This window comes from Henckelia pumila, chromosome 4, assembly GCF_033568475.1.
Source record: "Henckelia pumila isolate YLH828 chromosome 4, ASM3356847v2, whole genome shotgun sequence".
Classification (NCBI taxonomy): Eukaryota; Viridiplantae; Streptophyta; class Magnoliopsida; order Lamiales; family Gesneriaceae; genus Henckelia; species Henckelia pumila.
The window spans coordinates 70795456-70866596 of NC_133123.1; the positions used below are offsets into that span (position 1 = coordinate 70795456).

Here is a 71141-nt window from a genome sequence, read left to right on the forward strand (position 1 = left end):
ACCACATACTTGCGAGTGTGGATATCCTATGCGATCTGAGGAGATATTAGTGTGACAAATCTCTGGCCAGAGTACTTGATGTGATTTAAGAAATGGTTTCTTAGTAGCACATGCGATGTCACTAATTTGATCTTCAAGATGTGTTGCATAGTTATCGAATCTTGAGCGACTCTCGATATACCAATGGTTGTTGATTCGATCGGGATATATGGATGAAGGGACCGTACTGTACGCTAACCAAAATCTACTGGTTCTTGTAGGCACTATCAGTGATACCTAGGGAATCATGGGGCGATGTTGCTAGGCGCTTTACCATGATTCGTTGGGCAAGTCGGAAATTGTTGTTCCGAGTCACAAGGAGTTGTGAGCCCACGGCTAGCTGTATCCCTGAACCATTGAGGGTCACACAGTGTAATGGAGTTTTAATCCCCGTTGAGATAGTTAAATTTAAAGAGTTAAATTTAATGAACTAAGGAGTTGGACTTCTTAATTAAGAGTAAGGGAGTAGGGTTTCCTAAAATGACATAGGGATGGACATTTTTGGAAACCACTGAATTCGGATTCAGGAAAATTTATTTTGACTTTAAAACGTGCAGAAATGGTTTCTGTGCACATTGGTGAAATCGGTTCATCAATCGGAGTCACGATGAATTTTATATTAATTTCTGAACGAGCGGGCTTTGCTTGTCAGGCCCCAGCTTATGATTAATGGGCCCTAAGGTGTTAGTGGCCTGCATTATAAATAAGTTATTTCAGTACAGAAATTACACACAACAGGTCATAATTTTTGAGAGCAAAAATCGAAAACCCTAGTTCCTCTCAAAGATTGTTTCGGCCGAACTCTCCCCATACTCTGCCCCGAGATTTTCCGGTCTGTGATTTTGAATCGCAGTAAGGAATAACGAATCAGATTCGTTTATTCTCTTCGCAGAAAAACTTCTGATAGATTTTCTAGTGCAATCTATCAGAGGGATTAAACCTCTGTTCGTGGACCTGATTGAAGGAGTTCATCGGTTCCAGGGAGAGACAACAAGAGCAGATAAAATCTGTTGGTGTCCAGTAATCTCGTTGCGAGATTGAAGGTAAAATTTAATTAATTGTTATTTGAATTTTACACACACAATAATTTAATCGTTGAATGGTTGATACCCACACCATGGAATTGTTCCATGATAAAAATTTTAAACTTCCGCTGCACCGGGTATCAATCGTGATTGATCTGACCGCCAGTTTTTTCCAACAGTGGTATCAGAGCCAGGTTGCTCAGATCAAACGATTAAATTAATCAATTGTACAAAATTTTTGAGTCTCGGTTTTTGAAACAAAATAAATATTTTTAAATAAAAAAAAAAAAAAAATTTCGGGGCAAAACCCGGGCAGCGATTGGATCGCTGCCCGGTGGGGCAGCAATTGTTGCTGCCCCGGGCGGCGCACGGCGCCGCCCAAAGGGGGCGCACGGCGCCGCCCACAGGGCGGCGCACGGCGCCGCCCAGGGCAGCGCTGTGCGCTGCCCAGCGCAGCGCTGGGCGCTGCGCAGGGCAGCGCACGGCGCCGCCTAGGGGCGGTGCCAGGCGCTGCCCTAAGGGGGCAGCCGGGCTGCCCCCGGCCCGCGCCCACGGGTGCGGGCCGGCCCGGGAGTGTCCCGGGCGGCCCGCGGGAAAAATTATATTTTTATTTAAAAATTAATTTTAATATTTAAAATTTTATTTTTGGTCCGGTCAAAAATTGTTTTTGATTGGTTCACGAGATTTCGGATCGAATTGTTCGAGTCCGTAAATTTTAAAATTGATTTTGGATAAATTTGAATTTTTGGAAAATTTTAATATTTTATCCGTAAATTGAATTTTGAAATCAATTATTTTGGTACAATTGATGATAAGATATGATCTTATGATATATTAAGTAAAATATGATTTTATTTGTAAAATTGGATTTTATAGATAAAATATGATTTTATTTGATATAGAGATAAAATATGATTTTATATGTGAAATGAGATTTTATATATAAAATATGATTTTATCTTGTTTAAATTTGAATTGCCACAGCATGTTATCCAATAAATTAATTTTGAATTAAATGTTATTGGATAAGGATGATCGATTGCCATGACCAATTTTGTAGGTGTATGTTAGGAATTTACATTTTGTCTTTATTATTGTTGGTTTTATTAATGGGCCTGATTTATGGCCCGATATGAATGTCATATGTAATAAAAGTGGGCTTGGTTTATAGCCCGTTCCCACCCCCTAAAAATGTATCCCCTACTTGTCATTGTTATTTATTGTAAATACATTAGATTTAGTGGGAGATCAAGATTTGAAGATGGTGGGCCCAGCAGACAATGAAGACTGAAGAAATGTAAATTGGAAGCATATGTAATAGGATTGCATTTGCATACTGCATATTACCTAGGATTGGACTAAGACCCGTGATTGGCAACCACGGGTCAATTAGAAATGGAATCGATCATCCTATATAATATTTGATATTATGATTGTATGCATGTTTAGACATAAATTGCGTGAATCCGGCAATGCATGCAATAAATTAAATATGATGAGACAAATATTTTTATAAATAAAATCCCTCATTTTAAATATGATTTAAAATTTATATCAAGATAAATAAAGGAAATTTAAATATTGTTTAAATGTTCCTACCTTCCATCAACGGTCAATGTATGTGATGCTACCCGCGGATACGGTCCGGCTCATATTATTGGGGGGGGCCGTCCGTCGGAAAGCTGTACATTGGATCGACAAATGTTGTAAGTTGGGTGGAACTCCCATGGGATCGGCTCATATTATTGGGGGATCCACATGGCGACCGTCCATCACAACTTAATATTGATGGGTCATCTTGACATGTCACTTTAAACGGCGTCATATTATTGGGCCCTTATTGGACATGAGGTAAATACATGGGGGTTGCTTTGGAAGCAATTGGGCTCTACCTTTTGAGAATTATGGTTGGCTGATATTATTCGGGACCATAAGTTTGTCAATTGGACTTCATGTTCTCACTAAGGAAAAAGTTTCCCGTTTTCACTAGAGGGTGGTGAAATCGTTAAAATAGTGGGAGTGAGATTCATAAAATTAAATTCGCCTATTTTATGTCTTAGTAAATTGTTAAACAATCATTGATATATGTCTGTTTTCCTTTTCAGTATTTCATACAATGAATTCGCGAAATCCTTTATTCTCGATCCTCGAACAAAACAAGTTGACTGGCGCCAACTATACGGAATGGTTCCGGAAGTTGAAGATTGTCTTAACTTCGGAGAAAATGCTCTACGTGTTAGAGAAAGCACCTCCGAAGGAAGCACCAGCTGACATAAGTCCGGAGGAATTGGCCAAACTTGATGCATGGTGTGACCATGACATCAAGACCAAATGCTATATGCAAGCCTCGATGTCTGATGAACTCCAGAGGCGATTTGAGGACACGGTGAATGCTGCTGACATTCACACGCAACTCAAGGAACTTTTTGGGGCTCAGTCGAGGGCTGAAAGGTTCGCTACTGTTAAGGAGCTGATGACGTGCCGCATGCGTGAAGGGACTTCGGTCCGTGATCATGGGGTACGAGTGATTTGGCTCATACAGAAGTTGGCGACCCTAGATTTGGTGTTGGAGCATGAACTCAATGTGGATTTATTGCTTCTGTCTCTTCCTTCTTCATTTGATGGATTTGTGATAAATTTTAATATGAACAAGATAGAGGCCACCCTTGAAGAGATGGTCAATATGCTCGTTACATATGAATCCACACTTAAGAAGGATAAGCCAGCTTTCTTGGTGGGCTCCTCATCTTCTGCGAAGAAGGGGCCAAGTATGAAGGGCAAGAAACGTTCTACCCCACCCAAGAAAGTCGAGCCCGAGAAGAAGCAAAAGACAAAGGCTTCAAACAATGGAAAATCCAAGGATGTTTGCCATTACTGCAAGAAGCCGGGTCATTGGAAGCGCAACTGCAAGGAATATCTTGAGCAGTTGGGAACTGCAAAGGGTATGTTCTATATTGAAATAAACATGTCACTTAATACAACTTCTTGGGTATTGGATACCGGATGTGGATCTCACATTTGCAATGATTTGCAGGTGATGACAAGAAGTCGCAGGCTTAGAATGGGTGAGACCCAGCTGAGGCTCGGGAATGGTTCCAGAGTTGAAGCTACGGCCATTGGAGATGTTTGTTTGACTTTGCAGAACGGTTTTAAATTATTGTTAAGAGATGTTTTATTTGTGCCAGATTTAATTAAAAACATTATTTCTATTTCTATGCTTGATAGAGATGGTTATTCTTGCAATTTTGTGAATGGGATTTGCAATATTTACAAGAATGAATGTTTAATTGGAAATGGACAACTTGAAAACGATCTATACAACTTAAAACTAAAAGACGTTCCAGTGAATTATGTTGATAAACCGGCGACAACAAACAAAAGGAAAATCGATAGTCAAAACCCGGCAAACCTTTGGCATGCTAGGCTAGGTCATATTTCCTCAAGGAGGATGAACAAGCTAGTGGGAGAGGGCATGTTTGATATGTCTGATATTAATTCTCTACCTACTTGTGAATCCTGCCTAAAAGGAAAAATGACTAAATCTCCTTTTAAGGGGAAACCTGAGCGTAGTCAGAATCTGTTGGATTTGATCCACACAGATGTTTGTGGTCCATTTAGAGTAGGGACTCAACATGGCCACACCTACTTCATTACCTTTACTGATGATTATTCAAGGTATGGGTATTTATATTTAATGAAATATAAGTCTGAAGCATTTGAAAAGTTCAAAGAATTCAAGGCTGAAGTAGAAAACAAGCTAGGTAAAAGTATTAAAGCACTTCGATCGGATCGAGGTGGAGAATACTTGAGTACCGAGTTTTTGGACTATCTGAAAGAGAATGGGATTCTCTCTCAGTGGACTCCTCCTATGACACCACAGCTTAATGGTGTATCGGAGCGTCGTAATCGAACTTTGTTGGACATGGTTCGATCTATGATGAGCTTCACTGAGCTTCCACCTTCGTTTTGGGGCTATGCGCTTGAAACGGCGGTATTGTTGTTGAACAACGTCCACACTAAAGCAGTGGACAAAACACCATACGAGTTATGGAATGGCAAAGCTCCTAAGTATTCGTACTTAAGGATTTGGGTATGTCCTGCTTACGTGAAGCGGACAGTGGGAGATAAGTTGGATAGTCGATCCAGCTTATGTTATTTTGTAGGGTATCCGAAGAATTCAATCGGATATTATTTCTATTATCCTGCTGAAACAAAGGTGTTTGTTTCTAGGAATGCCACCTTCTTGGAGAAGGAATTCTTATTGGATAAGAAAGGCGAGATGATGGAACTCGAAGAAGTTCGAGAAGAACCCGAAATACAAAATAACGATCCTACACCTCAGGAACCATTGCTGGACACGCATGCACCTAGAAGATCCGAAAGGACTTCTAGACCTCCAGTTCGATATGGTCTTCTTCTTGAAGGGGATCAAGATGAACCCGACATTGGATGTGATCCAAGAAACTTCAAGGAAGCAATTTCTGATGCGGATTCGAATTTATGGCTTGAAGCTATGCAGTCAGAATTGGATTCGATGCATACAAACCAAGTTTGGTCTTTAGTAGATCCTCCCGATGGAATTGTTCCGATAGGGTGTAAATGGATCTACAAAAGAAAGCTTGGGCCTGATGGTAAGGTATTGACCTACAAGGCGCGATTGGTGGCTAAAGGTTATACTCAAAGGCAAGGAGTTGACTATGACGAAACCTTTTCACCAGTTGCAATGTTCAAGTCCATAAGAATCCTAATTGCCATAGCTGCATGGTATGACTATGAGATATGGCAAATGGATGTGAAGACTGCTTTTCTTAATGGAGACATTAAGGAGGAAATCTATATGAAGCAGCATGAGGGGTACACATCCATGGGAAGCGAGCATAAGGTATGCAAGCTTCAGAGATCAATTTATGGTCTAAAACAAGCATCAAGAAGTTGGAACCAGAAATTTGATGAAACAATAAAAGATTTTGGTTTCATCAAGAACCCGGAGGAACCTTGCGTGTACAAGAAAGTAGTTAAGGATGCGGTGACATTCTTAGTACTTTATGTTGATGACATCCTACTCATTGGGAATGATGTAGGGATGTTGCAGTCAACAAAGATATGGTTATCAGGTAGATTTTCGATGAAGGATTTGGGAGAGGCATCCTACATTCTTGGGATACAGATCTATAGAGATAGGTCTAAGAGAATGATAGGACTCACTCAATCAACCTACATCGATACCATATTGAAACGGTTTTCAATGGATGGGTCCAAAAGAGGACATCTACCCATGTGTCATGGAGTTTCTCTATCCAAGTCTATGTGTCCCAAGACTGATGAAGAGATAGAGAATATGACACATGTACCATATGCGTCAGCTATAGGTAGTATCATGTATGGGATGATATCTACCAGACCGGATGTAGCATTTGCTCTGAGTGTCACGAGCAGATATCAGTCTAATCCTGGTCAAATGCATTGGAAAGCCGTGAAGGACATTCTTAAGTACTTGCGAAGGACTAAGAATATGTTCATGGTTTATGGAGGACGAGAACTCAAATTGGAAGGCTATACCGACTCTAACTTCCAAAGTGATGTGGATGACTCGAAGTCAACCTCTGGATTTGTGTTCATGCTCAATGGCGGTGCTGTCTCTTGGAAGAGTTCCAAGCAGGACACCACAGCGGATTCCACCACTGAGGCTGAATACATTGCAGCATCAGCTGCTGCTAAAGAGGCCGTTTGGATGAGGAAGTTCGTCCAAGAGTTGGGCGTCATTCCTGAATTTGTTGGTCCAGTCCCGGTGTACTGTGACAACACGGGTGCCGTTGCTCAAGCAAAGGAACCAAGGTCTCATCAAAGATCCAAACACGTACTGAGGAAATACCACATAATCCGGGAGATTGTGGAAAGAGGAGACATCATTGTCGAACGAGTGGCCTCTGCAGACAATATCGCTGATCCGCTTACTAAGCCCTTGCCAGGACCATTGTTTGACAAACATCGCGAAGCAATGGGTCTACGTAGTATGACTAGTTGGCTATAGGGCAAGTGGGAGATTGTAAGAGTGGGTGCCCAGTGAGCCAACTGTGTGGCTATGGGCTTTGATGACTCTTTGTATAAACAATCTTTTGTTTAATATTATTTACACTTTTATGGCAATGACTTTATATTACTTCATATTGTTATATTGTGATATACTATTGTTGTTTTGATAAAGACCTTGAATATACTATAGTGTATGTAAGATGTGGTAGAACATGGAGATGTCTATCATGAAATACATCTTATAGTCACTGTATGTTCTAAAACCGTTCCTAGCCGATTGAGCCGTCCGATAATAAGGATAAGGATCGCTCGAGTTTGAGACTAGCATTTGCGATGCGGAGTACCACGTTTCATTGGTAGGGAACATGGAGATGTTCGAAGCATGCAAATGGATATTCATAGGATGAATAATCGAACTACCCTATCCGGACTTTCCAAGTGGTTATCACTTATCGAGTGGATAAAGTCCGCGGTTTTGGTTGTACACCATTAGTCCTTACGACTTGAAACATCATGGAGACTCTATATGCTAGTGCTGTGCTTTGACTCGTTTACCGACTCTATGGGGGTCATCAGGTGTCGGGATTGGGTACAGTTACGACACATATAGGAGTCGATGCATTGTTGTCAAGGATTCACCACATACTTGCGAGTGTGGATATCCTATGCGATCTGAGGAGATATTAGTGTGACAAATCTCTGGCCAGAGTACTTGATGTGATTTAAGAAATGGTTTCTTAGTAGCACATGCGATGTCACTAATTTGATCTTCAAGATGTGTTGCATAGTTATCGAATCTTGAGCGACTCTCGATATACCAATGGTTGTTGATTCGATCGGGATATATGGATGAAGGGACCGTACTGTACGCTAACCAAAATCTACTGGTTCTTGTAGGCACTATCAGTGATACCTAGGGAATCATGGGGCGATGTTGCTAGGCGCTTTACCATGATTCGTTGGGCAAGTCGGAAAGTGTTGTTCCGAGTCACAAGGAGTTGTGAGCCCACGGCTAGCTGTATCCCTGAACCATTGAGGGTCACACAGTGTAATGGAGTTTTAATCCCCGTTGAGATAGTTAAATTTAAAGAGTTAAATTTAATGAACTAAGGAGTTGGACTTCTTAATTAAGAGTAAGGGAGTAGGGTTTCCTAAAATGACATAGGGATGGACATTTTTGGAAACCACTGAATTCGGATTCAGGAAAATTTATTTTGACTTTAAAACGTGCAGAAATGGTTTCTGTGCACATTGGTGAAATCGGTTCATCAATCGGAGTCACGATGAATTTTATATTAATTTCTGAACGAGCAGGCTTTGCTTGTCAGGCCCCAGCTTATGATTAATGGGCCCTAAGGTGTTAGTGGCCTGCATTATAAATAAGTTATTTCAGTACAGAAATTACACACAACAGGTCATAATTTTTTAGAGCAAAAATCGAAAACCCTAGTTCCTCTCAAAGATTGTTTCGGCCGAACTCTCCCCATACTCTGCCCCGAGATTTTTCGGTCTGTGATTTTGAATCGCAGTAAGGAATAACGAATCAGATTCGTTTATTCTCTTCGCAGAAAAACTTCTGATAGATTTTCTAGTGCAATCTATCAGAGGGATTAAACCTCTGTTCGTGGACCTGATTGAAGAAGTTCATCGGTTCCAGGGAGAGACAACAAGAGCAGATAAAATCTGTTGGTGTCCAGTAATCTCGTTGCGAGATTGAAGGTAAAATTTAATTAATTGTTATTTGAATTTTACACACACAATAATTTAATCGTTGAATGGTTGATACCCACACCATGGAATTGTTCCATGATAAAAATTTTAAACTTCCGCTGCACCGGGTATCAATCGTGATTGATCTGACCGCCAGTTTTTTCCAACAAATAAATGCTTCTTAACATAAGAATTCTAGTAACTATGCGGAAGACGAGCATTGGTCGGAGGGGTGTGCCGTACCCGCATCGCAGTCCACTCGATAGTCTTACCCCTCGATCTAAATGAAATACTCCTCACCTGAAAACAATAAGTGTAGTGAGTCTAAAAGACTCAGCAAGAATATGGGGGTGGGGGTAACGAGTACTACGTAAATACAAGTGCACACAAATTAAAAATAGCTTGATAATAAAATACTTTGTGCCCTTAATTTGAATAAAATGTACTTCTAAAATGAGAGAACATGAATATAACATATGCATGGCTAAGTCATTTATAATCAATGAAACTGCATAAACTGTATCTGAATCTGTAACTGTAACTATGAACTTAGGTCCTTGATTGTGACTCTGTGATTTCGATCATGATCATGGCTATAGTGCACAATGCCGCAAGGAGGTCGAGATGAAACTCAACCCAATCTTGCCCTATATTGGTAAGGGAGACCAGAATAGCTCCGGCCCCACACGAACACATGCTAAGGTAAGAAAACCCATAATGATTTGGTAAGGGAGGCCAAAACGTCTTTCAGCCCCACACGAAAACATGAATATGTAGTTACAACTATCTCACTTCGTTCAAAAGTATTTCTTTCCCTTATTGAATTTGAGACTTAGCATGCATATATAAATATGACATACATGTAAATGTTAAACAATAATCATGCATTTGACTCACACATGGATGATCGGGATGGTGATTTAGGTACTGAACCAAAGGATGGAGAATTTAACCCAAAAATTGCACTTTCGACTAATTCGAGCGGTTTTCCCTTAAAATTAATAACATGCTCGAATCTTAATCAAAAGGGATTCCGCTTGAAACCACGTCTCCATGACACTTATAACTAATCCAGAAAATCAACCTCGAAATTTATTTCCTAAGCGATCATTTTTCAAAAGTACGATTTCCGGGCAGCAGCCCCCTTAGCTTAAAAATTCTGCACGCACCTAACATTCAAAAATCTAGAACTCGACCGAAACTTAACCGAATTAATTCCCGCTTGAACCGACGTTTTCCTAACATCTTGGCCTAATTCCAGACCCGAGACCATGGTCTAATCATGATTTTAACCCTGCTTTAGTCATTAGTTTCCGGACAGCAACCTCATTCAAGTTCCAAGTTCTGCACGTAAACCTTCATAAGATTATAACCCGACCAAACTTTAACCAACTTACTTCCCGCTTGAAACAACGTATTCCTAACATCCTAGACCATTTCCAAACCCGAGCCCTTAACCAAAACCCGAGCTTGAACCCTGTTTTAAACCAGCTTCTGGACTCGGGGTGCAAACGAACCGAATCGAGCCGAATAATGGTAAAATTTTAAGGTTCGAATTAGGCTCGATAAGAGTATATTTGAGTTCGAGCTCGATTCGAAGTTCAATAATTTCAAATATTTTGGCTCGAGTTCGGCTCGAAATGAAGTTCGATTTCGAGTTTGGTTCGAAATATTCGAACCTATTTGTGAACTATTCGGATATTATGGTTCGAAAAGCTCGAAATGTATATACATTATTATATAATTATATTATATTAATTAAATATTAAGGCTCACGAACTATTCGCGAACTATCGAACAGAGTAATTTCGGCTCGAGCTCGGCTCGAAAAAAAGTTCGAACGTGTTCGAATTCGGCTCGAGTTGGATAAGCTCGAATACGAATAAAATATTTATCGAGCGGGCTCTTAAAGCTCACGAACAGGTTTGGTTCGTTTGCACCCCTATTCCGGACTTCCCAAAAACTTAGAAAATTCTGCTCGAGTTTAAAATCTCAAACTCAACCAACACACCTAGGTATTTGTCTACAACTTCAGCCACTATCCTAGCATCAAAACCAACCTTTAAGCTCACCCAAAACCCCATTTAAAACTCAACACAACCAGCCCAACTCAGCCCCACAAACCAACCAAAACCGAACCCTCTATCTCTAGGCCATTAGAATTTTTTTCCCCTCTAAACCAACTCATTCCATCTTCACACATCCTAACGCTACCATGTGAACTACGTATCATCCATGGTAGCTCTAAATCACCATCCAAATCAACACAATAAAACACAAAGTTTTCGAACCACATGCCATAAAATTTCTGGAATTTCAAAAACAACAAGGCATTCAAGCCTACAACATTTCAAATTCAATATTTATTTCAACCTCAACCAATAACATAATTTCTGAAGCTTGATGTGGGGAAATCTTGGCTAGACAGTGAATGCCGAACAGGGCATATATACATATACATTTCAAAGGTTCATGAGATGCAATACACACAACATACAAATCCACATGATGAAGGAAAAATAAGCCATAGTCTTGCCTAAGCTACCAAAACCGAAGAACAAGAGCTTGAGATGGCTATGGCCGATCCATTTTCTTCGAAAAGAGGGCACGAAGTTTCTGAAAAAAAAAAGGAATAAAATGCATTCACAATAAAAACCCACAACATAATAATCTACAATGGTGAGAAAGGAAACACATAACCTTGCCTAGCTAGGAAAGAAAATCGAACAGGAACAAGGCTTGTTGCGGCCAATCGAAGCTGGGATATAGTGTTGCTCGAATGAGCTGAAATCGAGCTTCGCGAATGGGGAAAACAACTTGCTTAGCTCGTTGAGATGCAGCTACGCCGGAGAAAAGAGTGAGTCTGCTGCAGCGGCAAAGAGAAGTAAGAGAGGGAGATGCCGATCTCGAGAGTTGTGGGAAAGAAATTAAGAGAGACTTATCGGTTCAAGCTTGGAGCAGGGGGAAAATCACATGTGGGCCGAGTAATTGGGCTGGGAATTTCTTAATGGGCTGAGCAACATATATTATTAAGTGTGCAAGTGAATAATATATAATATGAGATATTTTATATGGCGCGAGTAGAAGTGTTCGGCTAAGATTTCGCAAATACTCAAATTTGAAAATTCAAGAATTAAATACTTAAATTTTATTTACCGGGTTTGAAAATGCTAGTTTTCAATACTTAAATATTTTGATGTCACAGCGATAAATAAAATATTTAAATAATAAACAGAGCGATTAAAATAATTAAAACAGACTAAACTAACGTCTAAAAGAAATTTAAATAAATACAAGCGGAAATAAAACCTTTAAAATAATTTGAACAATTAAAAAAGATTTAAATAAATAAGCTAGGCATTTAAAATAATTTAAAATAACTAACTGCTAAACTAAGGATATTTAAAATAAGTTGGACACTCGAAAAATATTTAAACAAATAATCTACACAGTTAAAATCATTTAAAAGAATAAACTAAACAATTAAAATCATTTAAAAGAATAAACTAAAAAATTAATTAAAATCATTTAAATATGCAAGGTTAAACCTTTAAAATATGAAAACAATTAAATTGCATAAAAAATCATTTTGAAAAATAAACTTAAACAATTAAAAACATTAATTAAATAGTTAGTACAATAAAATCATTGAATAAATAATAAAAATATTTTATTAGCACATAATTCAAATAAAAAAAATTTAAATCAATTAAACCTAAAAATAATAATCCTAATATTTATCAAATTTAATGCATGCGATTTAGTAGATTAGATTTTAGGTGCTAGTAACAACTCACGTCCTTCCACCGCATCCCTCCCCAGCCAATAGCATGGGCTCGGACCGCATGGTTCGACGGGCATCACACTCATGACCTCCCCACTCCTAGCAGTGGGTTTTTTGCCCTCCCCAGGATTCGAACCTTGTACCTCCAGGCTTAAGTACAAAGTTTTATGATTCCTGGTACCTTCAGTAGGGAGTTAGCTTGGTAGATTGGTTCGGCAATCTTGGTGAGCTAGCTGGGATGTTAGGATCAGTGTTTAAAGTGAGTTCAAGGGTTCACCAATAACTCATTCAGCTCTTTTCATATGACTCCAGGGAGAGCAGCAATATAGAGTCCTAGTGATTACAGTTCAGCTCAGATAAGATGTACAGATCAATAGTTCCTTTATCGAAGGAGATCCAGACGAGATCTATGCCTATATGTTCGAGATCGTGATCCTGGGATTCTCGGATTCTTGATTAGGAAGGTAAGCGTAAGATCCGGAGCCCTCTCCTATAAATACCAGGTTTATTTTCATTGTTTGGATCCTAATTTTTCACTCGTGTGCACACACAACTCTCTATATTTCGCTATCCTAGCATCTGACTTGAGCGTCGAAGAGGATACGCCAGAACACCTTTCGGCCCCCCTTAACAACACTCTTGTTCGTGGTTTCAAGCCAGCAGCAGTTCATCTTTTGTTGGAGGAGTTTTTTCGGCTCATCCAAGGAGGTTACTTTATTGAGGTAGATCAATATCATTTCAAAATTAATAATAAATATGTAAATAAGTAAGAGATGCATTTGATATTTAATTTATTATTTCACTTTTAATGGTAAAACTATGATCGAAATCTATATATTTCAAAATTTTCTATCCTTATTTTCTCACCATTCGTTGTAATACACTCTCAAAATAACCTTGGTTTCTCGCTATTCGTTTCAACACGTGATTACTAACTTTTATATATATATATATATATATATATGTATATATATATATAGTTTTGCTATGCTGTCCACCTCTTGTACCCACCTTCGTGCCCACCTATGAGATGACAATCATCCATGGATAAGATGAATCATATACAAATGGTTACTAACGAGCCCTAATTTGATCCACAAGTCATATCAATGTTGGAGGCCCAACAGACAACCATCAGATTGCTTTCTCACTATACGGGCCCAAAAAAAACATGTTCGATTAAAATAATTTAATGAGAAAATATAGACTGTTCAGAATCAACGATGATTACAGAATTGCATGAACCGTAGGGAAGAAAATTGTAGAAGAAACTCATGATTAATATCAAAGTTTGGGGTGCCGTAGTTGGTTCCTCTGTTCAGCTACAGACTTTGTCAGCTTTCATATCAGAACAATAATTACAGCACAAAGTACAAGAAATCAACAAATGTGTTCCCTTCTCCAAACTACAAAATAAAAACAAAAAACATTTATTATTTTTTTGTTTGAAGCAACATTTATTAATAATTAATGAAATAAATAAATAATAGAAAACTATATATCATATATATAGGTGATAATCAGTGACATTTGGATTTATACTTGCAATAAAATTTATTGGAATTTTTTTATGTTGAAGTTGAAGTTGAAGTTGAAGTTGAAGTTAAACTATAAAAATATACTTTATATTTTTAAACATTTAGAAATAAAAAAATTTATTAAAACGCAATAACTACTCTTACTTTGGCCATGCCCTATAATCAATATTATAAGCATTGATCACGTTCTGACAGTAAAATAAAACAAATTGTACAAAAATAAATTAATATATATTTAAATATTATTATATCCATTATTGATGAGTCATTTATTATGATTTGCAATTCTTATTTATTTAAAACATTGATATATATACATGTAATATATATTAATTTATATATGTACAAATAGTGATTCTATTTTTTTTTTTTTTGAAAGTGATTCTATTATATTTTGTGTTTCCTACATTTGTTGTTCTCGTTGTCTTTATTAACGCATCCTTGATCAATAAAAATGTGACTCTCGCCGCTTCAAAATCTTTCGTCTTAAGTCGAATAAACTTTCAATACACACATGTATATATTGATTTATCCAATCCTAAGTGAAGTATAAGTCACATCTCATTTTTTTTTTTTACATTATCGGATGCATGTCACACGTACAAAAATTCAATTTTTAGAACATTATGTTAAGAGTAAAATCGAACTAACATTTGTGAAGAAAAAAATTATTTGAAGCTACACTATATGTTGATATATATTATTTTCGTCCTCAATATATAAGTTTGTTTTTCACCTTAAGTAAGACAATCATTTAGAAAAACAACAAATTTACAAATATATTTGTATTTATTTATTTATTAAAAAAATGAATGTATATTTACTAATATTTAGTTATAAAAATATATTGTTAAATATATATATTTTGAAAATAATTAAATATATTTAAGATAACCCCCAAAAAGGGAAGGAAGCTCGTGTAATTTAGAAAAAGGAGATAATATTATTTTATTTTGCCAATAGAATGAATGAATTATTGATTCCAATAATTTGATTTGAAGTTTACCAAAATTGACTTGACTGGACAGTTACATGTCCACTCCATCAATGTTTTACTTGTAAATTAACCTTTCGATTCCTTCTTCCATCTTTTTTTTTTTCTGTAAAAAGTTAATGGCTTTTCCCTCTCTCTTCCTCTGCTTCATCCTCCCCATTTTCTTCTCCTTTTCTTCAACATTCTGCACAAATTCTGAAGGTAAAGTAACCTTTTTTTAGTTTCAGTTTCATTTTTAGTTCAATAATTCTCATTGCTTTTTGTGCCAAGAATTTCATGTGAAAGCTCCTGTGTTCGAATTTTTGCGTTGCAGTTTGTGTTGAGTTCAATACTTCAATCTTGTTTTGGAGAATATATGAAGAGCCCATTTCGAAAGATTTCATCTTTCCTTATTCTCGATCGTTTCTCAGATTTTGGGTTTGATTTTTGTGGGCAGAATTTTTGTGTGTATATTTCTTTTCCTTCAAAGAAACTGTTCTGAATTTGCTATTTGAAGTAAAAGCCTTGCAGGCTCTCTGTTTCCAAGAAAAGTTCATGACTCGTGAAGTTGCTTCTTCAATCAACCCACTTTTCCTCGGAGAGTTTTTACAATGAATTTGCTTTTTTTTTAAGAAAGGCACATACTCTTGTGCAAGGTTAATTTTATTGTATTTGCTCGGATAACTTTGGATTTGCTGTATTTTAAAATCTTTTTCCACCTTTGGTTTGATGTTTCGGTAAATATTATTGGTTCCAAATGGAATAGAATTCAAGATTAGCCCATCTCGAAAAAGTTTTCATTTTTTTTAGAAAAAAAAAAAGGAAAAAAAATATTCCCTTTCTTCAAGAAGAATGGCTTGAAATATGTTGATTTCCTTTGCTTTTTGGGGGGCTTTCTAATGTGCAGGAAATGCGTTGCATGCTTTGAGAATCAGGCTTTCGGACCCCACAAATGTTCTACAAAGCTGGGATCCAACACTTGTAAATCCTTGCACTTGGTTTCATGTCACTTGTGACTCTAACAGCCATGTAATTCGCCTGTAAGATGTCCATTTTTCTTCGTACGAATGACAATTTTAAGTCTCATACTTTTCTTCTAAACATGATTCAACTTGTCTTTCAATTGTGTTTGTCTCTGTCAATTTGATTGTAGGGACTTGGGAAATTCCAACATCTCTGGGACACTGGGTTCTGAGCTTGGTGAACTGAAGCACCTTCAGTATTTGTATTACTCATAACTTTAAATTTTGTTACAGTTTTCTCCCCTGTTCTAATTTGATTTTCATATGTTCCTGGCAGTAACAGTTGCTGTTGTATAGTGAGTAATGTGTGTTTTTTGGGCTGTTTTATTGCTTCAAAGGTTTGAGTAGCATATCACAACCTATAATTTTCGGTACGACTACCGACAGTCGTTCCTACACAAAGTAGATTAGTGTATAAGCCATTTTTGTTGAAAGGGAATTCTTGTATGCGGGCAGCCTATTATGGAGGGAACTTGGTGTATTTTGACATTAAGCTTACAATTCTATATGATCATTTTGACCCCATTCGCGGGCCCTGTTCTTGATACACTTTTTTTTTTGTGAAAAATGATACACATATTTGATGTTTTTAACGATAGCTGTTGTTTCATCGACCAATCATTGTAAAACATTCAAAAGTTGTGTTTTTTTTTCAAATTTTTTCATGATTTTCCTTACCGTAATTGTGAATTTGTGATTACTGAATTGCAGGGAACTTTACAGAAATAACATAGGAGGGAAAATCCCAGACGAGTTGGGCAATTTGGAGAAACTTATCAGCTTGGATCTGTATGGCAACAACTTTGAAGGGAATATACCGAAATCTCTCTCTAAACTGAAGTCTCTCAGATTTCTGTAAGCAAATCTCATGCATTCTTAGTTCAAGTGTGTTATAATTCTTCAAGTTCAAAGTATTGAAGTGCGTAGTTAAACTCTACAGTCGACTGAATGATAACAAGTTAGCCGGATCAATTCCAAGGGAACTCACCAATCTATCCAAGCTCAAACTTTTGTAAGCAAAAGTTTACAAATTCTATGCTTCTGTAATTGGAATTTTGCGAAATGTAATTTGTTTCATAGGTTATGTCGTTATCTTATGTTTGGTCCGTGTTTTCTTGTAGTGATGTCTCGAATAATGATCTTTGTGGAACAATACCGGTTGATGGCCCATTCGGAAATTTTGCCATGGAAAGGTACTTCATTTTTCTAACCCTCGAAATTCAGAAACTTAGATCCCACCCTTGCATTCCATATCAGTTATCTGCACTATTCAATTATAAATTATTATAATTCTAGCTTGCAAAACACAAGAGTTTGCCTTGAAGGTGTTGTCTTGGGGTATTTTTAGAAAATGTTGCCTGAATGTGTTTTCAGAAAATTAATGGGAGTGACCAACCCCTCTAGCGGTGTAGGAGAGGGAGGGGGTGGGCATAATCGTGGACCGACTAGCAGCCATAGCTCATCAACATGAAACTTTATCTGTTAACATCTATGATGATCTATGACCAACATTTACTTTCTTGACTATCTGTTTAACTCTGTATATCCTTCTATCGTGCAGTTTTGATAACAACAGACTCAATGGTCCTGAGCTGAAGGGTTTGGTGTCCTATGACTTCGGATGCTGATGAAATGTAGTATATTGTTTTCGCGCTAGGAACATATTATAGCATAAAATCGAAGTAGGCTATTGATATCTTTTATCTTAACAAAATGTACCGTAAAACAACTGAACTTGCATTTATAGCATAACTCACACTCTTTATGAGTGGGGTAAACCTTGACCAGTAATTTTTCAGCACCAAAATTTGGTCTTTAAAAGACTCTTCAAAAGCCATCGCCAAATTCAAGATTAATCATGTACAATATTCCCAAGAATTTGAGACCAAACAAAATGACAAGTCTTGTACTTTACATCTCAATCCATCCTGGCACTACAAGGAAAGATGAGGAGCAGAACCAACCTGAAAAAAAACTTCTTGCCAAAAGTGAGGTTTTTCAAGCCCAGAGTCCCAAAGTTTGCTTGCTCATCGGAAACCTATGAATGACCGAGTGCACGGAGCGGGGGAGCTTCACCAAACTTCAATATATATGCAGTGTCATAAACCGGGCGAAGTGGCAATATCACTTGAGCATCGAGATAAGCATCACAGGAGAAACACCACACAGAGAGATCACTGTTTCACATCATTTACATATAGGAGAGGTGAATGAAAATACAGCAAGCACCTGGGGACGGTGGTCCCAGAAATTCATGCAAGACCGCCCGAGTAAATCATGCATAAAATTTAATCATCGACCAAATAGAAAACCTGAAGCTCAGAGCCAAACTGTGATTCTCTTGTCGAAAATGCTCCAGCATGTGCTTGTTCACAAAACGGCTGCAGAGTACGTCTTTGCAGCATAAGCATAGCCAGTTTTCATCCGGATGTTGGCACCTGTACAGTTTCTTAAGGGTCAATGGATGAAGAGGGACACGAAACATAGCAATATCGTCCAAACTCGCATTTTTTGATGAAAATACAACGAAAGTTCAAATTTTTCGTTCGATCCCACAAATGATAAACAAGGAAGAGATACGGGAAATCGCAATTTCATTAAATTACATTACATAATGAAAAAGGGGGGGTTAGGGTTTAATGCAGGAGGTAGAGAGAGACCTATTGCAGGGAGTATGGGGAGTTGGGATGTGAAAGAGGTCGGAACTCAGAGAAGCGAGATGATCACAGTGGGTTCGGGCCTCGACCCAGCCCGATTCGGAGCCGTATAACATCAACTCGTTGTCTTCTTCTCCTTCCACGGGCAGAGAGCACGACGATTGACCTTCCGTCGCCATTAGCTTCTGCTTGCAATATGGTCCTTTGTTCACGGTATTAATTAAAGTAGTATTAAACAAGGAAAACTTATTATTATTATTTTTTCTAACACACCTTTATCTCCTTGCGATTTTAACATGCTAAAATTCGATTAGTCTTTTTTACATTTTTTTAAGAGTTATTTGCACTAAACGCCCATGTGAAATATTGAAAATGCACACTTCTCTCTTGTGAAAATTTAATAGGCATCTTCAACCCTAACCTTTTAAAAAATTAGCACACTCGCCTCTTCAGATGAGTGATTGTTACGCACGTGCCCCACATGCGACTGGGCAAAAATTTTGATATTTTTTTTGCACCAAATATCCCTGTGAAATATTAAAAATGCATATTTGACCCCTGTAAAAATAATTTTTAAATCTATTCAATCCATAATACATAATTTTTATTAAAATTTAATTATAAAATATTTAGCAAACACTTTTTGTTTTATTAATTTAATTTTTATTTTTAAATTTATTATGATTATATAATTATTTTCTAAAAAAATATTATTATTTTATCTTGTTATCATTATTTTATTAAACTTTCTTCTTGTTTCCAACTTTTTCATTAAACATGCATTCATAAACAAGTATTTAAATAATTTCAAGTACAAAAATATTGAACTAAACCGATAAGTTCAAACATATTGCTTTTTCGATTTAGGACTATATATTATTGAACCAAAATTTAAATTTTTCGATAATATGCATTGCACAATTTGTAATAAATAATAAAAAAATAATATGCTTATATAATTCTAAATCGAAAAAGTAACATTCATAAAATTATCATTTGGTTCAATATTTTGGTATTTTTAGATATTTAAATCCTTATTTGTGAATCATGTTTAATAGAAAAGTTGAAAACACGGAGTGATTTGATAAAATAATGATAACGAGATAAAGTAATAATTTTTTTAGAAATAAATTAATTAAAAATTAGAAATTTAAATTAAAAAATAAAAATAAATAAAATTAAAAATGTTTGAAAAATATTTTATAATTGGATCTTAATAAATATTGTGTATTATTATTTGATGAAAATTCTGCAATGCATTTTAAAAAATTTATATTTTGGTTCATAAATCTATAATCCTAAATTGAAAAGTAATATGCATTAAATTATCATTTTGATTTAATATTTTGGTACTTTTAGGTATTTAAATCTCGTTTATGAATGTATTTTTAATTGAAAAGTTGGAAACAAGAAGAAAATTTAATAAAATAATGATAACAAGATAAAATAATAATATTTTTTAGAAAATAATTATATAATCATAATAAATTAAAAATTAAAAAAAATTAATAAAACGAAAAGTGTTTGCTAAATATTTTATAATTAAATTTTAATAAAAATATTGTATTATGGGTTGAATAGATTTAAAAATTATTTTCACAGGGGTCGAATATGCATTTGTAATATTTTACAGGGGTATTTGGTGCAAAAACAAATATCAAAATTTTTGCCCAGACGCATGAGGGGCGCGTGCGCAACAATCACTCATCTGAAGGGGCGAGTGTGCTAATTTTTTAAAAGGTTAGGGTTGAAGATGCATATTAAAATTTTCCAGGGAAGAAGTGTACATTTTCACTATTTCACAGAGGTGTTTGGTGCAAATAACTCTCTTTTTTTTATAAAAAATTGAAATTATCGAAAATATAAAAATATAAAACTAAAATTGAAATCAACATAACATAACATAACATAGCAAAATCTAAAGAGGTAAATATATTTAAAAAAATAAAATTCTTTCACAAAAAATATTCAATGATTGTTCTAAAAGGTGGCGCCTACCGCCTAGATGGTTCTAGCCACTAGGCACTAGGGGGTTGTTCACCGCCTCGATTTTTAGAAAAGTGAAGTTTTTGGGAGTTATTATATTAATTGACCGTCTAGGCCGCCTAATCGCCGCCTAGATTAACATATATATAAATTTTTTTATTTTAATTTTTTAAAAAATATTATTTGACATAGTTGTCCATCAATTTATAGCGGATAAAGACGATAAATATGTCATATATTTCAAGTATGAATTCAATAAAGATGAATTATTGGATATATTAAGATGAACAGGAATAATTAGATATTTAGACTAAAAATATATCTTTTAGAAAAGTGAATTCGATAAAGATGAATTATTGAAAAAATATTAAGATAGATCGGACTAAAATAATAATAATATATTTAGCATAAAAAGAAAAAACCGCCTAGTCCCCACCTAGGAGGCCGACTAAGCGTCTAAGCCCTAGGCGGTGGGTGAGCGCCCGTCTATCGCCTATCGCCTACCGCTTTTTAGAACATTATTTTTTTCAATAATAATAATAATAATAATAATAATAATAATAATAAATACACATGAATTAACCATTTTCATCGAAAACGAGATAAATGGAATCGAATTAAAATCGAATTAAAAATGAATATTTCAAATTGTCCGAAAAAAATAGAAATAAAAGTTTTATTTTTAAAAATTCAAATCTTACTATATGATTATAATGTAACCTATTGAATAACAGTTTTTCAATTAATTGATAAAATTTTAGATGAATTTACGATTATATCTAACTTAAGTCTCAACAAAACAAAATTTATTGGATAAAGTAGTCATTTTCTATGGCGTCCTCTTATTATAGTCATTTGATGTTTCTTTATTTTTTTTTAATGACCTGAGAACCCATAGTCGCTACTTTTTTATGCACACCAGGTAAATTCTTGAACTAATGCAATAGAGCAAGTTCTATGCATCATTTGATGTTTTCTTATTTAATGAAAAAACAATCACTTAATATCCTTTGATGTTTTATATTTACTAAACTGTAACACACTTTGTAAAATTGATATATATGTTGTGTTTTAATGACTATTTTTTTCAATGTTTTAAAAAGCGCTAAGCGTTAGGCGGGCGGCGACCTACCGCCTAGCGCCTAGCCAGGGCCTAGGCGGTTTTTTTTACAACCTAAATAATAAATAACTTGGAATATTCATGAGTTTAACTACAAAATATAATTTTTATGTCTTATGTTTTTCAGTTTTTGTACGAAAATCTTATAAAATTTTAATAATAATAATAATAACAACAACAACAACAACAACAACAACAACAACAACAACATAAATATTAAAGATATCAAGTTTTCATATGTAATATGAGATTTAATTTTTTGTTTAACTTTATTTTCTGCGCTTCTTCTTTCTTTCTGTGTTTGTTTCTCGTTTCGCATCTTTTTTTTAGTTTTTGTTTTTTAATTTTTTTTAATAAAAAATAGTAACGCCGCCTAGGCGGGAGATTAGGCGGACAACGCCTATAAGCATAGTCTAGCAAGAAAGCGAGGCGGTGGACAATCGCCTAGCGCCTAGGCGAGTCTAGGCAGCGCCTTTTAGAACAGTGAATTTTTTTATGAAAACACTAATTTTTTTGCATTTTTTTTTATCTTATAATTAATTTTTCCTTTTGTTTTGGGGTTAAAAAAAATGAAATTTTAAGCATAAAAAAAGCGTGCATCAAAATTCGGGTGCGCCGAAATACTAATGTAAAATGGTTTCGCCGATTGCTTAACAAAAATAACCGAAATAAAAAAAAAAATCGCACAGATTTTATTTATAGAAAAAAATAAAATTAACCGAATTTTCGAGAAGAAATCTGTTAATTCTTTTAGGAGATTTGATAGGTATTGCGGTTCGATAGAATTTGTCCTCCACCCTAATTTTGTTAATGTTATTTTATTTATTTATATTATTATTATTAACATAGCAACATTGAAGCTTCATATATTTTATTAATAAATAATAATATTAAATGATAGTCATTTTAAATAGTTAACAAAAACAATACTTAAATTTTTTTTATAAAAAAAACAGACAATAAAATTGTTGAATCCTGACTTTTGGTGATAACAAAACAATATATCATTGTTATAGTATGACCCTCATTTATATGTAAAATAGGAAAAACGTCTATTGGAAAATAACAACTGATCTTATCATGTCAACCGATTGGAAGATTTCGACTGCTTACAGACATCAGCTGAACTTTTGGATATCAACCAACTTTCGCATATCAGCCGACTCCATTATGTATATCAGCTGGTCCTCATACTTCAACCGATCCTAGCTATCAGAATAAATGTCAACGGGAATATAAGTCTCAAAGATATCTACCGACTTCATAAAGTCACAAAGACCTAGTAACGGATCCTTGATAAGACAACTTAAATGCGAAAGGACAGAACATTTAAAGAGCCGTCTGACAAAGCTAGAAAGGTCGTTAATAGCATTTGTTATGAAGACATATTGAATGGATATTAAAGAGTTTCGAGTACATATATTTTGAAGATGAACAGATCTTACTCCACAGAACGATAAATACTATCTGGCATACATCTGCTCGAAAAGACGCTACTTAACGTTGACAAAAAGAGACGTTGAAGATTGAAATATAAATACTCGAGCCATACGAAGTTAAGAGAGAGATGCAACCAACAAACCATCAAAGCATTAGAGCAGTCAACATTGTTCAAAGAACACTCTACTGCTCATACAACCATTCGCTCAAAAGTATATCTGATCTTCTTAGAGATTTATTCAAGGGTTACTCAAATCCAAGCCATTGTTTGAAGAACTTCGACTATACCAAGGATTTGAGATTCTAAGCTTTAAAAAGCTTAGTGATTCATCATGATCAACCAAAGAAGTTTGATAAGAACTTAGAATCTTATCAGTGTAAATCTAAGAGTTTCATTTTAGCTACCTTTCTCTTTAAAATTTTTGTTGGAGATCGGTAATGTGTGTAGAGGGTTGAATACACACTCTAAAAATTTTATGCTTTAACATGATAAGATTAAGAGCCCGTTTGGATTTTTTAGATTTTTTTTTAAAAAGTGATTTTTTAAGCTGTAATTTTTTGCTTTTGAAAAAGCTCTAATTTTGACTTAAAAAGTTCTTTTTAAGCATTTATTTGGTCATTCAAACACCTTATTAACTGAAAAAACACTTTTTTTTAAAATTAAATTTTTTTCTAGTCTGGCTTTTCCTACCAAACGGGGCATAAGCAAATGTTAATTCACTAAACCAATTTTTCTCAACTTCCTAGTTAAATAAGAGCTACTAAAATAGTGCGAAAAATGGCTCGCACTAAGCTAGGTGACAATAGTGAAAATATGATGTGATGCAATAATGTAAATGTGCATAGAGTTGTTTATGAATGTTTGGAATTCAATATCCTACGTCACCCCTTCTTCCTCAAGGGAAGGATACACTAGAAGACTTTGGCTATTACAACGTCTTGTAATACATCCGATCCATGTTAGGACTTATTACTGCCTATATCTTTTATTTTAAGATGGAGACAAAAATTATTAGGGATCCGAAAAATGGTATCAAGTTTGTGATTTTGGTAGGTTTTAATTTTAATGAAATATTAAAATATTATACGCATATTTACTAGTAAAGTTCCATATATATATATATATATATATATATATATATATATGAAATATATTATTTAATGAAAACTACATAAATTTGAATTTCCTGTATCCGACTCCTCGAAAAAATCTCAGATGGTTGTGATGTAGAAATCAACGAAACTGGTGCGTTTTAATTTACGTGTTGCAACAGAAGAAGCGTTTACGTTCAATAAATAATATATTTTGTTGGTTTAAAAAAAATATAAATATATATTTTGTTAATAAATAATAATATTAAATGATAGTCATGTAAAATTCATTTTGATATGCGAACTATTGGTAAAATATCAAATTGGTACATGAACTATTGAAAATGGTTTAATTAATACATAATCAACTTATAAAGTCAATTTTACCTTTAATCTACATTATTTTAAGTTCTAATATTTTTGTTAAATTAAAATAGATACACAATTTATTTTTAAAAATTATTTTATTAATAAAATTATAAACATAAATTTATATTTATTTAAATTTTATATAATAAAAAAGAGACCACACTCATTATACGAAATATTATAAATATTAATTAATACAAACATGCACATACACACATATATATAACAATTGATAAATTATATATTCAAAAATAATATATATTAAAAATATATAATAAAAGATATATATTTTTCTGTTTATCTAGGTTATAATATTGTTCTTTATGTTAATCAAATTAAAAATTATATATATGTGTGTGTCTTTCATTTATAATCTATAAATTTTACGTTGAATATTTTTTCGTATAATGATATATAATATTCGTTTTATAGTATAGTAATTAGTAAATATGAATTTATATTTACAATTGTAATTAATATAATAATTTAAAGGACAAAATTATGTATGTAGTTCAATTAATCAATTTAATAACAATATTCAATTTAAAAGCAATTTAAGTAAAGGGTAAAATTGACTTTTGAGTTTGATTATATACCAATTAAACAATTTTCAATAGTTCATGTATTAATTTGATATTTTATCAATAGTTCTTATATCAAAATAAAATAACGGAGTCGATGATGCTGGACGAGAATATTTAAAAATTTTTTTGGAAGCCCTTCTTAGTTTCCCAAAATTCTTCAAAACCATACCTAATTTCATTTTGATGGGATGGATTCCAACTGTAGTTTAAGATTGAATTCTACTTTGTGAACGTTTACGTCATGTTTTCTTATTATTATTGATTTCCGTGCTTTGTCGGAAGAACACAGTTTATATAAGTAACCGATCCTATCCTTTTGGTTTATATATATTTATTCAAATGTGATACATACCCTTAGCACTGTTGAGGTGCGTTTTGGTTTAAAAATTGAATATAGTTCCCTTTATGTTCATATACTTTCACTTACAAAATAGTGGAATGAAAGTGGGAAAATAGAAGGCGAGGAGATATTGGGGACCCGCCATAGAATCTTTCTAGCATGGACTCTGTTCATGTCCCCATTAGGACTGTACTGTACCCAACTACGATACCGTATATCGTATCGTATCATACCGGTATGAAGAAATTCATATCGGTACCATATCGAAAATTTGGTATACCCAAAAAAAACTTCGGTACCGTGAAATTTTTTTTAAAAAATAATAATTTCGGTATATTCGGTATTTCGGTATATCGAAAAAAAAAATTTTATATACAGATATCGATACCGAAAATTTCGGTACGATATACCGATTTTTCGATATATTCGATAAATTTTTCGATACGATATGACGGTATTTTTGATATTCGGTATTTTTTCCCAGTCCTAATCCCCATCACTCAGCAAAATGTTAAATCTTCCTTCTATTGTTTGGTTGAAAGACAAAATAATTGAATAAGAGATTATTTTTAATATAGGAGGGAGGGGTGTACGTGTATTTAAATTTTATTTTAAAATAAAAGTTAAATATACCCCTTCAAAATTATTTTATTTATATATATATATATATATATACATTATTGCATCGCTAATATGAATTTTGTTTTTCTACAACAAAAATAAATAACATGAATTTGGATGTTAAGAAATGGAATAATTGTGGATGAATGGATAAATAAATAATAATTTTAAATTTCATATTGTGACATTTGTGTTCCCTTTGTTGAAATCAATACTTTTTCCCTTTTTTTTTCCCCTGTAGATTGTAAAGATTAGAAGAAAAGCTTGTGTAACAGTACAGATTCGTTTCTTCTTTTTTATAAAGCAGAATTTTAAGTAGTATTTAAGATTCTACACCATTTGGGCTCATTGGTGTATAGAGTAGAATGTAGAGGTCCCAACCTAAGTCGGACATGTATATATCATAAAATTCTTATGAAATGTCACAAATTAATAGTGAGACGGATTTTTCCCGTCAAAAAATTGGATCTGGATCCTCTGCTATTTAAGAAAAACAGCACAGCACGAGGTGTTGTTTTTCTTGAACAGCAGAATATCCAAATCCCAAAAAATTGTGAGATGAATTTTCGATCTGATTCATGAAAAATATTATTTTTTTATAAAAAAAATATTGTTTTCACTGTAAATATAACTCAAGTCGCTTCATGATCTCGTGGACTTAAAGTTGTATTATGCATGGATTAACAGATAGCTAATTGATTTAGAATTGTTTTTTTAAAAAAATAATAGCTTGAGTATATTCTAGTAAAAATAAATCCAAAAGCAAAAGAATGCATAAAATGACTTGATAGGTTACACCTAAAAATTTAACTGGGCCTGAGCCCAATCATTAAGGTCCACTCCGAATATTTTTAAGGCCCAAGCTTATTTAAATATTATATATATTTAATTCAAGCAGACCCTGAATTCTACAAAAGCCCATAAGAGGCTCAAGCCCATAAAGCTCTCCAAATATCTATAAATAGCTCAAGTCACCTCATTATTAAGGTACACACTTTCTTTAGCACTATATCGCTCTACTCTCGATTATTATTCTTTGAGCAATAACTGACTTGAGCATCGGAGTGCCTTCGCCGGGAACCCTCCCGGCTCCTCTGACTTTGTTTTGTGACGTAGGAACAACCCACTGAAGATCTTCCAAGGGAACGTACAAGGATTTATTCATACTCCGAACTTTGCGGAAGCAACGTGTTGAGTATAAGTGATTTTTGGCTACATCATCTTGGCGCCGTCTGTGGGAAACTGTTCATTACGTCATTGAGAACACATATTATTTCAAAAATGTCTCAAGAAAATATTAACAATGGAAACGCACCGCCGAGTATTACTCTCACCCGTGAATACTTGACTGCGCTAATGGAAAACACAGCCGCACTCGCAGCAAAAGATGCAGTTGCTCAGTACCTAGAAACCCGCAAGCGCAAAAGCAGCAAGAAAAAGGCTCAGACTGAAGGCTCGTCATCTCTTGACCCTAATAACGGAGACCCAAATAAAGATAAATCTAAAGTAAATGATAAAGATCAAGGGGGGACCAAGAAAAATACTACTCAGAAAGACGGTGAAGCAAGTGTTCACACAGTTTATGACATTTCTGGCGAAAACAAGATCACTAATCCAGCTCGGAAGGATGGATCTCGCACACATGTAACTGGAGAGAATATGTCCGCAATTTTGCCGTCACGCCGAAGCCCCTTCACTGATGACATATTATCTGAAGCATTACCAAAGGGAGTCAAAATCCCCAGCTTACCTGAGTTTGATGGAACGAGTGACCCCCAAGACCATATTGACAAATTCTACGCGAAAGCGGATTTGTATGATATCACAGATGCTGCATACTGTAAAATTTTCCGAACAACATTATCAGGAAGAGCACTCACATGGTTCAACAAGTTACCCTCTGGATCTATTGCCAATTTGGAGCAACTTACTGACTGCTTCATCCAGCAATTCTCAATTAACAAAAAATACCCAAAAACAGCAGCATATTTGTTCACAGTCATTCAAAAAGAAGGAGAATGTTTAAGGGACTATGTTCGGCGATTTACTCATGCGGTGCACGAAGTCTTACACGTGAACCATGATTTGTTAGCTGGAATAATGCAACAAAACTTGCGCCATCGGAAGTTCAAAGAATCAATAGCGGGAAGGCCGCCCAAAAACTTAGAAGAATTATTGGAAAGAGCTGAGAAATACATACGGGTTGAAGAATCTGTAGAGCCACACTACTTGAATAAAAGAAAGAGAGAAAAAGATAAATCAGATATTAGAAAGCGAGACGAGAAGCGAACAACACAGAGCCCCCGCCTCCAAAATACACCCCTCAATGCACGTTTGACCGATATACTGGTAGTGGCTGAAAAACAAGGGTTGTTGCGTCCCCCTCGCCCAATGCAAAATAACCCAAAGCGCCAGCGTTCGGACAAGTACTGCCATTTTCATAAAGATAAAGGCCATACTACAGAAGATTGCTTCAGTTTGCGAGCAGAAATTGAAAAACTCATAAAACGCGGGCATTTGGGAAATTTTGTGGACAAGTCCCGCGGTGAGAAGAGAGATGACAGGCGTCGGGACGAACAACCAAAACGTGACTATCAAAAGCGACATGATGAAACTGGGAAACAATATGAACGAGCTGATGAAAATTTGCCCTCAGGAGGGGTAATCGCCGTAATCACTGGGGGGCCTGCTTGTGGCGACTCGAACAATGCAAGAAAAGCTCTTCTGCGGGCAGCAAAAGGAACCAACAATTTATCTAGCCCCACATCCTTGTCGATATATGAAATTGGAACCATCCAAGAGGGATTATCATTCAGTGACAAAGATCTGGAGAACCCTCGGGGCACCCATAATGATGCTTTAATTATCTCAGCCACAATCTCCAATTTTTGGGTAAAGAAAATTCTAGTGGATTCAGGAAGTTCAGCCGACATAATTTTTCATGATGCATTCGTGAAGTTGGGTATTAGTAATGCACAGTTAGCTCCAGTCAACACTCCACTAGTTGGATTTTTCGAAGAAATAGTTGAAGCTTTGGGAGAAGTAACGCTTCCTCTTTCCTTGGGTTCTTACCCCAAAAGGTCTACTAAAATGATGAAATTCCTTGTATTAAAGGCTTCATCTGCATACAATGTGATATTGGGACGACCAAGTCTCAATATATTCCAAGCCATCGGATCGACATATCACATGAAGCTGAAGTTTCCGACTCCAGGAGGAGTAGAAGAAGCCATTGGTGACCATCGTCTAGCCAGAGAATGTCATGCGGTGACATTGCGGGGTTCATCAGGAAATCGTAAAAGACAAGTTTCTAGTGAGGAAAGAGCACCGAAACCTGGAAAAATTTTACGTGAAAACGGAATACATTTGGTGGATGAAGAAGCCCACAACAAAGAGAGAATAACAGCAACCAAAACTCTGAAACATGTGGCAATCATTCCAACTGATCCCAAGAAAACCCTAAAGATCGGGACCGAATTACCTCCTGAGCTGGAAGAGAAGTTGAAAATTTTCTTGGTCGCAATTTGGACGTGTTTGCTTGGGGTGATGAGCATCTTCCAGGAATACCTCATGAATATGCGCTTCATCACCTCCGTGTTGATCCGAAAATGAGACCGGTGAAGCAAAAGAAAAGAGCATTTGGTCCAGAGAAAAATCGGCATATAGCCGCGGAAGTGGAGAAACTCTTAGCGACAAAGTACATCAGGCCAGTTTCATACCCAGATTGGCTTTCAAATGTGGTTTTAGTACCGAAACCTGGAGGAAAGTGGCGTTTGTGTATAGATTTCACTGCTCTCAACAAAGCATGCCCCAAAGATCCGTTTCCACTCCCTCGAATTGACTTGTTAGTCGATTCGACAGCAGGATGCGAGCTGCTCACTTTTCTTGATGCATATCAAGGATACAATCAGATCGGCCTAGCGCCAGAAGACCAGGAAAAAGCAAGTTTCATCACTGATCGAGGAATTTATTGTTATGATGTAATGCCGTTTGGGTTGAAAAATGCTGGAGCTACCTATCAGCGTCTGGTAAATACCATGTTCGAACAATTGATCGGGCGTAACATGGAAGTCTATATAGATGACATGCTCGTCAAAAGTATTCAAGCATCTAATCATTTGAAAGATCTTGAGGAATGTTTCAGTATACTCAGAAAATACAGGATGAAACTTAATCCGGATAAATGCACTTTTGGTGTACGAGGAGGCAAATTTCTCGGTTATATGGTGTCAGAACGAGGAATAGAGGCCAACCCTGAAAAAATCAAAGCAATTTTAAACATGAATCCTCCGAAGAGTGTAAAAGGCATCCAAGAATTGACAGGACGTTTGGCCGCCCTCAACCGATTTATCTCAAGATCTGCAGACAAGAGTTTACCATTTTTCAAAATGTTGAGGAGTGGGAAAGGTTTTCAATGGACAGAAGAGTGTCAGCAAGCATTTGACGAGTTGAAAGTGCATCTGACCTCTCTGCCGTTGTTGGTAAAACCAAACGAAGGTGACACCCTGTTAATTTATCTGGCAATATCTGCGGAGGCGGTAAGTGCAGTATTGGTCTCTGAAGTAGGACGTGAGCACAAACCAGTTTATTATATCAGTCGAACTTTACACGGAGCAGAATTAAGATATACAAAGATCGAGAAACTGGCACTGGCTTTGGTAATTGCAGCGCGAAAATTACGTCCTTACTTTCACTCTCATCCAATAATTGTACTCACCAATCATCCTTTCAAACAAATTATCTCGAGTCCTGAAGCATCAGGAAGAATGGTTAAGTGGGCTGTTGAACTGAGCCAATATGGAATTGAATATCGCCCGCGTCCAGCGATTAAAGCACAAATTCTGGCTGATTTTCTAGTAGAAATGACAGTAACTCAAGAAGAAAGCTCCACCCAAACATGGATGGTTTATGTCGACGGGTCATCAACCTCTACAGGAAGCGGTGCAGGTATAGTTGTGGAGAGCCCACAGGGAGATAAATTTCAATATGCCGTCAAATTTCTATTCCCTGCAACGAATAATGAGGCAGAATATGAAGCTTTCATCATGGGAATTAAATTGGCCCTGTCGGTCGGAGCAAAAAGACTGACGATACACAGTGACTCCCAACTTATCGTCAGTCAGGTTAATGGAAATTATGAAGCGAAGGAAGATAAAATGTTTGAATACCTCACTCAAGTGAACGAGCTTCTCTTGCGTTTAGACAGCTATGATATAAAGCAGATACCTAGAGGGGAAAATGAGTCAGCAGACCGCCTTGCCAAGTTAGCAAGCTCCTTGGCCAACATTGATAATAGGAAAATTACATTCCTAACTTATGGCAAGGAAGAAACTGATGGAAGTGATGTTACAATCTTCTGTGCTGACAGCAAAGAGCCTAGTTGGAAAGATGAAATAATCGACTATTTGAAGCAAGAGAAACTACCTGCTAACCAAGTCGAAGCTCGAAAACTTAGAGTGAGAGCTGCTCGGTTCACGATCATTGACGGAGAATTGTACAAAAGAGGTTTCTCTTCACCTTACCTAAAGTGTCTAACGCCAGCTAAGGGAAACTATGTGCTCCGTGAAATTCATGAAGGAATATGTGAAAATCACTTAGCTGGCAGAGCTCTCGCGGGAAAAGCATTGCGCCAAGGGTACTTTTGGCCAACGATGAAGCAAGACGCTATTGAGTTAGCAAAACATTGTCACGCATGTCAAGAGCATGCTAACTTCCATCACCAGCCGGCTACAATCTTACAGCCCCTGGAAAGTCCTCTACCTTTTGCTCAATGGGGAATGGATTTGGTAGGTCCTTTTCCTCCTGCTACCGGACAAAGAAAATTTCTGATAGTAGCTGTGGATTATTTCACCAAATGGGTCGAAGCTGAACCATTGGCCAAAATATCCGAGAGAGATGTAATCAATTTCTTATGGAAGAATATAATATGCAGATTTGGCATTTCACAAACCTTGGTTTCAGACAATGGAACTCAATTCTCTGGAGCGAAGATAAAAGACTGGTGCAAAGGACTCTCTATCAGGCAGTTCTTCACTTCTGTAGGGAATCCTCAAGCAAATGGGAAAACCGAGGTCACCAACCGGACCATTCTACAGCACCTCAAAACACGCCTAGGCAATGCCAAAGGAAAATGGGTGGATGAGTTGCCAAGTGTTCTATGGGCATATCGAACCACTCCAAGCTCTTCAACTGGAGAAACTCCTTTCAACCTGGCCTACGGAGCGGAAGCTGTGGCTCCTGCCGAAATCGGAGAGCAATCATGGCGAGTGAAACAGTACACTTCATCTGGGAATGACCAAGCCCTCCGAATTTCATTGGACTTGGTGGATGAACTGAGAGATGAAGCTTCGACACGAGCCGAGAGATATCGAACTTGTATGACTAAAGCATACAATGACAGAGTCAAACCAAGATCTTTCCAAGTAGGAGACCTGGACTTGAGAAAATCCGACATCTTGAAGTCTGTGGGTAAATTAGACCCAAAATGGGAAGGCCCGTACAAAGTAATTGAGATTGTGAAGATGGGAACATATCGCCTCCAACATTCAGATGGAAGAATACTTCCCAGACCTTGGAACGTGGCCAACCTGAAGAAGTTTTATGCATAAACTGCAACTCTCGCCAATAATAGGCTAAATTTACCTTTTTTGCTATTAGCATATTTTTCTTATGTTTTCATATTACAAGTTGTGATACATTTTTCAACTAATTTGATTATTTTGTTATACAAGCAGATTACTTTGTCGAAAGCTTATCATATCTCCTCTCCTATACCAACGCTTACTTACGATGTAAACGTCATAGACCCTAGCAATCATAAAAAAAAAATCCCAATAATAAAAGGCTTGGCCAGCCCCATGGGACAGTTGAACTCATGACGCTGTAAGAGGTCAGGACGACATAATAATATTATAAGTCCAGGGATACCTCACCACGTACTAAGTGGGTTTAGGACTTCCCCATGAGACAAAATCTTGGGAGACTGATCCCCTCCCAAGTACTCCAATATTAAAGCGTTAGTATTTTATTCATCAAACAAGTATGCGATAGCAACTTCAGAAAACAAAGAGATATGATAACTGACAAAATTGAATATATATAAAAAAAGGTGGAAATAATTGTTTTTCCTTTGCTCCTCCACCAACTGCTTACGCACTCAAAAAGAGCAAACTAAATATAAGACTTCAAAGTCTTTATTACAAATAAAAAATATTGCCCAAAAGTGGCAAGAAATAATAACCTAAACTGCTCCACGGCTCCTAAGAGTACTATCCATGTAGATTCGACATGCACCCGTCGTCGTTATTCAAGCTAGAAGTTCGAACGCAAAGCTTTGATCATCTCCTCGTCACCCAGACCTCCCAATAAATTTCCTAAGGGAGGATCCGAGTCATCCTCAACTCTTGCAGTTCTAGGCTCCGGAATTTTAGGGTGAATCATCATAATAATTTCCTCCGGAACTAGTTGAGTATCCCGTAGTTCTTTGCGACAATCCACGACAACTTCGTCATGAATAACAATCGCCCGCTGAATCACTTCATCTCTAAAAGCTGTGGATGCTCGATAGCCTTCAATTGCTTTTTCTCCGGTACTTCGCAAGAGATTCTTGCCTATTGACGAATTGAGAAAAGTCTCACCGGTCTCCGATTCATGGGAATATTTTCCCCTAAGTAGCTCCATATCATTGCACATTGCATCATACTTTTTGGATTTCTCTTCAAGCTCCTTTTGCAACTTGAGAAAATCATCTCGGGCCTTAGCACCTTCCTCGCCGAGTCTTTTGCACTCACCCCTTAATGACGCCAGCTCGTCATCAAATTTTTTCCCGGAATTTCGAGACCTCTCTTCTCGAAATTGAAAAGTATGGGCAAACGATAAAATCTGCAAACACCCATAAATAAAGAATATTATTTACTGAATAAAAATCATACCGAGTAACAAAAGATATTAATATACCTGAAAAGCGGATGAAGCAAGAGACCGAGTCAACACTTCGGTAGGTTGTGGTAGTAGATGCAACCTATCATGATCTCCAATCAGGACAACTCCCGTTCTCTAACCAATGTCTAGATCTTTCAAATCCCAAAAAGATCCAGCATTATTTTTATGGTTCACTCCTTCCACGAACAAGTGACGACCCTCGAGAGCTTCCAGATCAATTACTCGTTCGTCGTCACGTTTTTTCTTCGGGTCTCTTGGATTTTCAACAATTTTACTGCGTGCATCAATGTCAGGTGCAGTTGCAACATCTTTTCTTTTGCCACCAGTTTTTCTGTCATGCACATCGGATCTTTTGGATAGTGGGCCAGAACGGTGAGCATGATTTGAAGGCCCGGGAGACTTCCTCCTCCGGGGAAGCTCTTGAGAACCAGCGATAACTCGCTCCTTTGTTGAGTCTTTTCTTAGCTGTTTCGACGCTTCCTTCTCATTTTTCTCTATGCACGCCCGGACCTCCGCCAAACTTATTTTTCTCCCTATAAAAAAAACAAGGAGAATAATACATAAATAAATACAATAAATTCTCAAATTACACCGAGCAATGTACGTTTAATTAAATACAATAGCATGGATGAGAAGAAAAAAGCAAATACCGGCAGGAAGCAAACTTTTTGGATCAATCGTCTTTTTGAAAAGACCTAAAGAGCGACATTCAAGTTGCAATTTACGGTGAGTTTTGCTAAAAATAATTCTCCTATAGCCCGGGCTCCATATTATGGAAACCCCCCAACCATAATCCCAAACGTAAACAAACTTTTTCCTCCAATCACTTTTTGGAGATGGACAACGAGATAAGAACTTACAATCACCCCGAGGTAGGAAATAAGTATAGGAACCCGGCATGGAACGACGCACCGAGAAAAGCGCATAAAATAAGTCTATAGTCGGGGACTTTTTAATTTCACTCACTCTATGTAGGAAACACGTAAAAAGGAGAATCGCGCTTGGTGTTAGTTGACTTAAACTTACCCCAATACTATCTACAATTTCTATCAAAAGGGCATGAGGAGGAAGCGAGAAACCAAAATTAAAGTACTCCAGATATACAGTAAAATATCCCGGAGGCGGTTCTTGACATGAATCTCTATTTTTTGGAATCTTAAGAATATGTCTAGATGATAATTCAAATTCTTGGAATGGGCGTAAAATTTCAGACTCGTCCAGAAGACGCTCGCTCACTCCTCCCGAAGACTCTTGAGAATTACTACTATCGCAAGAATTCAAATAACTCAAGGGAGATAGACACTCGTCAATTTCACTGTCATCGCCAGATCCCGTGGGCGACGAGGAAAGAGTATCTCGGTTAGCAACCAACACCGAAAGTACCTTACCTCGTAAAGGATGCCCTACAATGATTTTTAAAATAAATTTTACCAAAAAATAATATTTTGTATAGATTAATTAAAAAATAATAAAGCAAATAATAGCATTAGATACATGGTAATTGGTTCTTAAATAATATGCATCGTGTATATACATGTATATGTGTGTCTATCCATGATAGATGGGTTTATCATCACCACATCGTCCACCGCTTCTGTCGTCACCATTTGCCGCCTAACCACCGGCCACCGCTACCTCCGGCAAGCCATCGACAGTTGTCTATCACTCATATACCATCGTCTCCGACCGGTTGCTTCCCTCACGTATTCGCGCGATGCCCATCTCCGACGAACACCAGCAACCGAGCAGCTGTCCGTTGCCTTTGCCTCATCGAGTCCAGATTTGGATAGCTTAGACACTAATCCATGGCTGGAACATCGAAATAAGTTCAGCACCATGACGCCACCACGCCCTCGCAGGGTCTCCCGTTTTTGATTTCAGATTTGGGTGCAGCTTTCAAACTTGTGAAAGCTGTTCCATGGCTGAAATTCGAAGGCATTCATCGGCCGGATTATATCAAACAGCGCCGCCCCTCTTCGATACCCTTTTTTGCCGCCATAACCGAGTCCAGATCTGGGCATCTCCACGAGCAGTCGAGGAGGTCCCATGGCTGGCCCTTGGCTCCTCAGCACCACCATCGCCTCTCCTATATGTTGCCGCCCAGTCGTCGTCTCGACGAAGAAGATGATAGCCCATAGCCATAGATGGAATATCACACATATACATGGAATTGTAATACTAACGTGGAAGGTAGGTGAATGGGAAAAAGTCTGAGCACGTATACACAAGGCCAAAACTGTTCCAGACTAAAGAATAAAAATACGGACAGAAGGTGGAATATAGTAATTAAAATATTTAATACCTGCCATAGGCATCCGATGAATTGTATTTCCTCTAACAATTTGGGGAATGCGACCTAGCAAATACTGCAAAAAAGATTCAGGAATAATACTACGTTAATATGTTGTGATGGACATAGTATGTTGCTGAATTTATAATAGTTATTTTTGTTAGAGTTCTATCGGGATTCTACGATTAATATTCTAGTAGGATTTTGATTCTATCCAATTACATGGTGATTATTCCTATTCTACGAGGATTTTAATTTCATTGCCTCACAGTCCTACTACAGGTTGATCCCCGCGACCTGACCGGTCAGGTCGATCCCCGTGAATTTCGCAGTGGCAAACAATATTCGTTCTCAACGACTAAATTTTTGGAAATACTCCGGTACAAATTCTACTCTCGGACCTCTCCACACACGCGACACGCCCGAGAGTGGGGGGCCTATGATAGGTTACACCTAAAAATTCAACTGGGCCTGAGCCCAATCATTAAGGTCCACTCCGAATATTTTTAAGGCCCAAGCTTATTTAAATATTATATATATTTAATTCAAGCAGACCCTGAATTCTACAAAAGCCCATAAGAGGCTCAAGCCCATAAAGCTCTCCAAATATCTATAAATAGCTCAAGTCACCTCATTATTAAGGTACACACTTTCTTTAGCACTATATCGCTCTACTCTCGATTATTATTCTTTGAGCAATAACTGACTTGAGCATCGGAGTGCCTTCGCCGGGAACCCTCCCGGCTCCTCTGACTTTGTTTTGTGACGTAGGAACAACCCACTGAAGATCTTCCAAGGAAACGTACAAGGATTTATTCATACTCCGGACTTTACGGAAGCAACGTGTTGAGTACAAGTGATTTTTGGCTACATAATGACTCGTGCACTAAGTTATCGGTGGTGGAAATTTGGACCAATAGTTGAAGTTTGAGTAGTTGGCCATAATTATATATGCGGAGAAAATTAAGCGTTGAAACCTTTTTTCCCCCTTTTCTTTTTGTGTTTTCGGGGCACGCCAAAGTTGGCTACTCCTGAGTAATGAATTCAATCCACCTATGATATGATCTATATCTAAGTAAGAACAAATTGAATAATTTATGTGAAATAAATATTTAAAATTTGAATGAAATGTGACGAATATATAACAAAAAATTAGCCCTTTTATTTATTTGAAGCGACTACACTTGTACAAGGTGAAAAAACAAAATTAGTTCCACCAAAAATCTAAGAAAAAATCAGAACAATAATTCCGAGATTTCCATAATAAAAACAAAAGCTCAAACAATTGGAAGAAAAAACTCTTAATGAGATGTTAATCTCGAAAAAAGAAACCTTATTAGAAGAACAACCTCAAAAGCTTTGTTTGACCTCCATCACGATTATTATTATTATTATCGTGACGGGAAACAAAACCACTTTCCAACGTCGTTGTTTCAGACTCGTCCGACGGCGTCACCGGCCTGTTGTCGTCTCTCCGGCGCTTGACCCTCCCGTCGGCGGTCATTCTCGCCGGGAGACCGGCCGTGAACCCGAGATTTACTCCACTGGTAGTCTCTTGATCTATATCGAACCCTTTCCTCTCGAGCCTCAAGTTCATTTCTTGAGACCCATACAGATGATCGTTTTCATTTCCAGAAAAGCCTTCTTCAAACTCCGGCAAGGCTCGCGGAATGCCGCCGAGCAGCACCGTCTCCACCGCCGCCTGGCACACCCTCCAATTCCCCGTCCATTGTAATCCCACCGCCCCGTTCACTGGATTTACTGTCCTCCCGCATGCTTCGAATAATAAAGACTGAAACAAATCTGCAATACATATAAAAAAAAACAGATATTAATTAACGGAAACATAATATATAAATTAAGAAACAAAAACACACAAGAAGCTAGAGGTGTACTCGTAAATGAGTCGATAAAAGACGTATAATATAAAGATGATAAAGATAATTCTTTGTAAAACTTGAGTTGCAAACATAAGATACGTACCAGGTCTTTGGGATTCGTGGACAGATGAAAGGAAGGACATGAGGCCGGCGCGGCCGAAAAACTTGGCGACGAAAAGGGTGGCGTTTGCCTGAGCTTGAGGGCTCTGTATGGCTTGCAAGCTTTGCCTGAGGATGCAGTTTTCGTTGCATCCCTTGCGGAGTATCCTGCACCCATTGCAACTCATACTTCTCGATTCCGAAACGTCGAAAAATTAATGAAAATAAAATAAATTAGTTTCGTGCTTGAGTTTGATCAAAGGAAATTAAGGCGGAGAGAGAAAGAGAGAGCATAGAGTTGAAGAGGGCCGGCGAGAATGAGGAGAATATATATAGAGCTAGCTGGGAGGAGTTGACCATGCATGTTGTGTTTATGCAGCTAATCATATGTATGTATGTATATTATTATTATAAAAATAGAAAATTTAAGGACGGATGTATAAATTTGATTTGGAGAGATGTTTGATCTGTGTAAAATTTTGAGAAATTGTGATTTTCAGATTATAAGATCGATTTTTTGTTGTATTTCTTTTTACTTTTTTTTCTTTTTTTTTTGAAGGCACTAATTAAGATAATGACTGGAAATTTCATGTTACTCTCATCGTAATATATTAAGGTTGTATTAAAGAAATAAAGATGGATATTTAATTTCTTCTCACATGTGAAGTCAATTGAAAAAAAAAATATGAACCCCATATATATTGATAATATCTGTATTTGGATGCATTAGGGCAATGTCCTTAGATTAACATTTTTTTTCTCGTTGCTGACAGAGAAATTCCGATTATTAAAAATTAAAATTCTTAATTTAATATATCAAACGATTATATATATTGACTATTGTAAATAAATTTTTAAACTTTTAGACACCGTTTGGTTTGAGGTATGATATAAGTAATATATAGATAAGTAGTATAATGTAATAAAAAATAAATAAAAAATGATGGTTAAAATTGTATTGAATTTGATTGATAGATTATGGTTTATTTGATTTGATTGATTAAATTTTATATAAAAATTTTAAATGACTATTTTGTTTTTTTAACAATAAATAAAATAAAAATTATATTATTTATAAGGGTAATATAGTAATTTGAATTCAATGATTTGATTGATGTGAGATAAATAATTAATGATTTGATTGATGTAAAATAAATAGTTAATATATAGATAAATAATATGATGAGAAGAACGTGGGATGATATGAGATGATTTATATATATATTAATAATATTGTGAACAGAACGGTGCCTTAGTTTTAAAGTTTACTCTAGCTAGCTTGGTCAAAAACTAGAAGATATTGAAATCTTTATAAAATGTTAATAATGATTTAGATTATACAGTTTTGTAGAAGAAGTAAAATAATCGGAAATGAATGGATGATGTTGTGTTTTGAGTTGGGAGAGATTTCCAAAGGTGTTGGGGCAAGAACGGCCCCGTGTTTCCGCGAAAGGGTGTAATATTGTAGATGCCCCCTCTCCTTTTGTTTTCTTATTATGTTTTGCTTTCCGTGTGACGTAGTATTTATATCATTAAATTTCAGTTTTATTTTTATATCTTTCGATATTTTATAATTTAAATTTTTTTTCTTCAAGAATATTAACGTGATTGTACACATTTTAGCGTCACTTTTGGGAGAATAAAAACTTAAATAGTGCGGTAAAACTGAAATTTGGTAGAAGATCCAAATCGCAAATAAACTATATATACATAATCGAAAATGTCATTTTTTATATAATGTATATTGACTAGAGAACATACAAAAGATTGTTAATATTATCAAAGCAAGATAACATGAGTAGTCGATTAAATGTGCAAATATAGAAAACATCGAGATAAGGGTTTGCTAGAATTAGAATAAAGTAATCTAGTACATGTTTGTATGTATCGATGTTGATTTATACATATGTGTGTGTGCAACCATATAGTATCAATAGTATATATTATATTATATATGCTGTAAAAATATTTGATGGTTCATATATAATACAATTTGGCCTTTCGATGCCTTGTAAAGCTGTTCTTCATTTTTAATATCTTTACACGTAAGATTCCTTTGTCGTTTTGGATGTTTTACGTTGGATTATTATGGCTCATGACTCGAACTTACACTTACTCATTTTATTAAAAATTAATCTTTTAACGGTGTTTTTTTTTATATTTGTAATTATTTATTAATTGGACCTATTTTTTTTATTGGAGTGTTTAAAAAATATTTATATAAACGAAAAATGTAATGTAAATTTATTATAATTATATATATTGCGAATTTACATGGATTCATCGGAACTTGAACTTTGTATAATGGATCACTATTTATTTCTGTTATTTATAAAATGGTATCGTATATAATGTGACACAAAATAATATAATAACTTAAATAATGGAGCGAAATTTTGAATAATTTATTTAAATAAATCCCCACTTACAGCATTTGCTTGAGACAGGATTATCTTCTAACGAATTGATTATCTGTTCGATTTGATTTGTTCTTAAACTAAAAATTGGAATAAACAAGAAACATATTTAATATCATGTTTTCGTTTCACATTATTTTTTAAAAAAACAAAAAACAAAAAGTACGTACACGTGAACATGAGTTAAAAAAAATGGCAAGATAAAAACGTTATGGACGAGGATTAGCTAAGATTGGATTAAGAAAGATTCATTGGAATTATAGTCCAAAGAGACATCTTAATCTTATCCACTATTTATTTTAGATATAATTAAATGTAATTTGTTTGTTTGTTTGTATATACGTACATTCCAACATTAATCAAATCACCCACCTTAGTTGTAGCGAATGGGGTTCCATTAAACCATATTGCAAATTTTGGCCTATTATAATTAAATAAATCAACTAGTATTGAAGTTTGCAAGCTATTGCATCAGTTCGAAATTTTATCGTTTCGTAAGAAATATATATCTACAAACTGAAAACCTAAAATATGTCTTCTAATGAATAAAATATGCTATATTTATTATTATTATTATTATTATTTCTAAGTTTTATATTAGAAATATATATCCCGGTTTTAATTGTAACAAATCTTGGAAATTCTATCGAGACTCCGTTCTGTAAACATGAGATCTTGCTATTAGATGAAGCATAAGACGTCGGCTAAATCTGAGGAAAATTCAATTCCCTTTAATCTTGTTTAATTGTATTATATTGATTTTAAAGTAAAATGCATAAGGAAATCATCATAAAATAATAGGCTTGAGATTATAAATTTCAAGTAGGTGTGAGGTGGTCATCCACAAAGCAAAGTTGAAAGATTTTTAATTTGGCCTCAAGTCCAATTGTTGTCCTTCCATGGAATAGAGAGTCAAATAATGTTTCAGATATTGATGGCCATTGTTTAATTTTGTTTTGTCTTAAAATAATTTGACTGGAAATTTAGTTCCATAATGTTTGTTGGAGTTTATTTAATTTGATCTTCCGAAGGAACTTACCAATTCTATTTACAAGACCCATTGCGAGCTTAGACATTTTTAATACTCTCTACAAATTCCAGAAAATATAATTATTAATTCATCTGTCCACAAGATATATTTCAGCCCACGCTATAAATTCCAACCTCCTTCAAGCTATTATCATAACTATATATCTAATGTTTCGTGGTCTCATAAATTCTTTGCTACAATGAAACTCCAATAAAATATCATAAAAACTCTTGTGAGAAGGTCTTATTAATTAATTTTTTATACAAATCATCTAATTGACCCGGCTTATGAAAAATTATTATTATTTATACTAAAATTATTATTTTTCATTTTATATATATATATATAAAATTGGTCCGTCTCACGACAGACATGCACACAAAGGAAGAAGTGACAATTACTACAAAGTTTCGTCTCATTTAACATTTTTTCTTTTGTCATTTCATACTTGTTTTTTTAAAGCCAAAGCAGAAGAGGAATAGGAAAATAAGCGTTAATCTTATCCAAAATAATTGGATATTCAAACATATTCACCAACATCAATTTGCCACTAATTATTATTTTTATAGGAGTCGATGTAATAACCCATTCGGAAAAGTTTAAAAAAAATAATTTACAGGATCAAAGTTGTTTGAGGCGTGTCTGTAAAAATATACACAAAAACCTTCGTTTTACACACAAATACCTACATATTAATATACACACTAGCCATAAAACCTTCTAAGATGGAGTACATAATGTCCAAGAACAAGGAAAAATGGAATGGATTTTTTTGAAAAAAGAAACAAAAAGAGACGACGATTTGTAATCGACGAACTTCACTGATCATGTCCACAAGGAGCTTAGTTTAGCTGCCAATTTTGCGCTCTTGTAATCATCTCTGAGCTGAATAAACCTGTGACATTGCAACAGCCAAAGTCTGATTTTTCGTCTCATGAATTGATATGGAATTGCAGGGGGAAGAAGTAATAATGATTCAAAAAAACAAAAAAAAAGCTTGTAAAAGTCACTCCAATGTTGTGCTCTTCATTTCATGTTCAATAAAATGCAGATGAACAAAAGGTTACTACTAAGTCAATTTTAATGAGATGAAACATTACTATTGAATATCAAGAATGTGTCAAAGTTAACACGAATACCAAATGTTGAATAGTTGAGACTTAGTGCTTAACAGTAATTTTGCTACAAGTTAACACACTGACCACACGGAATTTCTTACGAGTGAAGAAATCTGTGTGCAATGAAAAATAACAAATTGAGAACACTTGCCTTTGTGCGTCCTTCCGGATGCTAGGTGTTCCCTCAAAAAGTGTTGACAGGCTTTCAGGAGCAACAATAAATACGTTGGCCAAGCTGGAGGACCATGCGAGTAATTAGGAGGAAAATATTTAATTTCTAGCTTCATTCTTCTCCATATGGAATAAGAGAATCACTTACATGCCCAGTAACTCAAACTTTTCATCAACAGTGGGAGAATTAAAACTTCGAACAAATTCACTGTACTCTGTTATGTCACGCTTGAGCCGCAGCCCTCCACTTTAAAAGTCACAATTGAGTGTAAGTTTAGCTTAGTGGAACAATAGATAGGGAGGGGAGGGGGAGAACGAAACAGGAACTTTAGGTTTCTTCACGTAATTATGAGCTTACAAATTAATCTTTTGATGGAATATCACATTTAATTATTCCCGAGTCCAAATTAAACAGTAATTTCAGTTACATCCATTCTCGGTAAGCTAATTGAGCATCTAAGCAAGTGACAAAACACGAGCTATCAAAATGAACTGAGTCTTTTAGATGCATTTGCACACTCGAACTTTGGCCAGGAAGAAACTAACACTTGAAATACAATCCTAAAGAATACTTATCATTGTTATAGACCAAGATATTATTACCTGGGATTAAAAGTGAACTTCTGCCAATGATTAAGCAGCCCCTTGTGCAAGCGATTTCCCTGCAGCCATCAACCAAATCATGAAACCATATTTTCATCGTATTAAATTTTGATAAACAATGAAACATTTCAATTTTTTTCCTGAGGTAGAAATTTCAGTTTCAGTAACTGTCATTTTTTTTTTAAAATCCTAAGCTAGTCCATGGAGCTAGAAAAAAAGTATATTGCAATTAAGGAAATATCTCTGTCTGAACTTTCTATTGGAAATAACAAAATCTCTATACCAGTTCGGTCAAGAATGCTTGTTTGTTATGACCTTCAAGGGCTGTAAAAGCAGCCTCAAGCACCCGGGAAAGATAAGCAACAATCCTATTTTTACAAGTAGATGTATGAAAAATAAAATTACAAACATGGTCAGATGGAACAACTTGTAAAGCATAAAAATAAAACAGAGATTAAAGAAAAACATCAGCATAGAAATATCAAACCACTGTCAAATGATAAATTCATTTAACAGATAGAAGCCGCTCAGCCTGAGAAACGGAACTGAAGTTTAATTTCTAAAAATCTCAAAGTAAATCAACAGATTCTGCAAGACAAATTTTGCACCTAGTACAAGCGTTTGTTGGTCGGTGATCAGGAACAATGCCGTCATCAGACGAACAATAATCTGTTGCCTTTTGTTCAGCAGATAGAAGCCGCTCAGCCTGGGAAAATTTAAGGACCAACCAATAATAAATCCAAATGGTAAGAGGAAAAGAGGCTTGGAAAAGCTGACAATGAACTTAAAAATAAGAAAGAATCTTTCCGTCACAAACCTCAGCCATCACGGTTTCAATGCACAGTTGAAGTCCCTTGTATGCAGCACCTTCTGCACTGGACATCGCCGTTGCCATTTCATCATAGGAAGCAGCATGTGCACCATCCACCGGCAGCAAAAATCGAGAAATAGGATTTGCAAAATACTGCATAGTAAAATTTCATTCCTAATGAAATCATCACAAGTCTGATCATTAACATCAGGCAATACCATCAAAGCACAAAAGCATACTTGCTGAACAATAGCTACGCTACTTCCACATCGCTGTACAGCAACCATAAAAGATCTGAAACTGTTTTCTCCAGCTGCAGCGGCGGCTTCTGCCTGCTAATATCAATTAAGGTCTCACACTGGCATACAAGGTCTTCCAAATTCAAAAAGTCTACCTGGTATTAATTTTTCCAGGACTTTAACTCAACTTTGATAACATAAAAAACTACAAAAGGAGATCTCTTACAGCAGAAGCAGCTGCTGCGGCAACTCGACGACTGACAATAGTTCCCAGAACAAATCGTTCCCTCAGTGCTGCAGCTTCGGTTAGGCTATCACGAGCCCTTTCAAGCCCTTCCGTTATATACAGACTGACCTGAAGAAGGTGAAAGGATTAAAAATGGGACAGATAAAATAGTTATTGTAGACAAGGCATAAGAATTAAGAAGTTTCATAATATAGGAGAGAATAATAAACTCACCTGGTCCAAAAGGCAGGTGAAAACTACCCGCACATTAGCTGCAAGTGTAGCAGGCTGCCGGCGACAAGAAAATAATCAAGAAAACCATGTCAGTCTAGACTACTTACCCCAATACCAAAATCCATACTCTGTGTTAACATAAACTTCATGTTTAATACCATCATAAAATTTATGGTCTTTACATCTATGTTCTTTCGTGGCAAACAAAAATGAGCACATAGAATGTGAGTATTCGACAGCCAACAGGAATGCACAAAAAAGATTACTCTTAGCAAGCCAAAGTAGCAAGAGAAGCATTACAGAGGGGTACAGCCAAAAATAATCATCACTAATTTTGATTCCCAACATACAGCATCTGCATCTGCATTTTATTTATGGAAAAAAATAAAATAAAATAAAATAAAATAATTGAAAAAAAAAACGAAGAGTAAGAAGTCCCAACAAAGGTCCCTTTTGCCCAGATTAAAATACCCAAAAACAATGAAGAAAGAAAGAAAATTAACGCTCGGCCTAGAACTCCACCCTAGTCCAATTCCATGTAATGCACAATACTCATCTACAAAACAAGTACGTGAATAAGTCTTTCTAATTCAACCTAAATTGATTGGTCAAACTCAAGGTCAACTAGTCCAATTCTATGTAATACACAAATCTCTTTGGATAAAAGTAGTATGTGAATTAATCATTTCTGTCAAACCTAAATTGATTGGTCAAACTGAGATCAACTATAGTTAAATGTGAGCCTAGAAACTAAATATACCTGTGATGACAACAAAGCACATCTAGATACAGCCTCTTCATTCCAGCGTACAAACTCGGTCACCACAGTGACAGATATCTGCTGCTGTGACGATGCTATTGAAGCTCCTTTAGAGCGCCCAATTGTCCCCGTAGATTCAGCAGACTGCTGACTTTCGGCTCGAAGCTCCTCCATCTGCATCATATACACAATTTTTTTATTTGAATGCAAACTTATGAAGGCAAGCCTCATATTAATGGTAGTCAGTAAAAGCTACCAAGTTACAGAGGGGGGAGGGAGTGTTCTTTTGAAGCTCATAGTTTAGGGTATACCTTTGCTTTATACAGTTGCCTAAGAGAAGACTGCTCATATTCTATGTATGCATCTTTGTGCGGAAGAAATAGGGACTCCATCAATCCTTTACCACAGGAAAAAACAATGATCATGTAAGTCACATGCACACAATTATGAGAACAGAGCATACATGTAAAGCAAACTGCGAAGATTCTGAAAGAGTAGGTCTGTGGGAAACCATGGGACAATAAAGATGCCAACCATCTTTCAGAACATTTATGATATGAGATTTTATTTGATAGGGTTTTTCCCTTCCGCTTTATTAGAGAAGAGGGGTGTGAGTGTATTCAAGCTCCTTTTTCTTTTTCCCCCCTCAAGAGCCTGTTTGTTCAATTCGTTGCCTTAGACCCATCACCCATCCTAACTGGATTGTTGATACTTGATAAAATTGTGTATAGAACAACAGATTTCTCTATATCTCATACAGTTATGAGTGTGGATAATGGATACTTTTCCATAGCTTTTCAAATGAAGATTCTTTTAACATATCTAACATAAAAAGAATGGAAAGTTAACCAAAATCATCTAAATTTAGACAATACCACCAAACAGATCGACTGAACCATTTGTAGTTTATCCAAGAATCAGTTATTTGATCCACTATATGTACAGTTAAGCACACACACAATACTCTGTATTATTCCTTTTCTAGAGATGATTCAAATTATGATCAGGATATTAGTTGTCTGACCTATTCTAATTGATTGCATAGTTGACTTCTCAAGAGTATGTCATCATACTTCGTATAAATAACTCACTAAGATATATGAAGCTCATTCGGTCAACTTATTAGTTTATATTGGCGACATAATCCCAAGAATATGTTATTTGTAAGAGGATAAAGACATTAGACATAAAGAATAAACAACAAATTCCATAACTTGCACCTTCAATATCTAAGTCACTGCATCCCACGCTGTGTAAATCTCTAGAAAGGTCCTGTGTCTTCTCATATGACACTGCTAGCATCCTAAGGTACTGAGATAATGCATGAAAGGGTTACCATAACTTAAAAACTGTAACTGAAACATATAGCTTAAAATTGTAATTTAAACATCACTTTTACAAGCACAGATTGAACTCACTAATACAAGTCCCCCTTCTTCCATGGGAGGTGGATTAAGAAGAGATGGTTTCACCAAGAGTTTCTCCAGAAGTTTAGGAACCCGGTCTTCCAACACACGCTACACAACAAAAAAAAATTCAAAATAACTAATGATTGTGGATGTATGTTTGTTTTCTTTAATTAAAAATTCAGAACACGGTGAAGGAATAAGAACCAAAAAAGTCAGGACTTAAATAGGCTAAAATATCTGACTGGGTACTATTGACATGAATAATAAAAAAAATTATGATCTTGATATGATGGCTTGGATACAGAAAATCAAAGACAACAAAAAAACAGATATGGACTCCTCTTCCGATTTATATAGAAAAAATTGTTAAAAGCTAAAAATATTTACATCAAATTTTTTTCTTTGTGGAATAATTAGAGTCATTTGGTCATTTTGGTTATCATGATCCTGATTTGTTTTAAGTTCCCATAATAAAGTAGCAAGTCAAACGCAGGCAATGCCATACTTAAGCAATGGAAAAGTTTCTGTTTTGTTTGAAAGATTAATATCAATTATTATATTTTACTATATGGATAATGTGTTCTAGTGCTTCAGATTGCAAGTTTTGAAAGGAGCAGGACAGAGATTTATTACCGACGTCGAGTCGTAACTCAACATTAGATTTCTCACTTCTCAGTAACAATATTTCCAGTCGCTTCCAGACAAATCCTTATTTAAAAGTAGATTTCTCAGCAACTACATTTCCTAGTTTTGTCTAGTTTTGTCAAGGGTGTGGTGGTCACACATGATAAAATCTCTATCAACATATAGAAGGACTGAACTCAAGTTTTATGATAGTATTGGGACCTATGGAAGTTATTTACTATTGTCTTTCCACTAGAATAAAGCCATCAGAACCTTTGAACACGCAGTCAGGTTTCTGACTTTCTTCCATAGATTAGAGATCCCAGGGTTTCTGGTTCTTCTTGGTCTCAATTGATATTTCTCAATACAAAAAAAGTGAGGTTGTGCATGGACAGGGGCATTTCAAATTAATGGTTTTAAATCCATTTGATTGTTTGAATGGTTTTGCTCCAGGTGAATTTCAAATATGCTGCTTTCATTTGAAATCTAAACTTTAATTCATCTCTCCAAAGCGACTCCACGCAAATGCAGTCTTAATATTTTGGTATGGTTGCTATCTTTTATTGCATTTCCCACATTCAATTTCTTTCATAAATATTAATCGGTCCCATGAAACAATTCTGAACAAAGCATCAAGTAGTACAATGCCAAGAAATATTACGCCAACAAAATGAAAGATTAAAAACAGTAATGCTTGAATACCTGAACCAATATCGACATCACATCATTTGGAGAAGGAAAAACTGATGTTATGGTTGCTGATTCTTTGCGCACAGTATCTAGATACCGGTCATAGAAAATCAAAAGAACATTTCAAATAACACAACCTTCGTCAGATCAGTACAGTTGTTTTTTTTCTTTTTTTTTCTTTTTTTTTTTTAATAAGAAACCGTCAGATCAGTAGAGTTACAAACCTGTTATATCTTTGTACAATGAAGAGAGCGCACGAGCCACATTGCTAGGGCTAGGTTGAGCCCCAGTATCACCCTGAACTAATTTGGCGTCTGCATTCATGACCTCCACATCAAACATAGGACGCAATCCCACATAATGTTGCATTGCACTGGTTCCCCTGTTAAACTGAATGCAGAACTAACATGTGAGAGGAAGGAGATAGTTATCTAAATCGCGTATACTTTTCATGATTTCACTACGACAAAATTACAATAAACATAGTAAGTTCGCTCTACGTATTGTGCCTCCAACCATCCCTTGATATGATTGTACACAGACCTCTATGGCAAGAAAGAGGGGAAATATTTTTAATGGGGTGATTTGTGTCATAAAACACTTTCTAATGAATGCTAACTTATATTCTACTCTTCATAAATGTTTTGGTTTCTTGATATGAGCATTGAATAATTTGCTACCGTATTTATATTCACACAATCTGTCTGACAAAGATCAAGTAAATGACCTGTGACAAAATTTTTGCACATTCTGCCATTGTGGACAATTCCCTTCTTTGTGATGCTGCGTCGAATCTGGCCAACAATCTATTTTCAAGTTCTGCTCATGTATTTGAAACCAAAAGTAATGTTACAGATATGCTAATGGATATCTATTGATTAAATTTACAAAACTCGACAGACCAAAGCACAGTCACGCAGAGAAAAGTAGATGCTATATTTTTGGAAGCTAGTAGATGGTTTGTTCAAAACAGGGAAAGTGACTAACCTAGAAAACACACACCAACAATATTCAAATTATATGGTTAAGGTTCCATACTCATGTATCCTAATTATTGTAGCAATATCTGTCCTGGTATTATTTTAGATTGGTTATAGAATGTCAAAACTGTTGCCTTGATATTGTACAAGAAATAACTGGCTAATGCCAGAGTGCAAGTTACATTAAAGTATTGATAATTCCATATAAAAATGAAGATTTAACCCTGATCAGAACTAATAGAAATTGATTCGAGCGATTATCCTTGTACAAAAAGAAACATGTATTACAGTTGGAATAGTTGGATCCTTATGCAAGTAGCCAAACAACTTCCTTCTGAAAGGCAGTCCAGAAACGATTTAAATTATATGGTTTTTGTAACCAATAATTATGATGTCATACCACCTTCAAAAAAAAAAAAATAATTATGATGTCATACCATTGCAATATTCTTGAAGATTTGCAACTGCAACTTCCAGTCCTCTGCTTGCCGTTGCATTCCCAGCAACTGATGAGACAGTCATGCCTTGTCTTCCAATATCTTCCTCAGCAAACGATCCTGAAACAAACCTCTAAGTGAATTCTCATACTTCCACAATCAAAGAAGTAATCAAGACACAGTTCATCATACACAACTTTCCACATATATTGAAGTGCGTAAATCAAACAACACAAACGACTTAAGACATCACCAAATGTAAATGAGGCGCTCGTTAATGGTAAAGTTCAGATTCCTCCCAAACAACTCTTCCCAGCTTTCTACAAAGGTTTCACATAAGAGAGATCCCCAAAAGTTTCATATAAGAGAGATCCCCTCTTGCACGGATTACTTGATCTGTGTGAGATAAGTCAGCACTCACGAAATTTATGTTATTCCATCTTTTCTTTGGCATAATATTCTCCTTCCTATTACCTTATCTTTCTATTTGACGCACAACAGGTTCTTATATGATCAGGTGAGCATTGGGTCCGGACAGATTCACTTTATTTCTAGAAATGATACCCATTCTATAAAAGGGTCAAGCTAACTCTAGCCCAGTCTCGATCTCAAATAGTGTAATAGACTTCTTTTTTCGAGCTTCCTACGGTGTCCTGAGGTTTCCAAATAAGCTCCAAAAAAAACATTGAAGTAATTTCAGAAGTTTGTGCATACAAAATGTCCTTTAATCAAACAACAAAATCAAATCTTATCACAGGAAAGGAGTGATGATCTAATTTGCAATGATAAATGTCATCTTACTCAATTTTTGTGCAATTGAAGCAGCCTCAGCTACCCGACTATCATCCGAAAACAGAGGTGAAAGTTCCATTAGGTCACCCGGACTACTATTGAACTCCATCAAATACTGCAGGATAATTTTAACTTAATATTATTGATGTGTAAAACCAGATACTCTATCATCTCCAACAGAAACTAATGAGGTCATTTAAAACTTATTTATCACTAGTTTACCTTTATGAGATCAATAGTTTGACTGGCAGTTTCTCTTTGGGCATCTGCACTCTGACAATTAAGAATCAGATATTAAAGAATAGTAAGTTTTAATCACTAGCAAATCAATCAAAGGATAAATAGACAAGGCCAGATATAGATATGGCTGACAGAAGAAACAATTAAGAAGCACTATATAAGTTCCTACATGATGAAGTTAATTATAATCTTTAGACAGTGGCACAAAACAATCAGGACACTTACAATTACAAATGGCAAAAGATTTACCTGGAGATGGTCACCTATCTTAGCGGCAGTTTGCCCAACACTTGATATGCGAGTATCCAACCTTGCAAAACTGTCAAATAATCCATCAACTCCTTTTTCCAGCTGTGTGTGAAAAAAACACAATTAGCTAGAGGCGCTTGCAACCATAAACTCAAATACAGAAAAAACATCTGGCAAGTACCAATCCATGACACAAACATTACCATGTTTAAAGGAATGCCAATATAGCCTGGAATGACTAACCTCCGAAAGTGTTTTCCGGTGTTTAAAGTCTTGAGCAGCAACCTCATTTTTGAGATTGTAGAGTTTCCCATCAATCTTGACAAAAATTAACCTTAGGAGGGTGACCCAGTAGGTAGAATATGAAAAAAAAATCAAATGTCACGAATTATGAACTTTCACCTGTTTCCTAAGATCAATTAACTGTGCGCATGAGTTCTTAAACAAAGATAACAGAGCATCTACTTCAGGAAATAGAGGGCTTGATAGTCCTGGCGCTGATTTTCCTGCATCAGACGGAGTTCGCAGATGACCATTTGACAGAGCATCATTCGCACCATGTCCTTCAGATGTATCTGTTTCCTCTTCTAAATATGAAGGCAGCAGCTCATTAACTAAACCTCCAAACAGTGCGTCAAATGAAAAGTCACCCTACATGCCACAGAAAGCGTATATACATGATAATCAGCTGAATGGTCAAAATTCAGTAAGAAGCACGCACTCCCAAACACCTACTTAAGGACTTAAGGGATCACCTTAAAGTTGTCAATGTCTAGAACAAGAGAAGATGTGTCCGTTGACGGCAATTTCGGAAATCTACCAGTCCTCCTCCCATCTTTAGTCTCTTTCATCTATATTGAGATGAAAGTAGAAATGTAAACCATATTTTATCAAGTACAAAATGCCACATGGACAGTCATATAGTTTGTGGTGGACAACAAACATGGATGACATCGTGTATCACGGTGTAGTAAGTTTTTAAACTAATTGTGATGGATTTCAAGTATACTTAAGATAAGGGCCATTTCAATCCACCCTAAATCAAATGCCTTCATCCATGGTCCACCTAAAATGAAAATAAGATCGAATGAAATTTTTTCGGTTCAGTTTTGATCGTGGAGTAAAACCAAAACCGTAAACCTGTCAAATGAATCATTTGCAGCCTCTGATGAAAATAACTTAAGTATTAGCTGAAGTTAAGTTCAAACCCAGATGTGGCAATACACACCAAATTAAAAACATAAGGCAGCAAGGGTCGGGGGACCCCCATAAATTATATTTTTTGCCCGTTTAACCCCATCAACAACTGGATAGGAATCCATCCAGGTTTCACCATAAATAATACGGTCATAGTAAATGGAATACAAGTTAAGCCACTGATTTCTTAACCTATGATTTTAAATCCCAACACAGCATATAAAATGCTTAAAGCATATTTACTGGAACTAAGTCAGCATAATATACAAAGATATGTACATGCAGCCAAAAAATGGAAACAAGATCCAAATCCCTACTATCAGGAGAAAAATCCAGTTGTGTAGAACTCTAGATCTCAAAAATCATCCCCTGCCACCATCATCATTCATTACATATATGTTCCAGAGGATACTACCTTAATCACACACATGATTAGGAACACCAATAAATTACCAAAAAATGGATAGCATAATTTTGAAGCGGGATCATAAATGAATGAGCATCGGCAATTCGGCATACTTCAGTAAAAGCTCGTGGTATTAAAAAGACCACCAAACAATCTGAGAATTGTTCAGCAAACCGAGAGAGTAAACAAAAAATAGTTAAATATCAAAACACGATATAACCCATTAATCAAAGTAAAACCACTAAAAACATGAACCCATCATAAACTTACAAACCTCGGGAAACCCCCCATGCAGCAGAGAATAATCCAACAACTTCGAATTGCAAAGATAAAGCAACACCCAAATGTTCAAAAAAAAAAATGAAAACGGAAAAAAGGAGAAAGAGAAACTCCACCTTGAAAGTAACGAGAACAAAATGATGGCCGAGTTCCACGGCGGCGCTTCGAAGAAAGACACTCCGCAGCGGAGAGACGGAGATAAAGAGGAAAGGTAAAGCTATGTACAGTTCACAGAAAAAGCTCCACCCCCTCGTAGATGTAACGTAACGGCCATAACCCGCAACTTTTTTATGCGATCTGGCACAAAACTAGGCAAAATAAAAGAATTTTCGCAGCGAAATTCTTCTCCGCAAGCTGCTTCTTTTCAGATACACATGTAATTCTTCGCTAGAACGAATCCTGTATCACTAGCTGCCAGATTGCAAGCTCGAAAATGAATTCACTGGGCTTCGTCGTTCTTCTTGTCGCCTTCCGACAGAATAGCATTTCACCCTTCAAGTTTTGATAATATATATTTTGGTGCCAATAGTTTCTAGAGTTGAAGAAAACTCCCCAATTCACAAATCACAATTAAGACACCGTTCGATGTTGGATATATTAAGGAAAATATTGATTAATTAATCATAATTATTTTGTTCAAACTTTTGCTCAAGTTTTATAAATAATTAGTGTCATACATTCTTATTTTATAAAGTATTATGATTTATCATTTTTATATTATTTTCGCATTTCACTTACGAGTCAAGCGACGAGTAACTTGACTTATTTTCTATGTTTTAGTCGCATTTGTGTATTATTAATTCAAGTGTATTCAATCAAGGAGAAATAATGACTTGTAATGACTTTTGTAGAGTTTAAAAGTCTAGATGTATTCAATCTAGACTTTTATATAGAGCTTGATATACCTCAATAAAGTGATCTCCTTGGACGAGCTGAAGAAACTCCTCCAAATAAGAGATGAACTGCTGCTGACCTGAAACCACTAACAAGAATGTTAAGGGGGGCCGGAAGGTGTTCCGGCTTATCCCCTCCGACGCTCAAGTCAGATGCTAGGATAGCGAAAATATAGAGAGTGGTGTGTGCCCGCGAGTGAAGAATTAGGATCCAAATAATGAAAATGAACCTGGTATTTATAGGAGAGAGCTCCGGATTTAACGCCTACCTTCCTTATCAAGAATCCGCGAATCCCGGGATCACAATCCCGAATATTTAGGCTGAGATCTCGCCCGAATCTTGTCTGGGGTCATATGGAAAAGGGATGAATGGTCTATTGTTGAACCCCTGAACTCAACCCGAGCACTGATCCTAACATCTTAGCTAACTCATCGAGGTTGTCCAACCCCTCTACCGAGCTAACTTCCTACTGCCATCGGGGCTGAGATGAATTCCAGAGCTCCCAACCTAAGATGGAGATGATGGTGGAGGAGTTTGAAGGAGGTCCTGAGCTCCCGAGCTGAGCTCCCCGAGCTCCCGAGCTGAGCTCCCGAGCCGAACTGGATGATGGTGTGGACGAGCTTGACTGAGCTCCCGAGCTCCCGAGCTGGGTGATGGTGGTGGAGGAGCTTGACGGATCTCCCGAGCCGACCTCCTGGACCATCCTGTCTATCTAAGGATTGATCTTTATCTTAGGGTCATCTTTGAGCTGAGGTGATTTCCTCCTCGGGGTATCACAAGTCCCTCCCATAAAAGTCGAATTGAGGTCAAAGACTCGAAATTCGTTTTTATGTTGAGATGACCCTAAGTGGATGCCGAGCTAAGGTGCCTCACCGAGCCCAGCTGTCATTCCGGCAAGTACAATGTAAAAAAAATTTTTTTTTTTTTTTTTAGTTCTATTTGATCTGAGCCGTCCACCTGTCCCAAGATCAACGACCTGGATTGATCCGAACTTTCTATAAATAGGCCTCACTGTAAAAATTTTATTTTTACTTTCTCCGTCTCCTGTTTTTGTGAATTCTCTCTTGAATTCCTTTCTTTTTCCGAGCTCATTTACTTTTCTTTCCTTCCCAAAGTTTCCGAGCTCCTTTGCTTTTCTTCCCTTCTCAAAGTTTCTGAGCTCCCTAAGTAAGTAAACACTCCCCATGGCTACTTCTTCCCGAGCTTATTCTGGAAGCTCAGACGAAGTATTTGCTGAGGTGGATCGATTTGATTCCCTCGCTCTTACTGCAAGAGAGCCTACAGGCCAGGATCCTGCTTTCGCATCATTCCCTGCTCAGGATGATGACCTGGGCTACGACCCTGAAGCCCCTGTGGTGCCGTGGTATGAGCAATACCCCCCCGAGCTGGATGCTTCGGAGGAGGAGAAGATAAGAGCTCTATCCCACGCCCCTAAAAATTACAAGTTTGTCATTCCTGACCCCACAGACCGAGCTAACCACCCTCCTCCAGGATTTTATACTTTTTATTTAGATCAGCTGGAGGCAGGTCTTAGATTTCCCTCCCCTTACTTTTCCAACAGCTCAGCCGATATTATGAGCTTCACCTAGGACAGTTCACCCCCAACTCCTTCCGAACTCTTTGTAGTTTTGTAGTTCTTTTTAGGACTCTAGGCTTTGAGGTTAACTGTTTTACCATTTGTAACTTCCTGCTGCCCAAACGTTCTGAGGAGGGCCCCTTTTATTTTTCCTGCCGACCCAACTGTAAATTTTTTAAGGGTTCTCCCAGCTCCAATAAAAATTGGAAAAATGCCTTCTTTTTTGTATGTCCCTCCGACGATTGGGACATATGTTCTGCCTGGAGAGATGTTCTCCCCCTCCTACCTGTTCCCACCCCGGGCTTTCGTCAAGGGGAATTGTTTACTGGAGCCCAAAGGGCTATAGGGGGAAGGTGCTTTGATGTCTCTGCCCTTTTGGCAGAGGACCTGCTCTGCCACCATGGGCTAAGCTCGGCAGATGTTTCCGTTCGAGGAAACTTAGGTACGGCCCTTCCCCCGCCCGTGCTCCGCTTTATTAATATTATGCTATCTCATTTCTTGTCCTGACCTTCCCTATGTCTCGTGCAGAAAAAAGGGTTATGGACTCAGCAATGAGGAGAATGTTAGAGAAGAAGAGAACAACTGCCCCATCAGGGAGCCGAGCTGCGGGAAGCTCAGCCAAATCTAAGGCCCCTTCACCACGGGCCACCAACAAGCCAGAGCCTTCTGCCACCCCGTCCAAAGGCTCCAAAAGGCGGGCACCGTCAAGCCCTCACCCGGAGGTAGTGGAGCTGGACTCCGGGAAGTCTTCTATTCCGGAGGTGGCGCCCCTTCGTCAGTTCAGGGCGGAGAAGCCTCAGACTCCCGTGGTCCGGTGCAGGACCAATTTCTTCGAAATGTACCACGATGCCCTGCGCATTGTGGGGGTCGGGCCTACTCCCACGGCTGGGTCAGTCCTCCGGGATATGATTTCCCAGGCTGATGCCGATTATGTGAAAAGCCTTGGGTGGGCTGAGCTGATGCAACGTTCTATCACTGCCTCAGCTGAGGTAACCTTCCTTTGTTCAGTACTTTATGTTCTTCTTTTGCATTCTCTTTTAATTGTTCTTTTCCTTTCCTAGGCTGCTGTCCTGAACGCCGAGATGTCCCTCCGAGCTTCCATGACTCGAAAGCAACTCTCTAAGGATGCCCGAGGTTATGAAGCTCATTGTGCTGAGCTTAGCCAGTTAGCGGAGGAGGCGAAGCTTGGTTATGAGAAGGAGGTAGCCAATATCCGAGCCCAGATGGAAGAAATGAGGATGGGCTTCCAAACTGAGCGGCTGAAGCATCAAAATGACCTCCGGGTTTCCGAGGTGCAGAAGGAGAATCTTCGGGGCGAACTCAAGGGGTCCCATGATCAGCTTGCTCAGGCCCTTCAAGAACTAGAAGATTCCCGAGCTGAGCTTTCCAAGGGAGCTGAAGGCTTCAAGGAGGCATTCTTGAAGTCTGATGAGTATATGGACGAGGTGGCTGCTCAAGCCTACGGTTATCTGGCCAAAGGGTTCGACGGCTGCACTCAGCAGTTCAGGGCGGCAGGCTATCCTCCTGAAGGGACCCCTGTGGACTTCTTGGACCTAGATGGGTTTGCCCTCTCCCTTACCTCAGCAGAGGCAGCAAAAGAGGATGGGGGCGCAGATGAACAGGGTGAGGATGAGGGCGAGGGGGAGAATGAGAGTTAATTTAGAGTTTTTGGAGATGTAAACATTTAAATTTTTGTCAGATTATGCAAACTCAGTTCCATTATCATTCTTTTTTAGGTTATCACAATTTGAGTTGCGATTACTAACACCTTAAAATGAGCTGAGCCGAGCTCCCTGGAAGGATGCAAAATTAACACTTAAAAATAAACGAACACCCAAAAGGCATTGAGCTGAGCTTACCTCTAGGTGGCCGAGCAGATCTCCTTAAGGGGAGGTAAAATAACCACTTAAAAATAAAACAACACCTGAAAGGCCTTGAGATGAACTGATCTCTAGGTAGCCGAGCCGAATTCCCTAAGGTGGCTGAGCTCCTGAAAAGGAGGCAAGATAAATACTTAAAAATTAACCAACTCCCGAAGGTGAGCTGAGCTGAGCTCCTAAAGGGAGGCAAAATAGATTCTTAAAAATTAATTAACTCCCGAAGGTGAGCTGAACTGAGCTCCTGAAGGGAGGCAAAATAGATGCTTAAAAATTAACTAACTCCCGAAGGTGAGCTGAACTGAGCTCCTGAAGGGAGGCAAAATAGATTCTTAAAAATTAACTAACTCCCGAAGGTGAGCTGAACTGAGCTCCTGAAGGGAGGCAAAATAGATTCTTAAAAATTAACTAACTCCCGAAGGTGAGCTGAACTGAGCTCCTGAAGGGAGGCAAAATAGATTCTTAAAAATTAACTAACTCCCAAAGGTGAGCTGAACTGAGCTCCTGAAGGGAGGCAAAATACTTGTCTTAAAATAAGCTAACACCCGGAGGCGTTGAACAGAGCTGAGCTCCTTAAGGGGAGCAAAGTACTTGTCTTTAAAATAAGCTAACACCCAGAGGCGTTGAACAGAGCTGAGCTGTAGGAGCCGAGCTGAGCCTCTGGAACCAAACTCCCGACCTGACCTAAAATATGTTCTTAGATTGGCTAATTGGACTCCCGAGCTCCCGAGCTCCTCAACCAATATTCCTGGACCGTCAGCTCCTCTACATGAGACCATTATGAAGTGACACGCAACTGAACTGCGCCCGAAAATCAGGGTCGAGGTGACTAGACTAAGGCAAAGGGCTGAACCAAAGTCAGGGGCCTAAGAGGCGTGACTAAGGTGATGAGCTGAACCCAAGTCAGGGGCCTAAGAGGCGTGACTAAGGTGATGAGCTGAACCCAAGTCAGGGGCCTAAGAGGCGTGACTAAGGTGATGAGATGAACCGAAGTCAGGGGCTTAAGAAGCGTGACTAAGGTGATGAGCTGAACCCAAGTCAGGGGCCTAAGAGGCGTGACTAAGGTGATGAGCTGAACCCAAGTCAGGGGCCTAAGAGGCGTGACTAAGGTGACGAGCCGAACCCAAGTCAGGGGCTTAAGAAGCGTGACTAAGGTGATGAGCTGAACCCAAGTCAGGGGCCTAAGAGGCGTGACTAAGGTGACGAGCTGAACCCAAGTCAGGGGCTTAAGAAGCGTGACTAAGGTGATGAGCTGAGGCACATTTACATCAACATTCTTGAAAAAATAACTGCTTATAGATTAACGTAAGTGTAGCTTGTACAAATTACAACTTAAAGGAAAATTGAACTTGCAACATTTAAGAATAATATTTGCGTAAATTGTAAGCGCTCCAAGGTCTCTTCAACATCTTTCCTTTTGAATCCTCCAAGTAGTAAGCATCCGAACTGAGCCTCATCACCACCTTGTATGGTCCTTCCCATTTAGGGTCGAGCTTCCCTACAGCCACCTCCTGAACTTTTCTCAGCACCAAATCTCCTACCTGGAAATCCTTCCTACGCACCCGACAATTATAGGACCGAGCTATCCTGTTCTTGTATGCCTCCATCCTGATAGCAGCAGCTTCTCTCTTTTCACCCAAAAAGTCTAAGTCTTCCCTCCTTCTCTTTCCATTTTCTTCATCATAGAAAATGATCCGAGCCGACTCCTCTCCAATTTCTACTGGCAGGACGACCTCATTTCCATACACCATACTAAATGGAGTCTCTCCGGTTCCAATTCTTGGTGTGGTACGATATGACCATAACACACTAGGGAACTCTTCCACCCAATTTCCCTGGGCTTGGCCTAAACGCGTCTTCAAGCTCTGCACCAAAGACCTATTAGTCACCTCCACCTGACCATTACTCTGAGGATAATGGACAGATGTGAAGTGTTGCTGAATTTTCATTTCTTTACACCAAGCTTGCACTCGAGCCCCTTGAAACTGCCTCCCATTGTCAGATATGAGCTTACGTGGTACTCCAAATCTGCACACAATATTCTTCCACAGAAATTTCAAGATTTCCCCTTCAGTAATTCGAGCTAAAGCCTCTGCCTCAACCCATTTAGAGAAGTAATCAATGGCAACCAACAAGAATTTCTTTTGAGCTGGAGCTGGAGGGAAAGGACCCACAATATCGATTTTCCATTGATCGAAAGGACATGCTGCTACTATGCTTTTCATTAACGCTGCTGGTTGGTGCTGAAGTTTACTATGTCTTTGACAACTATCACAAGAAGTCACCAAAGTTATGGCATCTTTCAAAACAGTGGGCCAAAAATATCCTGCCAAGAGAACCTTACGGGCTAGTGAATAAGACCCTAAATGATTACCACAACACCCCTCGTGTATCTCCTTTAGGACATAATGTAACACCCGGAAATTTTAATACGTAAATTCGCATGCATAATTAGGAGAAATTAATTTTAAAATAAGGGTTAAATGAATTTATGTGTTATTATGTGATTTATATGCATAATTTAAGTTATTTTAGCATTTAACCCAAAATTAGTGATTTTTGTGATTTATGGAAATTAATTGGTTTTGATCGCGTAGACGGGACCGTGGACGGACGAGATACCAAAATATTTAGCCAAAAATATTTTATGAGTTTTATGAGCCTTAAAATAATATTTTAAGGTATTTTGTCAAGAAAATTTTAGTATTTAATTATATATTTATTTAAGGGGCTATTTTTAGCCAAAATTTGTCTCTTTATTGACTTTTATTAATTTTTAAAATTAGCCTATTTAATAATTTCGAGATTTGGAGTTATCTTATCAGATTATTATTATTATGATTAGAGTTTTAATTATATTTTCTTTGATATATTATCTATATTAATTAGTTAATATTTATTATAAAAATTAATTTAAAAACCTAAACCTACCCCAAACCCCACCACCCACTACAAATTATTTAGCCGACACTCATCTCCCTCCTTCACGCCTCCATCTTCTTTTTCAGCAGAAAACAAGCCACCATAGTCGATCAACTTTTATTTGAGGATTTATTTGGTCGTTCGTCGTCCCGGAGTCCCGTAAACGCATCATCCGTTCGTCAATAATTTAAAGGCATGTCTAAAACTTTTCTTTGGCCACCATATGAGCTATTATTCATGCATGATTGTTCTTGTTCAGAAATTTCATAAGTATTTCGAATTTATGCAAACTTTTGATGTTTGATGCATGTATATGAGAATTCATGATCATAACTCATGTTTTTGCCTAGCATGGTTTGGTCCAGGGCTAAGGGCTTGGTCAAGGGGTGTCCTAGGGTCCCTAGGGTCGATTAGTGTGGTCGGTTTGAGGCTGGAGGGGTCCAAGTCGAAGCCTTCCATTTCTGTTGCACAGCTCGCGCAGATTAGGGTCCTGAGGAAGAAGACTTCGTTCTCCTTCCTCAGGCCATTATTTTGGGTGAGGTTTGTTGGGTTTGAAAGCTTAGGATGTTGGCTAAGATTGAGGACTGGTTTTGTGGCCTTTGGTGGTCTGAGTCATCGGCACGAAGCAAAACGCTGGGACTGCTCCGGCTGCGTGCGAGCTGAGGAAGGGCCAACTTGCAGGGCTTCGTTCTCTGTCTCTAGGCAATGGTTTGGGCTGGTTCTTGTCGTGAAAGAACCGCCTGGGAGTTGGCTTGTTGAGGGTGGTGGTGCTCCGGCCATTTGTGGTCGGAGTTGGCCGGCCGAATGCCGGAATAGGGGGCTGCTCGCACGGCCGAAGGTAAGGAGAGGAGGGGGAATCGGGTTGGGGGTTCTGGGTGGTTCCGGGTCGGGTCAGGGTAGTGGGTCGGGTCAGTAGGGTCTAGGGTCGGGTCAGGTAGGTTCGGGTCCGGGCTAGGTGGGCCGGGCTCGAGTATTTTAATTTTAAAATGTTTAATGCTTTAATTGGATTTTTGGGCCATTTAATTAGAAATAAAATTATTTGGGCTTCCAAATAATTTTATTTGGGCTTTTTAAATTTATTTTAAGTTAACCCAATAATTTTATGGGCCCGTGGGCCCATCGGAATTTTTGGGCTAGTCAGTGATTTTATTGGGCCAGTCTAGGAATTTTTATGAATTAATTAGTTATTGGGCCTAAATATTTTTATTTAAGCCCAATAACATTTAAGTATTTTATTTTAGTAAAAATTATATTTTTTAAAAGTAGTTATTTAATTATGGGCTTTAAGTTAGTTAACAGGCTTTAAGTCAGTTAAGGGGTTTAGTAGAGAGACCAGCAGTCGGGACCAATCCATGAAAATAAACTAAGTCCGGAATATATATTTAATTATTTTTATGCATGAAGTCTATTTTAAGTAAAAGTATATTTATTATTAAAATTAATTAAATATATATTACGGACATATTTTAAGTGCATGCATACATGAAATATTTTATGATGTGTTTATGATTAAGAATTGAGCATGAAAAATATTTTTATAAAAATTGAAGTGATGTGACAGCATAGAAGTGGTTTTACCACTGACACAGAGGTAGTTCTACTACCGGCATAGAAGTGGTTTTACCACTGGCACAGAGGTAGTTTACTACCAGCATAGAGGTGGATTATTCCACCGCCACGTACGATGGTTCTTTAGACTGATCAGTCGGCACAGTTATTAGTCACATTCATGGATATGACCATACTCAGTTTTTATGTTTATGACATGCTCAATTATGTTATGTATGATGAAGAAAGTTATGTTATGTATAAGATTTATGATTCAGCATTTATGTTATGAAAAATGTTTCCATGCATGCTCATATACATGTATATGTATTAGTATTTACGTGATGCATTATTTTAACCCTTGTTATAAAGGATTAGACATGTTGAGCCTCTAGGCTCACTACGCTTATATGGTGCAGGTGAGTATGATGTAGCTCCTACCGGTGGCGAGGACGTATGAGTGAGCATGGCAGTGGCCCCGTGACCGTCTCGCTAGAATTTTATTTATGCATGAGTTATTTATTCAGGATATTTTTATGTTTTCAGTGGTTATGATTACTTATTGATTTTTCATGGTTTTTAGTAGACATAAGTTATAAATTTTCACCATAGACATTATTTTATCTATTGCATGACTCGAGATTTTATCAAATAACTGTTTATTATTTTATTAAGCGAGTTATGATTTGAAATATTATTTTTAATATTTATACATATATGTATGGGCGTATATGTATATAGTAGATAAAAAAAAAAAGTTTTTCCGCATTTAGTAGTACTAGGCGTTTCACATAATGAGCTTCCTTGGGGCCTAAACACTTGAGAAGAGGTCCGGTAAATGACCTCTTATAAAGAACTCCCTCCATCATCACAAAGCGGAGACTCCTTTGTTTCAACCGATATGCCTTCTTCGGATCCTTTGGTAACTCACCCTTTTCCATGTAATCCAAGAGCTCCTTTCTCCAGTCACTCTCTTCCTGAGCTAATGGTGCGAGCTCAGTAGAGGGTGTCAATTCCACTTGCACGACAACTTCCCTGGTCTTCCAGTTATGAAGTGAGCTAGCCATCTTGGCGAGATAATCTGCTTTTTCATTGCCCTCCCTCGGAATTTGTTCAAACAATACCTCATCAAAGAAACCCTTAGCTTCCTCTATCGCCCTCATATATTCCTTCAGCTTTTCATTTTTGACTTCATACGTTCCATTCACCTGCTGGGCTACTAACTGTGAATCAGAGTAGAGGTGCACCCTAGCTGCCCCAGCTTGCTTAGCTGCTCGGAGGCCAATCAACACAGCCTCATACTCTGCTTCGTTATTAGAAGCTCGAAAATCCAACCTAACTGCCAATCTGATCTATCTCCATGAGGGGAGATCAAAAACACCCCCACCCCACATCCTTCACTATTAGAAGAGCCGTCAACGTATACTTTCCACAAATCCTCTGCTTCCATATGTCTCGTTTCGGCAAGGAAATCAACTAACGCCTGGGCCTTAACGGCCATCCTTGGTGCATACTGGATATCATACTCACTGAGCTCCGTAGTCCACTTTACCAACCTTCCCGAAATATCAACTCGAGTTAATATCCTCCCAATATGGCTGTTGGTTAGCACCACAATAGGATGTGATAGAAAGTAAGGCCTGAGCTTCCTTGCTGTCATAACCAAGGCTAATGCTAACTTTTCCACCTCTGAATACCGAAGTTCTGCACCCTTAAGAGCATGTGAGAAGAAATAGATAGGGTGTTGAGCTGTTCTCTCCTGCCGAATAAGTACTGAGCTAACGGCCCCTTCCAAAGCTGATAAGTAGATGTACAATGGTTCACCAGGAATTGTCTTAGCCAACACAGGGAGCTCAGCTAAGTAACTCTTTAAGTCATCAAATGCCTTCCCGCATTCATCATCCCATTCAAACTTCTTGGCTTTGCGAAGCACCTTGAAGAAAGGTAAGCTTCTATGGGCTGATCTTGATATAAATCGAGACAAGGCTGCAATCCTTCCTGCCAACCTTTGGACTTCTTGCAAGTTACGGGGAGCAGACATGGATTGGATAGCCTGCACCTTCTCAGGATTGGCCTCTATGCCCCTATCAGTAACCATATACCCCAAAAACTTACCTCCCCTGACTCCGAATACACACTTCTCCGGATTAAGCTTCACCTGATAAGCCCTCAAAGTCGAGAAAGTCTCCTCTAGGTCGGCCAGCAACCCCACATCATCCTGAGACTTTACCAGAATATCATCTACATAAACTTCCACATTTCTGCCAATTTGGGAGGCAAACACTCTGTCCATGAGTCTTTGATAAGTGGCCCCTGCATTCTTCAAACCAAAAGGCATCACTCTGTAACAAAAAGTTCCATGAGAGGTGGTGAAACTTACTTTATCCTGATCTTCCTCCTCCAGAGGAATTTGATGATACCCCTGATATGCATCCATGAAGCATAAGTACTGATGACCTGCCGTTGAATCAACCAATTGATCAATTCGAGGCAGAGGATAGCAATCCTTGGGGCAGGCCTTATTTAGGTCCCTGAAATCAACACACATCCTCCACTTGCCTGAACTTTTAGGGACAAGGACCACATTGGATAACCAGGTAGGGAATTGCACTTTCCTAATGTGTCCTGCCTTAAGAAGTTCCTCTACCTCTTTTTTAATGACCTTATCCTTGTCTGGACCAAAATGTCTCTTCTTCTGTTTTATCGGTCTTACTCCCGCAAGAATATTTAATCGATGAATCATAATTTCTGCACTGACCCCTGTGAGCTCCGATACAGACCAAGCAAAAAAATCTTTGTTCTTCCTTAAGCAACCAACCAAATTTTGCTTCACTGATGGGCTCAGATCAGCAGCTAATTTGACAATTTGAGCTCCCGGGATTAATTCCACCTTCTCATGACCTTCTTCAGACATCAGAAGCACCTTTTGTCCGTACACCTTCGATGCTCGACCTATTGAAACCATTCCTACCTCCCTCTTCTTCTTCTTTGAATCAATCCTTACCTCATTCACATAGCATAACCGAGCTGCTTTCTGATCACCCCGAACAACCCCCACTTCTCTTCCACTTGGGAACTTCAACTTCTGATGATAGGTGGATGCCACGGCTCGGAAATCACTCAGGGCAGGGCGCCCCAATATTCCATTGAAAGAGGATGGTGCCTCCACCACGGTGAAGCAAGCCATTTTGATTACTCTCTGCTCTCCACTCCCAAGGGACAAGGGGAGCACTATCTGTCCCAATGGTTGCAGAGCATGGCCCGTGAACCCATACAACTCTGTGGTGATTGGATCCAATTCAAATCCTTCCAATTTCATTTGATCCAGAGTTTCTTTAAAGATAATGTTTACTGAACTCCCAGTATCCACAAAGATACGAGCCACGTCATAATTGGCTATGGTCAAGGTGACCAATAGGGGATCATTATGAGGTAACACCACATCCTTTAAATCTTCCCTTCCGAAATTGATGTTCGGGTCAGTGGGACAGCTGAGCTGAGAACTTACCTCAAAATTTTCCAACCTACGCCCGTGAGCTTTGCGAGCCCTTCCCGAATCTCCATCCGTACTACCACCGAAGATCATATGGATAACACCCCGATCGGGATGATTTGCAATCTGCTGCACCCTATCTCCTCGACCGTTTGGAGGAGCTCTTCCCTGATGATCACCTTGATTCTCTCTATCTTCATTCCTTTGATTCCTCCATTGGGGAGCTCGGCCTTGGCGAGGAGGATTTGCTCTTCGAGTCAGCTCAGCTCTGATTCGAGGGTCATCATACATGATCCTTTGAACCTCCTCACCTAACCTCTAACAATCATTGGTGATATGCCCATACTCCTGATGAAAATCGCAAAACTTGTCAGATGGCGGTAACCGCGGGCCTTTCTCAGCATTGCGGGGCCTCACAAGTGCTCGTCTATCCTTACATACTTGCATTGCCTTCTCTAGGCTCACCGATAGGGGTACATAGGGGTAGGATCCTTTGGTCCTATTCATCTCTTCTGCCCCCCTCTTCCTTCCTCCTTCTGTCTTTCCCTCGGCCTTTGCTCCCACCTTGGTACTAGGTTTACTCCCAGACATTCCTTCCTATCTCCTCTGCCTCTGTGCATCTTCCAAATTCACGTACTTTTCAGCTCTACTAAGGAGCTCATCATAAGTCAAAGGAGGCTTCTTGACTAAGGATCTGAAAAACTCCCCTCCTCTCAACCCTTGAGTGAAAGAGTTGACCAAGGTGTCAGCAGTGGCAGCAGGTACTTCCAGAGCTGCTGTATTGAAGCGCTGAACATACTCCCGCAACGATTCCACCTCAGATTGCTTCATATTGAACAAACTGAGAGAAGTCTTCAAATATTTCTTGCTACTCGCATACTGGTGTAGAAAAGCTGAGCTGAAGTCATTGAAACTCTGAATACTACCAGGCTGTAAAAGGTTGAACCATTGCTGGGCTGACCTTACCAAAGTAGTGAGGAAGACCCGACATTTAATTGCATCTGAATATCTATGCAACAAGGCTGCATTCTCAAATCTCCCCAAGTGTTCCTCTGGATCTGAGCTCCCGTCATACTCCCCTAAAGTAGGCTGCTTAAAATTTGCAGGGAGTTCCTCATCTAAAATAGCCCGAGCAAAAGGACTTTCCCTTTGTATAGGCCCAGGCCGACCTCCCACTTGCCGACCTAGTCTCCTAATCTCTTCCCACACCGCATCCATTGGGTTTGGCTGACCCACGGGAGGAGGTGGTGGATTGTGACCCATGGCCGCTTGCACCGTTTGAGTGATGAACTGGCTGAGCTGATCTATAGTCATATCTGCCACATTTCCTCTTCCCCTTCCTCTTCCTCTTCCTGCCATATCAACGTCTTAGCTCGATTTTCCCACAGACGGCGCCAATAGGCGCCAATTGATATACCTCAATAAAGTTATCTCCTTGGACGAGCTGAAAAAACTCCTCCAAATAAGAGATGAACTGCTGCTGACCTGAAACCACTAACAAGAATGTTAAGGGGGGCCGGAAGGTGTTCCGGCGTATCCCCTCCGACGCTCAAGTCAGATGCTAGGATAACGAAAATATAGAGAGTGGTGTGTGCCCGCGAGTGAAGAATTAGGATCCAAATAATGAAAATGAACCTGGTATTTATAGGAGAGAGCTCCGGATTTAACGCCTACCTTCCTTATCAAGAATCCGCGAATCCCGGGATCACAATCCCGAATATTTAGGCTGAGATCTCGCCCGAATCTTGTCTGGGGTCATATGGAAAAGGGATGAATGGTCTATTGTTGAACCCCTGAACTCAACCCGAGCACTGATCCTAACATCTTAGCTAGCTCATCGAGGTTGTCCAACCCCTCTACCGAGCTAACTTCCTACTGCCATCGGGGCTGAGATGAATTCCAGAGCTCCCAACCTAAGATGGAGATGATGGTGGAGGAGTTTGAAGGAGGTCCTGAGCTCCCGAGCTGAGCTCCCGAGCCGAACTGGATGATGGTGTGGACGAGCTTGACTGAGCTCCCGAGATCCCGAGCTGGGTGATGGTGGTGGAGGAGCTTGACGGATCTCCCGAGCCGACCTCCTGGACCATCCTGTCTATCTAAGGATTGATCTTTATCTTAGGGTCATCTTTGAGCTGAGGTGATTTCCTCCTCGGGGTATCAGAGCTCGTTTGGATTTTGTAGAGATTTTTTAAAATAAGTGCTTTTAAAAACTACAATTTTTTGCTTTTAAAAAAGCTCTAATTTTGACTTAAAAAAGTGCTTATTTAAGCACTTTTTTGGTCAACCAAACACCTTGTTAACTGAAAAGCACTTAAAAAGTGCTTTTTTGGCCTGGCTTTTGAAACCAAACGGGGCCATATTCTACAAAAGTCTAGGGATATTCAACATGAAATTTTATAGAGTTTTAAAAAGTCATGTGGTATTCAAACTTGACTTTTTAAAACTCTATAAAACTCTATAGGTATATAAAATGTCAATAAATCTCAATTGGCTTATATTAAATTCTTTAGTACACATTTTTAAACATTAGGTACAACTATGAAATGTAAAAAATTATTAACCACTCATGCCAAATATTTGTAGAGATTTTTAATTATAAAAAATCATTATTAATTTCTCCAAACATAAAAAAACAGATATATCTCTAATTATTAAAATTATATAAAAACATAAAAATAAAATCATGAAAACAAATAAAATAATAAACTTTCGTTAATTACTATTATTTTATCTAATCTAAAATCTGTAAGTTAATTGCTATTATTTTATCTAATCTGTACGTTAATTGATATTATTAATAATCTACGTTAATTGCTATTACGTTAACAAAACTCTTCTCTATTTACGTTAGCAATTATACTACGTATAGTAATAATAGCAATTATATTAACTTCTATATTTTTGTCTTACATTTTTTATAATTTATTTTAAATTATATTATTTATCGATTTTTTAAGTCGATTAAATGCTAATAATTTGTAATAAAAGGGTATTACTTCACCGAATAATCGTGTTGTTATGTATTAACAATGTTAATATAATTTGTATTGTTTCGTAAACATATCTCGATTATTATAATTTAAAATAAACATATTATTATAGATAGATTTATTATTTTCGTCAATACATTATAATTTTAAAAAGTTTGTACTTGTTTGTACATATTTGACTATGTCTATTTTCAACACCGTTCAAATTATAAAATCTATAGAATTCCATTAAAAAAATGTACATGAAAGTCTGTCAAAAAAGTCTGCAGGAATCCATAGAATTCTTTTTACAATTCTGTGACATTTTATAAAAGTTAATAAAAATCTATCAACTTCACAAAAGTCTGTCATTTTTAAAAGTCACTGAAAGTCATTAAAAGTCTGGATTAAATACGCCCCACTAAATCTCTATTTAAGTTATGTATATATTTTCTAGTGGTTTCAAGTTTTGGTCGAAGATATTATTAGGAAAAAATAATAATTATACAAGGATCGGAATATTATTTCACATAACATTTAAAAATTTTGGGCTACATTATTACAAGCATTTGTAAGTAGTAACCTTTTTTTTTCTTTTTAAAAAATGACAGTTATTCTACCCTTAAATGAGAGCAACACGAATGCAAATACTAAAAAATTAGTTCATCTAAAACAACAAGAACTAATCGCATCCACATACGTATTACGTGTGTTGCTAAAATATGAATATTATTATTGTTGCTATATTATATTTTTATTCTTTGATAATATAGTAAAATAGTAATAATATTTAAATAATAATTATTTTTTAAAAAGAAAACCTTGTATTAATAAGTCAAAACAAAATGTCTTTAATTATTATCGTTGTGATTAATTGTTTGGTTCTTTTATCGAGTGATATTTCACCCCTAACCACAACTCATCCGTTGTTTTTCAACACCAATCCGTCCAGACATCCACTTACTTTCAACCCTAGTATAATTTTGATTTAAAAAATAATAATTGAAATATGTAAACTATATAATATAAATACGATAATTTAATAAATTTAAGGCAAACCATTATCGGAACTATAATTTCACATTTGGTCCTACACGTGACATGTGCATACATGAATAGATGACGAAAAAAAGACTTGAATTTAAAAACAGACATTTAGCATAACTTGAGAATATGTGACTATGTAGCATGCTAATTAAATGATGTCCTTGAAATGTGAGAAATAAAAAAACCATACAAAAGACCACAAAAATCAAATCTTCTACGTACTTCCCCATATTCTAAGATACAGAATGCCTCCCTTTCCTCGTCGGTGTAAACTTCGCATCGTCGTGATTATTCGAGTTGAGGCTCTCCGACGAATCTGAGCCGCTGTTTTCCGTTGCGCCACCCTTCCCGGACCAAATTTTCGACAGTATTTTCTTCGAAATAAGCAGTCCTTTCACCTTACTAACACCAGCCCTGTCACTGTTGCTGATCCTATTTTCTGCAATGTTTCTGTCATTTACAACTCCGTTCCCCATTCTTAAAGCAGCCAGCTCTCCTCTTAAGGCTCGGAGTTCTTCTGCTGAGGCGACACCGTCCCAATCTTCATCGTTATTGGTATTAGCCGATCTTGAGCTCCCGTAAGAGCCACAGTTGAGGTCTTTGATGGCTTTTGGGAGATCAGGAGTGGTGCTGCCCGATGAAGCAGCGGCTCGAACTTGCTCGAAAAAGAGGACTTGTACGACCACGCGCAGAGGGAGTCTCTCGTTTTGAACTGCATGCATGCACGCATCTGCCGTGAGTCGTTTGCAGTCCATGAGCCGGCATATTCGCTTCCGATCACTTTTGGTGATGCCTGGATGCTCCTGCAAGAAAATCAATTGATAAACACCAAGAAAAAAAAAATGAGAACAGAAAAGCATTCAGGATGGCAGTTGTTTTGACTTAATGTTGGAGGAAGATAAGAATTCTACGAACTTTAATTATTAGTTCATATTAACTCAAGCCATACTTAAATGTTTTCAAACCAAATTTAAGACTTCAACTAGTTCGACATTCAATCTTCAAATCTAGCTTTGATTTGGCTGATTGAGCTCGAATATGACGAGTCATTTTTTGTTCCTTTCGATTTGTTCATAATCTTGTTATGGGTAATGATAAAATACTATCCGTTGATAGGTGGCATTGTCTCAAGAATAACTTTGTTCACAGTAAAAAGGAGAGATTTTACCTTGAGATATGTATCAATGGCACGATACAGACCGTCGTGTGCTGACCGTGGGAAACTAGAGACCATTTCTGCCATGCTAATGAACATTGGCATAGGTAGATTTGGGTCCTTTGCAATCTCAGCCAGGTAGCCGTCGACTAGCTTTGCCACCATGAGTTTTGATGCTTCAGATAAGATTCCTGGCTTTCTAAT

The 71141-nt window shown here is 37.3% G+C and overlaps 7 protein-coding genes across 8 annotated transcripts in view; 1 reads left to right on the forward strand and 6 right to left on the reverse strand.

The window, feature by feature from the left end:
- Positions 1 to 15167: 15167 nt before the first annotated feature.
- On the forward strand, positions 15168 to 17909 carry LOC140863435 (leucine-rich repeat protein 2-like). The gene is made up of 7 exons (XM_073266865.1): positions 15168 to 15324; positions 16010 to 16142; positions 16256 to 16327; positions 16836 to 16979; positions 17065 to 17136; positions 17246 to 17317; positions 17686 to 17909. Exons 1-7 carry the CDS (start codon positions 15243 to 15245, stop codon positions 17750 to 17752), a joined length of 642 nt encoding a protein of 213 aa, XP_073122966.1. The 5' UTR covers positions 15168 to 15242; the 3' UTR covers positions 17753 to 17909.
- Positions 17910 to 18065: 156 nt separating this feature from the next.
- On the reverse strand, positions 18066 to 19003 carry LOC140863436 (uncharacterized). Its single transcript, XM_073266866.1, has 3 exons — positions 18785 to 19003; positions 18437 to 18562; positions 18066 to 18301 (listed from the first exon to the last, which is right to left on the reverse strand). Exons 1-3 carry the CDS (start codon positions 18958 to 18960, stop codon positions 18163 to 18165), a joined length of 441 nt encoding a protein of 146 aa, XP_073122967.1. The 5' UTR covers positions 18961 to 19003; the 3' UTR covers positions 18066 to 18162.
- An 18730-nt stretch (positions 19004 to 37733) lies between these two features.
- On the reverse strand, positions 37734 to 38820 carry LOC140863067 (LOB domain-containing protein 39-like). Its single transcript, XM_073266202.1, has 2 exons — positions 38548 to 38820; positions 37734 to 38367 (listed from the first exon to the last, which is right to left on the reverse strand). Exons 1-2 carry the CDS (start codon positions 38729 to 38731, stop codon positions 37901 to 37903), a joined length of 651 nt encoding a protein of 216 aa, XP_073122303.1. The 5' UTR covers positions 38732 to 38820; the 3' UTR covers positions 37734 to 37900.
- Positions 38821 to 42533: 3713 nt separating this feature from the next.
- Positions 42534 to 53954, reverse strand: LOC140863065 (exocyst complex component SEC10b-like). Of its 2 annotated transcripts, none has more exons than XM_073266201.1 (25): positions 53572 to 53954; positions 52329 to 52424; positions 51976 to 52224; positions 51817 to 51891; positions 51574 to 51675; positions 51307 to 51357; positions 51094 to 51199; positions 50293 to 50412; positions 49603 to 49694; positions 49100 to 49265; positions 48888 to 48964; positions 47571 to 47669; positions 47373 to 47463; positions 46464 to 46549; positions 46153 to 46326; positions 45393 to 45446; positions 45159 to 45287; positions 44933 to 45025; positions 44700 to 44846; positions 44491 to 44588; positions 44166 to 44250; positions 43883 to 43941; positions 43428 to 43526; positions 43260 to 43343; positions 42534 to 42885 (listed from the first exon to the last, which is right to left on the reverse strand). In XM_073266201.1, the coding sequence occupies exons 2-25, from the start codon at positions 52422 to 52424 to the stop codon at positions 42816 to 42818; spliced, it is 2502 nt and encodes an 833-aa protein (XP_073122302.1). In that variant the 5' UTR covers positions 53572 to 53954; the 3' UTR covers positions 42534 to 42815. The 2 variants fall into 2 exon arrangements, with proteins under 2 accessions (XP_073122302.1, XP_073122301.1); XM_073266200.1 differs by having other exon boundaries at positions 44933 to 45028.
- Positions 53955 to 63059: 9105 nt separating this feature from the next.
- Positions 63060 to 66356, reverse strand: LOC140861186 (uncharacterized). Its single transcript, XM_073264196.1, has 4 exons — positions 66207 to 66356; positions 63699 to 66083; positions 63178 to 63624; positions 63060 to 63083 (listed from the first exon to the last, which is right to left on the reverse strand). The coding sequence occupies exons 1-4, from the start codon at positions 66354 to 66356 to the stop codon at positions 63060 to 63062; spliced, it is 3006 nt and encodes a 1001-aa protein (XP_073120297.1).
- A 6-nt stretch (positions 66357 to 66362) lies between these two features.
- On the reverse strand, positions 66363 to 67124 carry LOC140861188 (uncharacterized). Its single transcript, XM_073264197.1, has one exon. It carries the CDS (start codon positions 67122 to 67124, stop codon positions 66363 to 66365), a length of 762 nt encoding a protein of 253 aa, XP_073120298.1.
- Positions 67125 to 69795: 2671 nt separating this feature from the next.
- LOC140863388 (phototropic-responsive NPH3 family protein NPY2) overlaps positions 69796 to 71141 on the reverse strand; it is a 5275-nt gene continuing 3929 nt past the window's right edge. The window contains exons 4-5 of the mRNA XM_073266782.1: positions 70950 to 71141; positions 69796 to 70584 (exon numbers count right to left, since the gene is read on the reverse strand). The exon at positions 70950 to 71141 is cut by the window's right edge and continues 987 nt beyond it. Of these exons, the coding sequence (XP_073122883.1) occupies positions 70015 to 70584; positions 70950 to 71141 (762 nt within the window). The 3' untranslated portion in view covers positions 69796 to 70014. The remainder of the gene's footprint in view (positions 70585 to 70949) is intronic.

Bases quoted from the DNA above. Each gene is read 5' to 3' on its own strand.
- LOC140863435 (XM_073266865.1), top strand. From the start codon at position 15,243: ATGGCTTTTCCCTCTCTCTTCCTCTGCTTCATCCTCCCCATTTTCTTC. The intron at 16,143-16,255 runs GTAAGATGTCCA...ATTTGATTGTAG, and splicing joins AACAGCCATGTAATTCGCCT to GGACTTGGGAAATTCCAACA. The intron at 17,137-17,245 runs GTAAGCAAAAGT...GTTTTCTTGTAG, and splicing joins CTATCCAAGCTCAAACTTTT to TGATGTCTCGAATAATGATC.
- LOC140861188 (XM_073264197.1), bottom strand. From the start codon at position 67,124: ATGGCAGGAAGAGGAAGAGGAAGGGGAAGAGGAAATGTGGCAGATATG.
- LOC140863436 (XM_073266866.1), bottom strand. From the start codon at position 18,960: ATGGCGACGGAAGGTCAATCGTCGTGCTCTCTGCCCGTGGAAGGAGAA. The intron at 18,563-18,784 runs GTCTCTCTCTAC...GAAACTGTACAG, and splicing joins CCCCATACTCCCTGCAATAG to GTGCCAACATCCGGATGAAA. The intron at 18,302-18,436 runs GTTTTCTATTTG...GATGTGAAACAG, and splicing joins AGTTTGGCTCTGAGCTTCAG to TGATCTCTCTGTGTGGTGTT.
- LOC140863065 (XM_073266200.1), bottom strand. From the start codon at position 52,424: ATGAAAGAGACTAAAGATGGGAGGAGGACTGGTAGATTTCCGAAATTG. The intron at 51,892-51,975 runs GTGAAAGTTCAT...ATTTTTGTCAAG, and splicing joins TAATTGATCTTAGGAAACAG to ATTGATGGGAAACTCTACAA. The intron at 49,695-50,292 runs GTATGACATCAT...ATACATGAGCAG, and splicing joins TCTTCAAGAATATTGCAATG to AACTTGAAAATAGATTGTTG.
- LOC140861186 (XM_073264196.1), bottom strand. From the start codon at position 66,356: ATGTCTGGGAGTAAACCTAGTACCAAGGTGGGAGCAAAGGCCGAGGGA. The intron at 66,084-66,206 runs GTATGTAAGGAT...AATGATTGTTAG, and splicing joins GCCTAGAGAAGGCAATGCAA to AGGTTAGGTGAGGAGGTTCA. The intron at 63,084-63,177 runs GCATATCGGTTG...TCAAGTGTTTAG, and splicing joins TACCAAAGGATCCGAAGAAG to GCCCCAAGGAAGCTCATTAT.
- LOC140863067 (XM_073266202.1), bottom strand. From the start codon at position 38,731: ATGAGTTGCAATGGGTGCAGGATACTCCGCAAGGGATGCAACGAAAAC. The intron at 38,368-38,547 runs GTACGTATCTTA...TATGTATTGCAG, and splicing joins CCACGAATCCCAAAGACCTG to ATTTGTTTCAGTCTTTATTA.